Below are 72,089 nucleotides of genomic sequence, written 5' to 3' on the forward strand. Positions count from 1 at the left end.
GTACGGAGAGAAAGAAATTAGAAAAATAAAAGACGATCTACCCGGACGGGGTGGATGAAATGAGAAAAAAATCGTCACGTACAGTAATAGCATTGTAGGCAACCGCTGTGTGTCGGTGTGTACCAATATGCAGTTCGCGTGTGCAGTTAGCGACGATACGCGCGGAATAGATAATCACACTCGAGTCGTGTAGGTAAGTGTATTTCCAACCAACCTCTATTTCTACGATATGCACGCTGTATACATAATGCTTGTGTGATATTATACACGATCGTCGATGGTTTTGGGGTGAAAAAAAAAGAAAATACCAAAAACGAGTAGCTACGGTATAGGTACATCATGGCCGCCGTTAAGGGAAGGCAGGCGGCGCTGGCATTTACATAGGGCCCATCACTTTAAAGAGCCTCCCAATTTACATTTTTATTCTGTAGTAAAATATTAAAAACATACATTTTGTTGGATTGGTTTTTTTTTTTAATCGATGGATTGTACAATGTTCATTAATGATACAAATAAGGAAAATATTATTCTCTTAAGTTTTAATTTAGATTTCACACATAATGAAATTACTTTGTTTTGCACATCATAATAACATTTACAATCGCACGTTAAATGCATCAGATAAGGCGAGTTACGGTTATATAAACGCTCAAATCGTGATTTTCAAAAATTTTCGGTATAGTTCTAATCCCTTCCAGGCCGATCGTAATACAGTATATTATTTTACGGCAGTATTGTTATGTTATAATAATGTATTTACCCATTATTATTTTATTTATGTCATCGATTTTATCGAGTATCGTACCGAGGACGAATGATTTATAATACGTAATGATATAGACGCGAGTAATTTGCCCGACCTATAGCGTATAGTTGGACGGTCTTAACTATATACCCGACGCGATCAATCGTGTCAGATAAAACGAACGACGTCGTCATCCGCATGAAAGATACCAATGGAAATAAATTAATAATATAATGTCGCGACGACCTCTAGCTGCAGCGCAACACCGGTCGACGATATTATACCATACACGATGATGCGTTTTAAATTTTGATATGAAAACAGTAAAAATGAAACGAGGTTTTAGGTCAACGTTTTAATAATATACGATGCAAGTGTATGGTAATCGCCAACAATAATTTTATACGAACACAGAACTCCATGTACGTATGTAATTTTATGTAAAACGCGTGTTTTGTTGTGCAAATGAAAATCTAAATAATAATATTATGGTCCTCATTATATCATTATTACAAGTAACTCGTGATTCATTAAATCCGTATCAATAACAATGAGTTAAGTTAAAATTAATTTCAGGAAGTTAAGTTGAAAGTGAAAATTAACTTTTCTGTTGCAAATATGTATATTATTAATTCAATTATAACAACATCAAAGTCCTAATCCTGGTATCAAACATAATTAGTAAGTATTTTAAATATGTTAATTGCATGAGTAATAAATGTTCGTAATATATTCTTAGTGGTGAATGGCTTAGAGTTAGGATTTAAAGACGGACGGGGAAATTTTTTTTTTCTTTTTTGTTCTTGATTTCGTTAAAAAAAAAAATAATAATAACCTAACCTAAGAAGAAGAATTTTCGTTCCCTGGATTTAGAACATTTTTAAAACTTTTAAATTAATTTTAATACATATAAAGATATTATATGAAATGCGTGTACAATCTTCGAGCGTAACGATTGATATTCAATAAGTAATTAAGTAATGATTGCTATCATTTAGTAGATTTTAGTATGTAAAGATATGTATGGTAAGCTATAAATTTAAAAGCAAATTCATTATTTTAGAAAGGCTATTCCAATATTGTTTATTTTTTGAAAGAAAAAATTAAAAAATCGATCCAAACCAAATTTAGATTATTGAAGCCATTGGTTAAGCAAAGGCCTAATAAAAATATACTTGACTTAAATTTAAACTTAGAGAACATTATTTGCACTAGAGGCTTAAAACGAGTTCAACTGTACAAACAAATTATATATTTACTATTTTGGTATATTTATTACATTATAAAATGTAAACAATGTTCAAACAAATTACTTAATAATTATGATGAAATATTCATATGCTCAAATTGGTTAAAAATAGTTGGTTTTGTGCAAATAACCTTGTAAAATATAACTACAGTCCTTTAAAAAGTTATATCAATATAGGTATCAACTAATTGTTTAAAACACTCGCAATAATTTTATTTTAGCCATAAATAATATACTCTCAATACATGGTTATGGTTGTCATTTTTGACTTACAGAACTTTCGTCCGTGCCAGAGGTTCGAAATGACTTTGTTCGTACTCAAAATTGTATTGGTATATACTTTTTTTTGCTAAATTTATTACACTTTAATAGTGTACGTGCGATCAATGTTCAAACAAGTTATTAGTAAATAATGATATAAGGCATTCATAAGCTCCCAAGACGGTTGCTTTTGTATGAATAACAGTATAAAATATACATAACTGCGTTAAAGTTTTAAAAACAAAAAGTTATAAATGCAATAGTTTTATAAACACAAACCAACAAAAAACCAGGAATACGAGCATTTATTAAGTAAATTGTTAAACTGCAAGCAAATATTACTCATGAGTCACAAATTAAAGTAAAATAGTAAATATATACATTTAGGTGCTGAAATGCGATGAATTTATTATTAAAATAAAAATGTATTATCAAAGTTACAATAATATAGAGAATATTAATTTAATGATACAAATTATGTCACATTTGCAGTCAGAACTGTTAGGTAGCTTTTAATTTAATATTACTTTAATAAAATATAGCTTACCATATACAGGTATTTCGATGTATTTTATTACTTTGTGTTTCATTTTTTTTTAGAAAAACATCTTAAAAAAATCTTTTAATCTTTTCATTCAAATGGAGCATGTACTTAATTTATTACTTTTGATAATAATCAACATTTTTATTTTTAAAAAAAGCGTACAATTATTAAAAGAACGATAGGCAACGTTGAATATATTGTTATCAAAGAGTAGTAGTTTTAAATATGTTTGAAAATGTGTGTATACTTTCATACATGCCAGCAATATTAAATATTTAAAAAAAGAAAATACGATCGTCATAATTGTACTGTATTTAATTAGGGGAATATTTTTATTTACCAGAAGGAGCACATATTATAAATTACATTAACGGTTGTAGTTTAGGGTAGAACCAGAATTGTTTTTAAAAAGCTCAACAAGAGAAAATACTATGAACATGTATAATAATTTAGAATCATTTATAGAAAATGGTTACTATTACTACTTTTATCAGTAGATAATTACTTATTTTTATTTATTAGAATTGTAGCCAAGTCATATTTGGACAGTAAAGGTGTCATTGTGTAAGTATTTGGAGCAGATAATTTGCCAGGAGACGATTGGGCCCGAAGTTTGTTGAAAAGGCATCAAATTATTGGTCAAAGATTAGGCACAGATATATCTAAAGTGAGAGCAGATGTTTCGTCTGCAATAATAAATGAATATTTTGATAATTTAAATGAAGTCCCAGAAAATGTTCCACCAGACAACATTTTTAACTATGATAAGTCAAATTTACAAGATGACCCTGGTGAACTAAAAGTCCTTTTTAAACGTGGCACCAGGTATCCCGTTAAGGTACAAAATCATTCAAAGTCTGCCACAACTATAATGGTATGTGGCTCTGCTAGTGGTACACTTTTGCCTCCATATGTTGTCTACCAATCAGCAAAAATTTGGGAGTCATGGACAGTTGGTGGGCCAAAAGGTGCTCCTTGCTGCTTAAATGCATGTAGTTCAAAAGGTTCAAGATTTAATTGTGCCTCACATGGCTGGATGGATTTGATAACATTTAAAGATTGGTTTTTCACATGTTTTATGCCTCATGCTAGACGTTTACCTGGAAAAAAAAGTCCTAATTGGTGACAATATGGCATCATATTTCAACCCTGAAGTTATCAAAGAAAGTGAAATTTCTAATGTGATATTTACTTGTTTACCAAAAAATTCCACCCGTATTACTCAACCGTTGGATGTTTGTTTTTTTCATCCATTAAAACAAGCCTGGAGATTTTGTTTAAGCCAATGGAAGAACAAAAATACCATACTGAACACTATACCAAAATCTACATTTCCCTCGCTTGTAAAAGAAGCTTTGGACAGAGTAAACACAGTGGGCAATATAAGTGAAAAGTTGATTGGATTCAAAAGTAATACTTGATAAATTTCCTCGAGAAATTGATGAAGCAGTAATTAATAGTTTTTAATTACACCAAAAAAGAATCGAAAAATCAAAAATATATACTTATTTTGTATAATATATACAAGGCTAGGTATATTGTTTATATATATACATATATAATAATTTCATAAAGTGCAGCCGGTGAAATTGTTTGTTGAATTAAAGATATTAGGTATTTAACTTAATTTTTTACTCGACTTATTTTTATTGATTTAAACTATAACGAGTTACTTTTAATTAAATCTATGTAACGTTAAATTATTAATAATGATGCATTTTTCAAAAATATTTACTTTTTATTATTTTAAATTACAAAATTAAACTCAAGTTTAATAAGTTAATTGTAAGTTTCCATATAACTTGTTAAAAAAAAAAATTATCCTGAACAACTTACACAGGCTTGGGTATATATAATATATCCCCGTCACATATACCTTACGTAGATCGCTATCGCGATTTTAAGTCGGTATTATTCTCGACCATAAAATTGTCACACATTGATTTCTAAACAATAACGTACTTAAAGGTACATATATATAATATTATTACAAACGCTTGATACTGTTTGAATTTGAATAACGATGTGGTCCTATTTACGTACGTATATTACTTTATAATATCACATTATATCACTGCCATTCCTAATTAGTTACATATAATATTATAATGTATGGCCCGCGGCCGCGAAACAGCTGGTTGCCGAACACTGCCTAGAGAGACCATCCTGCTGCAAAACAGGTCCTGCAAATGTCCGCCGCGGCGCCGGCCTGCAGATATAATAACCATTTCTTAGTTTCATGACATTCGAGTCGAGCTGAGAGACGGGAGATACGCGCAATTTATCCGCTACATATTATTAATATTATTGTACCTCGTACCATGCAATTTTCTCGTCACTAAACTATTAATGTTTCTCGCGTGCGAACTATAATCGCGTCGCGTATTTGTTTTCTCACCGCTCGCGCGCAGTAATGATATGGGTACACCCCCCCCCCCCCAAAACTGTAAGTAGGTAGGCGGCGTTTGATGAATTATCGAGTCGGTCCTCGAACCGAGAGTACATAATAATATCAAAAAGGAAAACGGCGTAATAACGACCATATTAATAATAATAATAAAAAAAACTAAATGCGTGTGTATAATATTAATATAATAATATTATACAACGAGAACACACCATTGTCGTGTAGTATATAGCTCGATCGCATCTCTCGCGGACTCTGCACGTTCATAAATTATTATTAGATTGGTACCAACATTTGTTTATATGAAAGAAGATAAACTTAATAGACTCGACGATAAATTATAAGGAATTAGTTTAAAATACTTTAGAACATGGTCGAGTCAATGTGGACCAATGTTGTATGTTATTACTTATTGGACAGGTACTGTGAGCATAAGACAAACATACCTCATTTTGAACTAATAACAAACGAATTCTGCGACATGAAAAAGATTTTTGCCGATAATGGAAACTGTTTTATTCACAGCTATGTAACTTATAGCGACAGTTATCCATACCATACATTTTTCCAAAATTGTTTTCTCATTTATCGCATATGGATACCATAATATGACAGGGATGGCAAACCTTTTTGTACCAGCGTATCAAATAGTGTGCGCATGTCATAAGTTCGCCATCTCTGACATATGAGCTACGTTCAATACTAGAAGATGAATGAAATGAAATAAAATAATTGGTATGAATATAATTTATTATTATTATTTATTAATACGCAATATTAACATACAATAGTTTAAAAAAAACCAAGATCAGACAAATATTTTATCATGGATAATATCGTTCTATACGAAAAAGGTACTATAAATATTAAGATTTACAGAAAGTAATAAAATAGATAGAGATAACGTCGTCGGTCAACGACAAACTAAACTGCTATTCGTGATAATATTTTCATTCCCTAATAAACAATATAAACAAATACAAATTTATTCAAAAAGTATTTCAAATACTTTTTAAAAAAAAAAGATAAACAGCGATAACAATATTGTATTATTATAATTTGTAAATATACCTAATTTATAATATTAATAATAATATAATATAACACGTAGTTACTTCTTACTTCCTAAAAAGAAAAATACATTCCGAAGAAAAAAGAAGTCACTCAATGTAAGTCCGTCGTCGCTGGTAAAATGTATTTTATGACGACGTAACTCAAGTTGCTTCTCTTTTCGTGGGACTTCACCAATTTCCAACTATTTTTAGACGCGTTTTACTGTGTTGAAAATCACGATACAGTTACTGCCGTTTTCGTAGGAGACAGTGCGAATAAATTTCTACTACGACATAGCAGTAACTCAATTTTTCATTTTTTTTGTATCCGTTGCGCATGACGATATTTTTTTAAACATAAAATTATCAATTCAGGGTGGTCCGGCTCGTCAAAAAGACCGGGTTAAGTCGTGCGCCGGGGCTCCCGTGTGGCTGGCACGCGGTAGCTGTGCGGGCGTGCAATATTTTTCGCTCGGAAATGACTTATTATATTATATCAGACGTAATAATAATAATAATAATAATAATAATACAACTATTATCTACATACAATATAATACTTACGTATGTATACCAGGTGCTCGCCGTGAGACCGAGTTTACGCGCTCGCGTGCTTCACTACAGCGACCGTGGTGTGCGTTTGCACAATCGGAGGCGCTTCCCACGGTCGAAACTCGAGAGTGAGCGCGCCAGCTCGTGTGCAGATGAGGTAGCTCATCTGAGTACGTTATATATTATTGTAACGATATATGTGGCACAGAAGATAAATAATAAATTGTAATTGTATACACAATCGCGGACGACCTGACGATGTCTTTGTACGAATATTCGATTGTTTTCCGCACGCGAATCGATGTCTATATGTTCGTCTGATCGACACAAGGATTATTGTAGGCTACCCACATAACAGACTATGAACCTCATGGGCAAAGATTATTGCAAGAACAATAGTTTCAGTAGGCTCAGGTTGATTGTAATTTCATTTTCACCCGCTAAACCAAAAAATTGGAATCCAACTAGCCACTTTTTTTTACTGTGAACAGGATACCGGGCTATCTGTATTGATTCTGACGCAGGCATGTAACCAGAGAGGCTGTTCTACGTTAGAGAAACACCCTACCCCAATACACTGCTATACGTAATCCAAAAAAAATATTATATGATAATAAGCACATATTTCATCTTATAATGCATATTTCGATGTTTTTTGTTTTTTTTAGACATTTTTGAAATATATAGTATTATAATACATAAGAAAAATGTTGAAAGGAAGAGATAAATAAAGTAACCCAAGCAATGTTAAGTTAAAATTAATAATAAGGATTTTAATACATTAAATAATAAAAAATGCACTCAAACACGTATATCGGCAACGGGTCGCATATCTCGACTAACATAATAGAAACTAAATTATTATAATATTATAGCTAACATTTGTAACTGCCGCATGCACACAATATTGCAAATATGTCACCTCTGAATTTTCGCTTTCCTACTAAATGTCTAACTATATAGCTAATCTACAGTATGACAATCTACGTATTGTATACAATCTACAGGGTGATAACTAAATTATAATTTAATATTTCAACAAAAAAAAATATTATATTTTTATAGTTTCGATTATTATGCACGATAATATTACAAATTTTAAATGGTGAACATGAATTAATTCAAAGAAGTGAAGATTTGTCCCCAAATGATATGGTCTTTTTTAAATACGCGCCATTACCATAGGCAGAGATCGGGGGGGGGGGGCTTATTCCCCCAAAATAAATGATTTGAAGTTAAAGACCCCCTAAGAATATTAAACAAACAATACCGTAATTTTGTACAGTTTGCAGAACTTTTTTCATTATTTTATATTCTTATATCCACAATTATATAAGTGTACCTAGTACATTACATACACACTATTTACCAATATTTATTATTATTATTTACGGTAACATACCGAACAATTAAGTCACAATTCACAATAATATTATATTGTGTTTATATACCTAATATTGTACATACTTTGTACCAATTGGCCATCTATATTAAATAACATATTAAACCATTATATTTTAGATGGGAAAAATATTATTTCTTTTCCTAATTTTTGTTAATTCTCGAGAAGCGATAGCTATTATAGGACTATCGCTATAGCTGTATTAAACATATCATAAAGTTTATCGCGATTGAATGAATCGTTAACCGTATTGACCTGCATTTTATACCAAATTATATTTTACTTATTGTTTGATGTTCTTGGGAATACATTTCTTTTGAGATTGTGATTTAGATTTTGAATAAATAACTTAGTTCAAATATGTTTGAAATATTTAAATTTAAATCGTTTATTAACTATTCTTTTTTTTATGTTTGTAACTATTTAAGTTGTTATGATAACGAGTCAACGAGAACAATTTTTTACGAGTGATCTAATGTAAAAATAAGTTTGTTGGAGGTGTGGGGGCAATGCCCCCACGGGTCTGTTTGTCATCAAATATTTGAACCCCTCTTAATATTTCACAAGATCTCCGCCTAATGCCTATTACTTCTGTAGACGTTAAACGGTCATTTTCAAGATAAATACATTTTTTAACTGACAAACGACGATCAATGGTTTTTGAAAATATAGTTGAAATCATTATCAATACAATCATTTTAGCAATTCACATTTTGGTTACATTTTTGGTATAAATTGATTCCTATTTTTTTTCTTATTGATTGAAATAAAAAATAAAAAATTAAGAAAAGTAGATAAATATTTATAGTTGGGTTCGAAAATTATTTTTAATTTATTGAATTAATTAAATGTTAAAAAAATAAATTTTTTTACACATCTTTTTATGCATATTTTTTATTTTTTGTGCATAATTAGGGTTTTTTTAGCGCATATTTAGTTGGTTTGTAATGCACATAAATCCACTACAATAACTTATAAATTGCAATCAAACAATCGTAAATACCAACGCATTTTAATATTACGTGATCACCGTCCCCCGACATTAACCAATTGATTAGTATGTAAATCATGAAATAAACATTATTTACGTATCGTGACCTATTCGTTCGACCTATTTTTACGTTGTAGGTACATGGAAATTATTGTACGCATAGCATTCGTTTGTAAATGTAAATGATTGGTTTCTAAACTGATTATCAGTGTTCAACTTTAAACAAGTCGTTTAAATGTATAATTAAGACTTTATGTGGTGGTTTAAATGAAATCTTACGATAACATAATCGAGTTTTAAATGTATATTAATGATAGTTAAAACTACACAAAAAAACGTGTTGACGTACGTTTAAGATATTTTCATTGGAAGACTTATCGTAATAACTATTACTTATAATATACGCATGACAAGTTTAATATGCTTTCTTTCTGACTATGTTGAATGTAAAGTTTTTTTAAATGTTCTTACATACTATTACAATATAAATACGTCGTGGTAAACGTTTATATTTCAGAGTATCCCGTTTTTTTTTCTTTAATTAAAAACTGTAAATTTATTCATTTCATATAACAAAGAAAATGTGGAATAATTGGAATAATGTGGAAATTAGAGAGCTATATCAGAAACTAAACATGGTCGACGACATTAGAAAGAGGCGGCTCTTTCGGGCTGGCCACGCATGGCGTAAAGAAAGAGCACTTGTACACAAGGTACTGTGTGGCTCTCCAAAAGGCGTAAGACCACTCGGTAGACCAAGGTTGAGGTGGGAAGACCAGGTGTCAAAATATGTGGAGCGGACTGAACCGAATGCTGATTGGACAATCCTAGCAGAGGATAGAGAGAGATGGTATGGTATATGTTTGTCAGTTTGGTCTTAAAGGCCGTCAACTACGAAGAAGAAGAATATAACAAAGAAAAACTAATTTCATTAATAAGTATTCATTTTATATTCAACAATATAATGTTAAGTGACATTTTAAGTTTTTAACGGTTTGTAACTTTTTAGTCAAATAATATACTTAACTCAACTTGCAATTAATAATGTGTTACTTTTATCACAATTTGATTTATGGTTCATTTTCGAGGAGAAATTTTAGTATTTTAATAACTCGGTAATAAAACTTAAGTGAATATCATTGACATGAATAGGTTATAGAAATCCAGTTAATATAATAATATTGACCAGTTTCATGTTTACATTTTTTTGTACCTACATTAAGAATTAAGATTAACAATGTACATTAGTTTGCCTCGCTGACACGCACAAGGAGTAAAACTGACGATTCATCGTAACAATAATATTCGTATCGAATGTACTATCATAATGTGTTTTTCGTCAAACACCATTTAATAATGTAATGATCTGCGTGTATGAGTCGTATCATTTTTATTATTATATTGCCTATATCGACTATCATGAATTATAAAGATGACGACCTCACAATTCGGGCCTGTATTTTTATTCTATTATTGCGCGATACTATCGATGTCTTCAGAATATCGTCGCACTTCCAAAGAAGTCTCCTAGAACTTTTGGCGACAGTACTAATTATTAGATAAATAATGTTTCTTTTAACGTATAGCTGAAGCAGCGGAGAAGAAAAACAGTAAAATAAGTAATTAATTGTCTGCGGATAAGACCACAAGGATAAATTAATCTATCAATGACTAAAGAAGAACCACCCCAGGGCCCGACCTGCGGCGTCTACTTAACAGTTAAGCACTTATAATAACTGAATGCCATAAATACGGAGAAGACGTCAAAAAAATCCACATCCCAAAATACTTAGACGCGGGCCTTAGATCTCAACACAGAAGGCATCAACATGATCAACTTCTTAAGGCAAATCGACCTGTTCAACCCAAATTGATATGATAGTTATGAATTATGATACATATACCTATTTAGTTGTGACTAATAGTCTTTGCTGCCGATGTAATTGAGGACAATGATAAAAAAAAAGGACCTAGGTATATCTATATGATAAACAATGGAATAGGTTATTATTAATCCTTAAATGCTGATAGATCGGCATTCGCTAGCGCATCGCACGATGATGAATCCGACAGGGTTCTCAATAAAACCACGGACTAAGATATAATATGATAATTTGTTTTCATGTTAATAAGTAAAATAATATTACCAATTAAAATTTCAAAGTATCTAGTTATCAATATATCTAATACATCTAATAAAGTATCAATTTATAATTGCATTTTATTGGCAAAATGGATAGGAATAATGTTTACCTGGAAAATCTATTGATCTTGGACCACCTACGCACATTGTTTTTAAATCAAGTATTTTAATTGTTTGAGATAGATCTGTTAAGCTAATTGGATATTTTAAAGTCTTGCTTATATTTTCAATTTCAATGGTATATTGATAAACATAAAAACATATTTCCAATGTACTTTTAAAAACTAGTTGTTTTTCAATTTTCATTTTACCATCATCAAACTTTGGTTTATAAAAAACAATATTATGTTGAGTAACATGTGTTGTCCATCCTCCTGGTAATATAGCTTTTCTAAAATGTATTCTTAGGCCATTAAATGTGAATAGCTCATCAATAGTTCCCTAAAGAAATCAAGTTTGAAAGAAGTATATTATATTATTTAATATTAAAATAATTAAATTAAAAACTATACTTCAAATAATTTTAAACGTTTGTTCATGGGCTCTCCATTTAACTGAGCTGGTTCAATATCTATATTTTCACTGAATAATTCTCTACGAACTGATTTGTTGACTTGTTTACTTAAACACTTGGCATAGTTGTGATCAGAAATCAAATTATTGACAGAAGATATAATGTCATTACTCGTTTTGTCTACAGAAGAAAAAATGGAAGGAACAACCCCCTTTTTCAATCTAACTAAATCTGACTTTCCGAAATACTATAACATAAAACAATTAAATAATTATGTATCAACAAATTAAATAAAAGTAGGGATGTACATAATACCTACATCGGGAATATCAGGTGGTAACAAATAGGTATTTATTGTATCTTCAGGTAGAAAATGTTCGGCACATACAAATTTTACAACTGTTTCCTCACAGTTAGCATTACTCACTGCTAATTTCCAAGCTAAGTAATTGGCTTTTGGTGCACTAAAAAAAGAAATCTTGGGATTTCTTTTTTTACTGGTGCATCCTTTTACACAGCACTAACGAAAATCCATCATTCAAATTTATTTATTAATTAAAAATTGTTTTAATAATAAATAAATAACCATTTCTAAGTGTTTACGGGGCTAAGTAAATAGCCCGCGAAAACGCGATCATGGTTTAGATTGTGACGCCAAATAAAACCACTGGTAGCGCTAAAAACTCTCGATTATGAGTGTTGATGATAACAGAGACACCTTTTGCGGGCCATCAACCCTCACAAGCCCACCTTGTCGTTTCCAGTCCATTATATCTTAGTCCGTGAATAAAACATATAATAATTCTGTCTAATGAATTCGATCTGATAACCTAATGAACGTCGTCGTCGGTTAATCACGACAACGATAGAATCCATTAGGACTTGCGGTCAATTACGACAGCAATGGTGCCCGCTTCCGGTTGTGTCGCCCCTCCGACCACCATCCTATGCATCCTGCGCATTCCTACGGTGATAAACGTTCCGATTACGAATACGGATACGACGATAGTCCGTGTTCCAACACTGAGTCGGTCGTTGCATATGTTATTATAATATTTTACCTTCGTATGTGTTATGTGCAGCGGGGGCAGTGTGATGTGGAGAAATGCGCGATTTAATGGTCGAGGGCTCGCGATTCCACCACGCCAATTAAAATGATATTATCATTATTATTGTTATTACCATCGTTTATTGCGGTCGCCAAACGAGAACACAGAAATATTGGTGGGGAGGGGGGAGAATTTTCAACATGATCGATTCCTGGTTACAATTTTATTATTGACGAAAAACAATATTCATTGAATGTGTCATTTAACCATATAATCCGGATTAGGATGTCCGGCGACTTTCCCCGTAATATCCCTTAGATATCCGAATAAGTCCTTGGAACTCATCGAGTCGGCGTGACGCCTGTGGAAGACGATGAGATGTCATGTATGGCAGTGGCGGTTTTAGGGGTGAGATATGTGTAATTTTCAGAAATATTTGGTCGCCTCATGTAGGTAAATCCACACAACAAGTACCATCATCACAACAGCGTCGTCTCGAGTACGATATTATATAATACTAGAGGAAATACCTGTGTATAAATTATTTTATCATTTTCTGACGACACGTCAATATTATTATCTGCGTATATACGTACGAGGGGTGTATCACGATTCACGAAGATTGGTCAACTTTACACGAGCATTAGGTACTTTGAAATTTTTTATCGGACCTATTACACCAGGTGCGTTATTTAAACACTTCCGCGAGCGCTTCGAGGTAAAAAAAAAAAATGAAAAAGAGAAGAGAAATAAAAAGAAAATCTACACACTCGTGCGGCTCTTGGACGTATATATGTAATTTATACATTATACCTCGAACGACCGTCATCGGATAGATTGTTACGCACTCGGGTCTGTCATCAATCGGCGGCTACTTTCATTTCGTGTGTACGGATTTGGGCATCGTTTCGCCAACCAGTTCGATGATGGGGTCGTATGTACATAATACTCCGCCGCCGCAGCGCGTACTTACCGAGCCGATGTGTACATATATATATATGTATGAATGTATGTACGTACGCACGTATAATATAATACACGACAACAACAAATTCCTTACACAATTCGAGTTCCACATTTAGCAACGCGCACCGAGCGTATATTTTATACACACTCACACAAACACACACATATATATTTATACACGTAATAATGAATAATACGATATAATACCTGTATACCTAGGACGGTTTTTTTTTCTATATCATTATTATTATTATTTATATTTTTTTCCCCACTCTCACATGGCATACAGATAATATATAAATATATAATATTATTATGTATAGGTATCGCGCCGCGCGTTATTATTATTATATTCTGTTAATACTTTTGCTGCAGGTCGGGTCTCCACCCCGCCTACCCCTCCGCCGCATATCATATACATATGGGTACGTGCACCGATTCGCGAATCATTTTGACATTCTGCGTACACGCGGTTAATCGTTTTTTCGACCGTTCGTACTTCGGTGTCCCGAAACCACGTCCATTATTATTGTACGGGAACTGGTCAACTGCGCATTAATATAATATATGGCTATTGTATATCTGTAAAAATCATCGTACTCTACTCGCGTCTCCCGTTTTTTTCGTCCGCCGACGATGACCACGTTTTCGAAAGTCCGTCATCGTGCGGCTGTCGGGTTTTTTTCAACCGAATCTCAGTACGCCACTGCCAGAGACATACCTATATAATATACGAAATAATCAGTCGATCCGAATATTCCGCACACGTTTTGAACGACCCATATTATTTAGAGTGTGTGCATTATAAGGTATCTCGTGTGAACCAAAGTTTAATAAACACATCGTTCTGTTGGCCATTCGGTTGATTTCTGCGTCACATATTCAAATGTAGTTCGTCACCTGAAGTGTATAATAATTATACAGTTGAGTGTCTACGACAGACAAGAATGCGTATGGCATTCCTTAGCCTACCGCGGAATTTCGGCCAGAGATGACAAATTAGGTTTTTAAACTCATCCATCTATTATTTTTTGAGAAACAAAACAAAAAAAAATAAAATACGCGTTAGGTCGGTGAACTCGTCCTGGCGCCCGAAGTATTATAGTTGCGGTTAATTGCGCACAAGCACGTCGCTGGTGCTTCTACAGTTGCTGCCACTACTATGCGGCACTCGCCGGGCCCATAAGCTACCGCCCGCGTCTTAAGTCTGTCGCCGCCGCTGAGACACCGTCGCTGCGTACGCACATTACAACAACGTACGTAGAGGCGTTTTGTTTACATTGCACCGTCACTGTCACAAAACCGCGGCGGTATAATCGCCACCGTTGGCCGCTACATATTATTATGTATACAATGGGTAAAACAAAAAAAATCTAAGCACCGCTCACATAAACCGTTGCATCTTATTATGTTGTGTATTACGAGCGCCGGGCATTGTTTCGGAGGCTGACACAATTACTGTGCGTAAGGTACCAACTCACACACACACACTCGCACCGCAAGAACGATGTATTATTATATTTTTGCCCACCGGTCGTTTTCACGTACAATTATAATACTAGCGACCACGCGCCAAACGGAAAAAAACTCTTTGGGAGGCGACTTATTACGTGCGGCGTCTCAGTACATTGTGAACCAACGAACACGTAAACATACCGAAACGCAGCACGCGCACGTGTGTGTGTGTGTGTGCTTAGTGTTGGTCGTCGTTAATCTGCATGACTTTGTGGCAGCGCACATAATAGACTCGAACCCGCAATTAGTGAGAGAGACGAAACGACGACGGTGCGCAGGAAGACGCGTGGCGATGCTCGAGGTTCGCCTCGTCTCGGCAATATAAGACTATATGCGGCAAGTGTAGGTACGTTTAAAATTGAATATACACACAATATACCTCTACATAACTACCACCGCCGCCGCCGCTACTCGTCTTTGGCGGCGTTCGCGCGCGTGACTTGGAAGCCAGCCAAAAATGTCGCATTTGGCTTAATTCAAATGACTTTGCAACCGCTCGGCGGCGAGACGTGTCGATAAGACGTCTACAATAACGTCCGAACGCGCGTTTAAATCGCACACGGTTTTCGCGTGATCGGAATGCCGCCGCCGCCGTCGATCGATTACAGCCCTGTACGCTCGGGTATTTGCATTTCCGCACGGCGGCCCTACAATATATTATTATTATTATTATTATATACAATATGCATACAGGTACACCTACCGCCGGGTCGTGACCGGATCGATAGCTGCGGGAAAAGGACGAGTAATCGTCGCGGCGAGACGAAAAACAACAGAAAAGAAAGTCCGCCGCGGAAAAATAATAAGTTATCTTGATTTTCGGACCGCCGCCACCGGTCGTCCGGCAGTGACCGCGTCAACTGCGGGTGTGGTGCCCCCGTATCACTCACGACCACTATATACGCCAGACTGTACGCATTGCAGTAAGTTATTGTACGCGTGGCACGCGAGATAAGAATAAGGCGAGAGAAAAAAACTCGTCACACCGATTTCATGTGTATTAACGTGTCCGCAATATATCATTGATCCGTAACAGTTCTGCAACAGAACTTTGATCGGACGGCGTTTTGAAGAGAAAAAATAAAAATCTATGCACACACGTTTGCCGTTCTAAACATCGACCGAGAATATTACCAATGTTAACTACACGGATTATAAGACTACTGGCAGTGCCGATTTAAACGGAGAATGTTGATTTCGTCCGTGATTAGAGAGAAAAATATTAAACTTATACTGAATACCCAATACACATATATACACCCGTACACAACATTTACACCGTATGTACTTTATTATTATACATCGTACAGCGAGATTAGGTAAAGTGAGATTATTAATAACGTAGAATGTCTTAACATACAATGGGGCTCCCTGTTGAGACTCGTTTTCTACCCATCCGAGTCCGACCACTGTGACCGCGAGAACGACAGAAAACGTTTAGCATTGTCACCACAACAGCATAATAAATATCTAGACAATAGAACGGGAAGATGAAATTATTTATCGCTAGCTTTAAGCCAATAGAGTTAAGTTATAAAGTTATTGTAGCACTTCTATTGGCTTCCATATTATTGTATTGTACACTGGAAAATGCGAACTAACGCCACGCCCGAATATTAGTCAAGTGTTAATAAAACTAGTAAAAATATTAATTTCAATGAAAAATAAAGATAGTTATACGTTTAATTTTTTTTTCATCATTGGTTGACCTATATTTAATCTTTGAATCATTTAGTTGATCAACAGTAAACTAGAGATTAATTTCTGTCAAATAAACAATGTTGATAGGTGCTAGTCAATCGAACATCCTAATAATATGATATATGATTGAATAATAAATTAATAGTATATATATAGTTATGCGTATCATGCAAATATTTAATTTATTATGAAAATCTAGAGTAGCTTACTAGCTTACACAGTCTACAAATGCATATGTAATTGTGTAGTACCGAAATTAGTGAAATAGATTTTTAATTGAAAACTTCCACAGAAAATACGTAGGTAATAAAAATTATACAAAACTTATTTTCATGAACTTAATTATTTAATATCGTACTACATTATAACTTGTTATCTGTAAACATTTTTTGACTAAAATATGTGAAGAGATTAAATAGGTTTAGCTTATACGACCTATAACCAGTGTTGAGGAGAAACTTAAGTTACAATTTACTGCAACGAAGTTACTTTTTAATATTTTATTGTAAGTAATTTAAATATAATTTAAGGCACTATTTTTAGTTAAATAACTAAATTGCTTGTTTCTTTATTTAGATTCAATACATTTTAAGAACTCATTGATATTGTAAATATTAAAATATATCATACAAGAAATATAATTTATAAGTACATACAATTTTCTGAACTCTGAAATTGTTGTTATAGCTTTTAACTATTTGACGATCAAGTGTTATTTTTAGAATGTAATTCTTATCTTGTTTATATTATCCAGTCCAAAAAATATTTGAAACTTATAAAATTGAAAATGTATCTACATTATGCAATCTCATGATGAAGTGTATAAAAATGTAAATTGTTAACATAAACAGGGAAATATTACTTATACCTGTCTAAAACCTATACATAATACCTACTCTATATACAGGAGGGACAGGTACGATACTAAAAGTTTTCCTAGAAGTATTTTCTCGGCTCCTTTGCACTCGCAATGCGCCGCTATCGTCGTCGCGGGTAGTGGGTCCATAATATATATAAATATATATATACACACACACACTCCACAATAATAATAATAATACGTAATATAATGTAAAACGATAATACACGGCTTGTCCGAAAGACAATGCTCGACCACTATATATATACGACTATATATAATGTACTACATATAATATAATATAATATATAAGAGGCATCTATTTATTATAATATACTGTCCCCGGGCCAGTTTTAAATCACTCGATATCGCGCGGTGGCGGCCAATTATTTTTCGCTCGTCGTCGGCCTCGCCGCGCAAAAAGAAGAAGACGATGGCGGCAGTATAATACTATAATCGACCGGTATCGTACTTAGCTCTCGACCGACGATCTATGCAGGAGATTATGGAGCACGCGCACACACGCACATATATATTATTAATGAAAAATATACTATAAATAAGCGCAACGCCCGAACAAACGAGAACGAATGCGTTTGCAGCGCGACACGCAACGTGCGCCGCCTTAGTCGATATGTATGAAAAATGATGGCCAGTCTTGATATATTATGTATATACCATACCTATCTACTTATTATGTGTGATATTCGTATCGACAAAGTACACCGACGCTCAATATTCCTCGTGGATGTAAGTCGAAGAGATTGATCATATTATGGTCGCAGCCGACCTCGAAAAAATGCCACAATAAAAACGATACGAGTTTCTTTAGAAAAACAATTTTATCTACGTCATGTCATTATACAGTATACAATAACATACGGATGTGTCACTGAGAAGTTAGATACAGGTAAACCTACTATTGAAATCAACAATATATACGACGATAATATATTTTCTTTAATATGCAGCTTCAATGCGTTTCTTAATAATTAATAATCCGATATTTCACAAACTAATGTTGCAGTTGAAATATCCTAAAAGAAGTCGTCTTAAACGTGTATAATAGGTACCAACATAATATTATCATAATGAAAACATGATAATTTATAGGCGACTATGTGACATTAAAAAACCGGTCAGAATACATAATCGTTCTTAATTTGAATTTATCATATACGATTAAATAAAATTGTAATTGTTAACCTAATTTGAACTTAACAATCATACTACTTATACCAATAAAATGTACCAATAGGTTAACTATAAATACTCGTTTAAGGGTAACTGTCGTATTAACTATTTAGCATAAATATAACGACTGTAGCTGTTGACAAATTTAATTCTAAAAAAAAATTGTTTGTACATTAAAAAAAATGGATATTCAATATAAATATTGCACTTATGAGTACGAACATACATGAAGAACAGCGATCAGCACCAGTGTATCTGAAATGGACAAATACAATAATGACGCAGTATTTTTGTATAGATTTTTAGTAAGATGCAATTAACAAGTCTAACATTAAACATTCATATTATGATGATGCGATCTTCACCTCTATTGGCAGAAATGATTAAAGAGTGCCAAAGTTATTAAATTACAGTCGTTGCCAGATAAATTGAGACGGCGGCGGCGGAGCGATAACGGAAAACCAGTGGTTCTCCGAATTTCAACATTATTACCGAGAATACATCAATAAACCAACTATTGTTACAAAAAATATTTTACGGTATTAATTTAAAATCAAATATTCCGATAATAATCTTTTATTTGAGAACAAAAAGTAGAAATTGTAAAATAATATAATTAGTATAATAATAATAATTCTGCAGACAATTTTTTGCACTGAGTCGGGTTTGAACTGGTGACTGCGCACGTCGTAGCCAACTGTAGGACCTTTGCACCACACTGTCAGCGACTAGTTTGGGCTACACTTAATGAAAAGCGCCGCCGCCGCCGTCTCAATTTATCTGGCAACGACTGTAATTGATTGACAGTAAAAAATCAAGCCATTGCTAATTGTTTATAAAAATTAATTTTTACATAAAATACCACTTGTTATGTTATTTATATTTTATTCTATTTTCAGACTTATTTAGTAGAAAACGAACGAGTTACAAATAAATGTTTACATTTTGTTTCAACCACCGATTCCCACCCAGCCCTATTGGAAATCATAAAAAAACTTACACGCATAGAAATATCCGCGGTACAGCACTGGTGGATCGTGGATGCAAGTAATATTTAAGTCATGACGAATTGACGGTTATGTTACTTTTAACTTTAAAATTTTATTAAGTTAGGTTATTTGTTGTTCATATTCTGGAGACAATAAATGTATGGGTAGCGACGTAGCGTTCTCTTAGAATAAATCCCATAAAGCTTGCTTATGTTTTTTTATTTTTTATTTTTGTAGCAATTTATAATTTGTTATAATATTTATTACAATAAAATAACCCAATAAAATAATAAAAAACTAATTAAAAATTTTTCAATAGTAGGTAAAACTGATTAAGTCACGGTTGAGATTAACTACAAGCCAAGACCGAGTAGAAAGTTTGATGATTTTAAACTGTCAAAGAGATATAAACATAGATTATAATTTGGCCATTGATACTTTTGCAGCAACATCAGATTTATTGAGGGACAATTTATTGTTATTTATATATTATAAGTAATTTTATTATATTTCTGATATTAACATGACAAAGTATATTACTGTTGTAGAATTGAGAATTTGGGGGTGTGGGGGCAAAGGCCCCACGGGTCCGTGTGAAAAAATTTAGGTGGTGGTGGTCGAGCATTTATACTTGCCTCATAAATTAAAATAGTTCACGCCGCCACTGGTTAGAACAACTCCAAATTTCTATGCGTAATAAATAGAAGTGAGGAAGAAGTTATTTGTGAAGTCCTATAGATACTTAATCGTTTAACATTTCATTGAGAACATCACTCAAACTGGTATTCATGAGATATCTCTGAGACCAGCAAAGGCACTGGTTTTTAACTTCGTATGTTACAAAGTAAAAACTATGCGAAGTCTATGTGATTGGTTTTTGTAAAGGGGGCGTAAATAAAAATTGTAATGATAAAAATGTAATAATTATCATAAATTGACGGGAAATGAATGAATATTTATATTTTATACATAGATTCCATAATAGTTTTAAATACATTAACTGAACTGTTATTGTTAGTTTATAAAATACTTACAATACCCGATAGGGCACTCCGTGGCGTCCCTCCACCAACAATAGAATTTGGATCCAGTAGCTATTCAGTTTTAAAATACCAGGCAACCAGAAATTCCTGAAAATCCACCTACAACAGCCCAGGAACGTATTACAACTGAAGCAATAGAGAGACAAAAAGGACCACTAGCAATACCCGACTGGGCGCTTCGCGGCGTGCCTCCGAAGGCAATGCCTATACCTGGAGTGATAAAAAGGGACAGATTTATGAATGTTTTACGGCATAGTTAGCTATTATGCATTGTTATAATATTATTATGACGAAACCAATTCAACTTGAAGAGTCCAATTGTTGTCACTGTCTTGCAGCCTGTATTTTCAACAGAACTGATTATATATTTTTAGCTTTAATTATCTATACCAATCAATATAATTCAATAATTAACATATCTATATTGTCATCAAACTTAAATCCAAATTGGTAAGAATAATTAAAACAATTGTGTGAAACATTACTTTTTAACGAAACTTAAATTATTAATAACTGAGTTATGAGCATTTTCATACCATGGTAATATTTTGCATACGAAGCACTCAAATCTTCTCCTCTTGCTGTAATATTATAGCAAATGTTGGTCGAATGAAATATTAAAAAAGTATTATTGGTACTGTAGTTCTGACATCACATAATAATAAACCTTACAAAATACAAGGGTCGATGAGACTTTAAATATTTATTCATAAATTAACTAGAAAAATATTCTGCAACTGTAAATTTCCCATTTCTGTTGTGACAAGGTGGAACTCAAAATAAGATGCTGTTAAAACAATTTTGGAACATTAGAAGAAAATAGTGATATTATTTAATATCTTAAAGCTGAATAATCTTTAAGGTAATGAATGGGTACTTTTAGAGGAGTATTGCTTATTGTTAGAGCCATTAGCAAATTCCCTTGATAGGCTACAAGGAGAAAAACATAATTATTTAAGGTATGTTCGAGTATGTTGCACCCACATTTATAATATTAAGAAAACTATTAATTCAACCCACCAATTTAAAGCACTGCAGACCATTATGTTCAGTATTAATAAGTTCTTTAGAAAAAAGATTTTATTATGTACTTGATGTTAGTGATATAAGAAGCAAAACATATATTATTGCATCTGCAAGTCATCCTAAGTTATCTTGGGTTCCAGAAAGGTACACAAATTTGTGTAAAAAATTTTTTTTAATGAATGTGAGACAAAGTACCACAACTGAAAATAAATCATCTGGGTCCACTAACAATGAAGATAGTGATAGTGAGGGATTCTTCAATAATTTATCTGAACGTTCTACAATAAACATTCGTACAATTACACAGTCTCAAGAATATGATTTAAGTGACGATAATGTAAGAGTTTCAAATGCTACTAGTGTTCAAGCATTAACATTTTTAAATTCAAAGAAAAAAGAGCTGGTGTTGCTTGATCGATTTAAAATTGTCAAGCAAGTTTCTTTAAGTATAATACAATATTACCATCAACTCCAGTTGAACAACTATTTAGCGGGGCCATAAAGGTTTTAACCCCAAGACGAAACAGATTAAAAGACAACACATTTGAAATGCTCTTAAGTTGCAGATCCCATAAATGATGTTTTTTATTTTGTTACAAATTATAATATGCCAAGATGGCTCAATTTTTTTTAACAAATAATTATTGGTAGGTATAATTTTATATTTATTTGAATTATAATTAAAATAAACTAGTATTGTGAACAGGAACTTCTCAACCATTATTTACTTGAAACAAATTTATTAATGCAAATTAATATGCTTATTCATTACAATAAAATATACATAAATGATTATATTGTATAATTAATAAGAAATGAGTGCCATAAACCAAGAAAAAAAATTATCCGATGATTTATCTAGATAAAATCATTTTATTTTCATCTTTATCTAGATACCATTACTATAAAATATCTTTATCTTGATTAAATTATATTTATCTGGGCTCAATACTATACCCGGAGAAATGTGGTAACACAAAGAGACAGGTTCATCAATGTCTTACGGCACAGGTAGCTATAATGCATTGTTATAATATTATTAAGACGACTGCGAATGTGTTTCATGTTTCAGACATGTCTTACATTTGGTAAGTTAAATTTAGTATTTTTTTTTTAAATATGTATTAAGATTTTGTTACGTTAATCGTACATAGTGGTAACAATATAGAAGATTAAAGGTGACTACAGATATTTTAAAGCTAGTATAATTCGTACTGTAGTTCTAACATCACATAATAATAAAACGTACAAAATACAGGGCGTTGACGACCATTTAAATATTTATTCATAATTTATTGATGAAGGCGGATCAAGGATATCGTATAAGGAATTCTATGAACAAGTAAGTAACTAATGCATTGTGAATGTATTGTACAAGAAACAAGTAGCGCTTTTTAGTATAGATATATAGGTGGTTATTGTAATTGTAAGACTATTTTATTTAATATATATTATGTTTTTTATTTTTAGAAGAGGAACATAACTAATCTGGATGCTGACCAGCCAATGTTAAACACTTCAGATCATAATAATAGAATTGATACATTATACCTCGTCCCACAACTATGTACTATAACTGAATTCGACATGAAAAACATATTTCATTTTTAGAAATAGAACATAACTAATCTGGATGCTGACCAGCCAATGTTAAACACTTCAGATCATAATAATAGAATTGATACATTATACCTCGTCCCACAACTATGTACTATAACTGAATTTAGCATAAAAGAAAAAGAACATAATGCTTTGGAAGACCTACTGAAAATGCAATGTACAAGACGTAGACGTGTTGTATGTTCTTTTAATGATAAACGAAATCATCAAAATGAATAATAAGTGATTATTTTATTACTTTTAACAATAATCTTAGTTTGTATTTAAAAAACTTATTAAAAGAACTGTATAATATTATCATAATAATATAATGTAATAGGCAACCAACAGGATTATTTAAATGGTGTTTTCTTAAGAGGACGCCACACCCGCATGTGTTGTCTCCGTCTTACAAATTTACGACATAGCAAAAACTGTGTAGCGCGGGAGAACTTTTCTCGCACCATATTTGTTAATTGTTGCAGAATTACCAAATTTTCCCAACACGTAAAGAAGAACTTTATCTGTGCAACAGCGTGCTTTTTTTTAATTACACTATCCAATCATTTTTCATAAGCAAATGAAAAAAAAACAAAATTTTTAGAAGCAAATAACTTTTATTGTATTTATGTTATCTAAAATATAGGCACGCTGTTGCATAGAGAATTTTCTAATCGATATGTACAGAAATTTTGGAGCCACTAGGGGAGACCGGGGCAAGTTGGCCTCAGGGGTAAATTGACACATAACAATTATAAGTTATACAATTTATGTTGGACAAACTGTAGCACCATCGATGAATCAATCATATGATTACCCCCTATCATGCGTGATAACAAAACTTAACGATTTAATCTATTTCAGTTATTATCAATTTTGTATATTTATCTGTTAAAAGTAATTTTTATGATGCTTAAAAAAAATATATTTTTTTAGAATAAACAACGTAATAATTTAATTTCAACACATCAAAATAAAGATAACAGTACGTACTAATTAATATCATAATTGTTGTGTTAATTAAACATCCCACTTTTTTTCAAAATGCCAAATATTAGAAAAAACCGTTTGGGGTTAATTGACACAAGTAGATCGGGGCAAATTGACACGTGTCAATTTGCCCCATTGTAGAAATTTTCATTTTATAATGATATGTTTCCTTATATGTAGGTATTTAGCAATGGTTAGAAATTATAAAAGGACATCAAGTAGAGCAAAAGTACCTATCGACGTAATAAAAATTGCCGTAAAAAAAGTTTTAGTTGACAATATGTCACGCAGAAGTGTAGCACAAGATTACAATATACCGTTTAAAACATTATCACGCTATTGTAAAAAACGTGAACTCTTAGATAACGAAGAAGATCATATTAACCAGGTTAGTGGTGTAGGGTACAGTAAACATAAACAAGTATTTTCAATATGTGAAGAGGAACAGCTTGCTGCTTATATAAAAAAATCTTCAGATATTTATTATGGCTTATCACCAAACGAAGTTCGTAAGCTAGCATATCAGTATGCATATGAATTGAAAATAAAAAACATTCCTGAAAGTTGGTTGAAAAATAAAATTGCTGGGCCAGATTGGTTTACTAGTTTTAAAAAACGTAGGACTGATTTATCTATACGAATTCCAGAAGCGACAAGTCTTGCTAGAGCATCCAGTTTTAATAGAATAAATGTTCAAAGATTTTTTGATAATTTAAAAATCGTTTTAAGTCGTCATTCATTTGGTCCGGGGGATATATATAACATGGACGAAACGGGTATAACCACAGTACAGAAACCCAATAAAGTTGTAGCTCGTAAAGGTTTTAAGCAAATTGGTCGAATAACATCAGCTGAAAGAGGCACATTAGTTACTTTGGCGTATTCTGTTTCAGCAGCAGGTAACAGTGTTCCACCATATTTTGTTTTTCCCAGAGTTAATTTTCGAGATTATTTTTTATCCAATGGTCCTTCTGGCTGTGCTGGCGGTGCAAACGTGTCAGGGTGGATGAATGAAACCCATTTTGTTGAATATTTAAAACATTTTGTTAGATTTGTGAAATGTTCAAAAGAGAAACCAATATTATTGTTACTCGACAATCATGAATCGCATTTATCAATAGAAGGTCTAAACTATTGTAAAGAAAATGGTATCATTATGCTATCATTCCCACCCCACTGCTCGCATAAGTTACAGCCATTAGACAGGAGTGTTTTCGGACCACTTAAAAAATACGTCAATACCACGTGTGATTCGTGGATAGTTAATAATCCTGGAAAAACGATGTCTATATACGATATACCTGGTATTATTAAGCAAGCATTACCACTCGCTGCTACTCCGACTAATATTTCATCCGGTTTTTCTGTCAGTGGAATTTATCCATTTAATCCGGATATTTTCACTGAAGTTGATTTTATGCCAGGTTATGCTACAGATAGACCTGAAGTATTAATTGAAGAACCAAATCAACAAGATTGCATTGATTTACCGCCTGATATTTCAAATAATTTTACTAACAATCAACTATTAATAGAAGAACCAGTTGCGTCCACTTCAAATAATTCTACTAACAATCTACCAGAAACAGAAGAGCCAGTTGCGTCAACTTCAAATAATTTTACAAGTAGCCCTTTACCTGCCAATCTAAACACATTATCACCTATTATAACACCAGAAGATATTAGACCATTACCAAAAGCACCACAAAGAAAAGCAGGTAGAACAAATCCTAGGAAACGTCACACAGCTATACTAACAGATACACCCGAGAAAGAAAAATTAGAAAAACAAAAACAGGAAAGACAGGCGAAAAAATCAAGTGGAAGTAAAAAGCGACAGTCAAAAACAATAAAGTTGGCGAAAAAAAAGTTAATTTTAAATGACGACGAAGAAGACGATACAATGTGTTTAGTTTGTTGTGAGTTATTTTCGTCCAGTCGCCCCAAAGAAAAATGGGTTCAATGCGTTAAATGCAAAAATTGGTCTCACGAAGCATGCACCAGTCAAGAAGATCGATATATTTGTCAACACTGTGACTCAGATGACGACATAGATTAGTTTTCTAGAGAATTTAAAGTTTTTAATTTTATAATTTTAATACAGTTCAATATTTTTCTTAAGTCAAAAAAGTTTCAAGTTATTTTTAAAAATGTATTATTCTTATAATCTATTATGTATTATTATTATTTTGTTTTTACAAAAAATGTTATTAGTTTTTTTTATATAATTTCTTAAAATGAGTTTATGAAAATATTAATTTTAAGGTTAATACCTGTTTTTAATTATTATCAATCAAAAATATTTAATATTTGTTATAATACAGTAATTTGTTATACAAAATAAGTTTGTTTAATTTTGTGTCAATATGACCCAATGCCTGTGTCAACTAACCCCGATTCCGGGGTTAGTTGACACAAAAATTTTATTTTACATTTTAAATTTTGTACAAAAAAGGGTTAAATATTTAAACTATATAATGATACGATTTCATAGCTTACATGTTAATGAAAGGATACATACAAATTCGAGTATTTAAAATGGAAATTCTGATCGTGGAAAGAAAAATTGTATAAAGTGTGTCAACTAGCCCCGGTCTCCCCTACTACAAACACAGAAAAATAAAAGTTGTCCCGCGCAAAACAGTTTTTGCTATGTTGTACCTTTGTAAGACGGAGACAACACATGCGGGTGTGGCGTCCTCTTAAAGCGTCAGACAAAAATCAAATTAATGAATTCGAAGAGGCCTTAGAAAAATATATTTTAGTCTGTAATATAGTATTGTTGTAGAATATAGTATTATCACAGGCGTCGGTATAGCAACTTGCACCGTCGCAGGTTCGAAAATCGATCAAGGGAGGCACTTTTCTCCGGGCAGACACCCGTCTGGAGAGAGAGACCGCCATCTCACAACCGGACATGGCAGAAACCATAGAAGTACCCAGTCAAAATACTGCCAAACACACACGTGTTAAAACCAAACCGTTCCTCCTCCTACAAACCAACAAAACCTACAAACAGCTAATGGCCATAAATTCCGAGCTGAAGATCGACTAAAAAAAAGTATTATAAAAGTATGTAGTGCTTTACCAAAGTTTGAACTTTAGTATATACTTGTAAACAAGTGCCACTACTCATACTGATTTTCCTTAAGCATATAAGTGAAACGGTAATCGGAAAAAAAGACCAAGGAAAAAAAGACCAAGGAAAAAAAGACCAAGAAAAAAAAGACCAAGGAAAAAAAGACCAACAGAAAAAAAGACCAAAGAAAAAAAGGACAATTTACAATTTTTGAAAACTACATTTTAAAACCGAGAATAATCATTTTAGTTATTTTGTTGTAATTTTATAATTAATATGTACATTATAATATATTTTTTGGATATTATACACAAGGTTAGGTTAGGTTCTTAACGGCTGTAGCGCACACAATACGTTATCATTAATAATAAATAATACAATTTTCATTTTACTGTTATCATAGAACAATGCTGTTTTGTATGTTGTGGACACAATATGGTGTTCATTAATTAATTTTTTTCAAACATTTTTATTATATTTTATTATATTTATTATATTTTATTATTAATTACTATTTATATTTTGACTTATTTACAACATTAACTGTTTACAGTGTTACCAGTGTTACAGTACTATATTTTATATCATAAAATTACAACAAAATAACTAAAATGATTATTCTCGGTTTTAAAATGTAGTTTTCAAAAATTGTAAATTGTCCTTTTTTTCTTTGGTCTTTTTTTCTGTTGGTCTTTTTTTCCTTGGTCTTTTTTTCTTGGTCTTTTTTTCCTTGGTCTTTTTTTCCTTGGTCTTTTTTTCCGGGATTCAAGTGAAACTACTGCAGCTTAGTATTTCTGTTAAGAGATAAAATTAGATGTCGGCGGCGACGGAAATACACCTGCAGACATCGATTAGAAGTAAATTGACCTCAGGTCATTTCAATTTGATGGATTATTATGACCTATTTTCAGGATGGGTGGGATTCATTTTAATGATCACATTCGGAATTGAAAGAGCTTACAGCATGTTGGCTGATACTTGAAGAGATTTAAAAGAAATATGTATCCAATATTGATGTGTCAATATTGAATCAAATATTGAGTAAAAAATTGAAATTACATTGTTATAATTTTCAATTTGAAATTAGATAACTTATTTCTATTTTGATAGTTGGTTAAACATTTAAATTCATAATAGTGCTGTAAAAGAAATGAAATTAAGTTTGTTGGGTAGGTATATTACTTATAATAATAATAGCATTTTAAAAAAAACAACCGTTTGCTGTCTCAATTTATTTTTAATAAATATAACTATTTGTTTGCTTTTTATAACAGCTGTAAACAGACAAAAATTGTTGTTAACAACAAATGTTTTAACGATATCACACCTTATTAAAAGTACCATATTGAAGTTTCTCAGCCATTTTTCTTAAACTTTGCTCGATGTTGTAATACTTACTGAAGTAAAAAATACAAAATGTTGGCTTGCTATACAGGTGTTAACAGTGCGACCAGGGTTTTCTGCCTAATGCAAACACGCCAAACAGACGAATTCACCGCGGTCGAATTGCAGTTTGTGATGTATAGTTACACAGATAGACGTTTATAGGTCGACGACAATCGGCAAAGTCTCGCACAATCGATCTGGCTTGCAGTTAAAGCGAGCGAGCTTCTGACGGGGAAGCGCACAGCCTAGCGCGTATATTATCGTTAACACGGTAGTCGACATACGTGCCTATTGTGACACAGTGCACGAATAATATGGTCTATTACATTTATATATTATTATAATAATAACGACAATTTAATGTGTAATAAAATAACGCATTACACTATGACTACGGTGCCGGCGAGTGTTCGTTTAATGCGTTTTACTCGCGCTCACGTCAGCGGGTTTATATGTCGCGTACGCGTACCCAGATAATAATAATAATCATAATATATACCCGACGAAGAGAATATCGTAAGACTACTATTTATATATTTCATAGATATACCTATGCTATAATATAACGCGCGTATCATTTATTCCTCTGCGGGACGATTCTCACCGGACATAATAATATATTATATTATAGCATATAATACTATAATAGTCCGCGCCCGCCCTCGTCGTTTGGCAGCACAATGGCCCGGGCGGCCAGTATATAGGTACCGCTGCACTGGCCGATTTACTTGATTTAATATATTATTATTATTATTATGTAGATCGAACGTATACAGGAATACTACGCCGCCATCGAGCTCGGATCCAGCGATCATTATTAGTATGAATGTATATTGCATACACTATACATATATAGCTATTATTATACTATAATATATACCTAGATAGTAGATACTCATAATATACGGACAAAGGCGATAACATCGTTCACTTCGGAACCTAACAGAAACCATGTGATGTTTCCCTGTTGAGTCTATTTTATTTTATATCGGGAACGCCGAATGCATTTCGACTGAAATATTTTATAACGCGCACTCGCCCAAATTGGACGACCGTCCCACCCGCATATTGCGTACCTCCGAATGGTAAAATAATTATACTAACCATACTGTAACGACGGCTGCGGAGGCGCGTCGGATCACCGCCTGGTTTTCGCGGTGGTCGGCGGCGGGACTTTTACTCTCGCCACGAATGGAGTGTACCTATTATAATTTATAGCTTTATAATATTATACACTCAACCCGTATGCGTAATGACTCGAGTTGACCGGAAATGGGTGCCGGCAAATTTTTGGCATACCTTCCGCTGCCAAATAAGATACAATATGTTATGTGTACCTATATGTACATAACGACTCATTGATCCGAGTGGCGAGTTCGCGAAGTGACATGATATATTATAGTTATCAGTATATTATATAGGTTCTAAGCTGTAGGTCTTTTACTTTTCTCCATTACTCTGGTGCATTGATCGATAGTTTCTTTTGAATAATTGGGATTTTTCGGCACTAATATGCGTCGACACGTTCCCGCACAGGACCAACGATGACCAGCCGTAGAATGGACGTAAAGAGGTCCAACAAATTCATACGATATACATAATACTACAGTAATAATATTATTATAATAAACGGAGTGTTACGAGTTGTTAAGAATAATTTATCACTTTATATTATGATATAGCCGTATGGGTTCAATTTGCGAGATGGTCTATCTCGAGAAGCTCGTCATACGAAAGACGACGTATGTCCGTATGATTAATCAACGTGCGCAAAAATGTTTAGGTTCTTTCCGGTTTGTCTCGTGTGCAAAATACCAGCGTGTCGTTGCCAATTTTGCAACAACCCGCGGGCGCTGCAGATGACGCAGGCCTCAGATTTATGTTGAGTATTATTAAATCATTAAGTTTATAATAGGTACCTATTATACAGATTGGGAGCGAGTAAAACATCATAAACATATGTATAATATCATATAATAATAATTAGATAACAATCAGTACAGTTCATAGTAAAACGCGCGGAACCTTGTCAAACCGAATACGACGAATAAATGCGTAATGCGCGAATAATAATAAAAAGGTAATAAAAATTGCTTAAGTCTAAGCTTTGTAAAAAAAAGAAACAATAATAAAATGCGGGGTAATCTAGTTGAAACATATTATTTGGTGATCATAGACCTACTGTATACTATTTAGTACTGCACTATAGGTACTATAAATCATCATCATCTATCACCATTCAACATTTATAATTTATTCATTATGTAGCGTTGTAGGGCAGTCAATATATTATTCCTCATCTCCGAGGATTCCCTTACCACGTGCGCATAATGTACAGTCGAGACCTCCTGCCCGGCAAGAACTTTTAATCAGTCATCTTACTGAATTATAATTGTGTTTTAAATTCCTATCTATTATGCTTAACTATGATAAATATACTAAACTATAAAAGTCGTAATCACGGCAGAATTATCCCCGGATCTTGTGGGCAACCTTTTTTCATAGTATACTAAAAACTCTAGACACAAACCATTTCCGTAAAAATTTTAAAATATAAAATAGGAGGCTGAGGTAATATGCGTATCCCTAAATTATAGTATGTTTGGTATCCGAGTTGGAAAGTTTGACATCTGTTTTACAAATAATTTATGATTTAATCTATTCTTAACGAACAAATCGTACTGCTCGTGACAATAAAGCAGCGGGATCAATTATTATATTTCGAAAGATTCATAAATATTTCGTTCGGTGACTGTAATTCGTTCTAACCACACCCGTCTAATTAATGATAATTCCATAGTATAGGTACAAGTACAAGTTTCAAGTGTGTATCTAATCTACACGGTGAAATTGTTTGTTCTTTAAACATAATTCGTCCTATACGTAACAAAGAACTGAAGATTATTTTAATTTACATTGGGTAATTGGTAATAGGCACTATATTATATACGTCCACGTGCTATGGCAGAAAATATTAGGTATTTATATGCGTGTATGGTATGTCACAACGTATTATAACAAATCAAAACATTTATAGTTCGCCATAATCACTATGACTGGTCGTCAAATCGCCCAGTTGTCACGATTTAATTATGAAAAAAAGCACCTGTTTTGAAAAATATAATATAGAAGTTTCCACGGTATGGTAAAACATCAATAGTTTAAAAAAGCTGATTCAAAAATGTCACCATCTCACACCTTACCCAACCCCCCGTATCTTAACTCACCCGCCGCCGTCTTGGCCATCACTCACCAAGCAAGTACACCACCACTCACCCCCTCGATCATTCGGTAGCTTTATCATTTATTTATTTTTATTATTATTTATAAAAATACAAGGAAATAATGAAGGGTACCAAATTGGGTTCAGTCTTGAGTCAATGGATATGATAACACGGTGATATTGCAACACGCCTACCTCGTTTATTTAAACTTAAGTGGCGGTCAATATTTATAAATAATTCTATCCAGTTAAAGAGTAGTTGGTTATTCCTACTACACGAACTGATCTTGTGAACCAGGTTGTTGAATTGGTGCAAATAAAGTTGTCTAAGTTATATTTTACAGGTCCTAGAAACGTATGAAATGCGTTCATAAACTAACGTAACTGAACACGATATTATAATTTAATTATGTTACTTAAAAATGTAGAGGTGACTGTTGTCTTTATTTCACGATTCAAACTCGACTGATTGGCTATTATGCCAATGATTTATACTATCGTACTCAACGTTCCTATGTTCTGTCTACCTAAGCAAATTCATCAAGCGTGACATAAAAGACGCGTCAGTTATCTGTAAATCGTTACAATATCTAGTGGCCCAATAAATATCTGCAAAGACTGCTTGAAAGCCTTGCTGCCTGAAGAAGCACTTAAAGAACTGTAGTAGTCCAAAAGAGCTGGACGCTCTGACAGCCCGTCATGACGAGAAAAGACACGACAATGAGGGTGAAGAACGAACCGGAGGCTTCCACGCCTCAACCACAACGTAACCTAAGCCACCGATTATTGAAGTATTGGAAAAAATAAAACATTTTAATCCATCATCATTTCAAGCTCCAGCCATAGAACTTAAGGAGGACACCATAGAACATAGAAAAGACAATAGTATTGAGGATTCTTTTAAAATAAATTATTTGTTTAAATCTTATGATATAGACAAGACGTATGGACCTAAAATACGAGCTAACGGCAGTGCACATTTAGGCAAAAAATAAATTTATCTTGTCGACAATACGTTGACTATTGAAGATACTGTTACCCGCAAACACCACAAAGGCTTGGCAATTTAATATTTTCAAAAAATCCTAAATTAAACACCAAAGATGATTTTAATGCATATAAATCTACGATCCAAATGAGCTAGTCGAAATATTGCAGTTACTAGTGACGTCAAAATCAGCTAGTAATACAAGTGTTTCAAACGAAATATTCTCGATTTTCGAAGAATTGCGTGAAACAGGGTTTAATAAATCATATTCCAAATGTCTAAACACGAAATTGCAGTCGAATTACACAAAGTCTTGAAAAAATTATACACGGCGTAGAGTCAATGTGACCGTTGCCCGTTTATTTTTGATAGAAAGAGAGCAGAATATAGGATGAGCCAGTGTTAAAAGTATCAGCACGATTTTCGTTTCTATTTTGGTGGTCATTATTTTGCATGTTTAACGTGGAATTATATCTGTATTGCTATCAGTAATTTAGTAGGTTGATGATTGAGAAAATATATATCCACAATATTAAATATATTCTAGGTATACGCGACCAGTATCTTACGTTTGCGCTTCATGCCGTCGGAAGACGAGCTGGGTATATAATGCAAATACTAGTATATTACTTAAATGTATAGGTCAAGAAAAACATATTTTTTAAACTGTAGGGTATGTTACTAAAACAAAATTAGAAAAAATACATCTCCAAGATGTAAATATTGCATTTCAGAACCTCCTAGTGTTACTTTTATCCAACTAAAATACTTAAGTGACAATAAAATAAAACAAATTGATAATACTTCAATATAAAATAAAAGTTAATGTTTTTACTCATTTGTTATTTATAATTTATTATACAACAAAATAACTAAAAATTATACTTTAAGATAAGTATTTGATTGAGAATTATGATTGAAAATTGTATCGATAATATTCATTGAAATAAGTTAGTATACAATAAAGATACATTTAATGGTAATACCAATTTATTAATATAGGAAAATAAATATTATACTTAGTAATATTGAAAAATAAAGCGTTTCATATCTTAATTGTAGAATCTCCAGTAGGTTTTTATACGATTCACAGTTTCAGAGTGAATATGAGTATACCTGCAATATGTTTATTTCTTTTTTACTTTTTTCTATTATAATGTAAATAACACAAACATACATACACACACACAATATATAAGTACACGATCCTGCAAGAATGATTTAATGTTTCTAAAACGGCAAACCGTGTTTTATGGTACCCCTAAGCACGCGGCCGCAGCGCACACAGGCTACACGAAAAACTTTGTATTTGTTTAAAAATGTTTTATCGCTGGTTAGCAATCTCCACGCCCTATCTTAATGGAGTTACTTCTATATCCGTGCGCGCTCGTATATAACATTAATACACACATAACATATATGTATATGTATATATATACAGGTATATGTATAACGTTTGTTTATATTTAATTCTATTAAACAGATACATGGTTATAGCTATCGTGAAACTCAATACGCGCGGTCGCCGTTCGCGTTTCTTTATGACATTGCTCCGGGCCAAATGGAACGCAATAATTAAAACGTTTTGACAATAAAAAAAGGCTTTGGGTAAAAAAAAATTATTATGTCCCTACTATATAATATAATATATAATAATATACGAGTTGACAAAAACGGGAAAACACGAAATGGAATAATTTACTCGCAGCGGATATATTTAATATTAATATTATTATATTCTAAAATTATAGTAGTTCTATTACTTTTTTCTTGACGTATTCATTTTTATTTTCTATCTGATCACTAGCCCAACGTCGATATACCTACCTACCTATCCCGAGAGATCCGTATCTCTCAGTGGTGTAGAGCTCATTAAAGACAGATTACATCAGAATTTTTTTTTTTTATTATTCCGTTCGGGCGCCATAGCCGTACACCACTCTGGACCAGGTCGTACGGCTGACGCGCGTACTACAATAATTATGGTAATCCAACGCCGAATTTGGCTGATCCCGCCAACGAAAACCAGCAAACGTTATCACGGTACAAATCTAATGGCATCCGATATATTTACACGGCCGCTCGTTAAAAGTACAATTAATTACAGTTCGATTTTCCTCTATTTTTATCGGTTTTTTCGATGTTTTTTTCTTCGTACAATTTATGACGCGTAATTTAAATTAAGAAAAAGTGTCATCACCTATATAACGACTTAAACATATAACATTTAACTCGTTTGAGCAGCCAACGTCGCTATCGTTTAATATACATATACTCGAACTTCAGATAAGTAAATATACGTATGCATACGTTGTTAAATGTTATTTTTCCATATAGTTGTACGCATGGATATTTATGATGGGTTCGATTATTTAAACACTATTTTTTTTAAATTAAATTTTATTTTCCAATAAAATAACCAAATAGTATGGTTATAATAATAATCAAAATTAATATTAAGTGATTATTTCATTCGATTTAATAACAATCAGTCCCTATATGGCCTATTTTAAAAAAAGAGTACAAATATTTAGCAACCTACCGGATTATTTAAGGGGGGATTTCTTTAAAACGTCAGACAAAAATCATAAGACTGAATTCGAAAAAGCCTTAGATGAATATATTTTAGTCTGTAACATTGTATTATTGTTGAATATAGTATTATAAAAGTAAGTAATTTACCAAAGTTTGAACTTTTTTGTATACTTGTAAAGTGGATGCCAATATGCATAAGAATTTTTTGTAAGAATTTACATAAAACTAATGCAGCTTAATATTTCTGTTAAGAGATATTAGATGTCGATGGCGACGGACATACAACTGCAGACATCGAATAGAAGTAAATTGACCTGATACGCTCTTGGATATTCTAAACCAAGATTTTTCAAGAACCGACAATACATTGGAATTTTTCCTATGTTAAGAACTATTTATATATTCCAGCAATGATACATATTTTTAAAAAACCGATATCCTTACTTATCCTTAAAAGAGTACACAACTATACACAAAAAGGTATAGTAGCAATACGTGCGAGTTGCTCGCACAGCACACTACCAATGCCCCGTGTTCCCTTCATCCACTGTAGGGACTGTGAAAACGTTCTGTAAAATTACTATCATTTTTGATTTTGCTGCCGTCATCGCAGTCCAGGATTGCGCTGTGCAAGCGCGGGACAAAAGCCAACGACGACCGATCGTTGGATACGTTAAGTATCGGACGGGTATACACATCCGATCGCGGCACAGATACGACGAACCAGTGCAGTCCGATTCGTAACGGTACAAATATTAATATTATGTAGATACGGTGAATAGAAATGCGGCCAACATGAGAGATATATTATTATCATAAATCGTTGCGGTTAAATACGGTTATTAAAATATTATACTACTATAATTGTATTTTTCGTATTAATAAATACATATTAGGACCCAGTAGACTTATAAAGGCAATCTCTCCATATAATATAAAATCTGATAAAATGTTTTATTTAAAACACGAGCAAAACCGAGTTATTCGGCTAGTTTTTGTATAAGTACTTATTATTACAAGTTAATATAACACCTTAGGGGTGTACGGTGTACAGGACATTGACGAAAATGGAATAGGCTAGTCCGAATAGCGAATGCAAAGGCAAGATTCGAGCAATATTGCCTGTTACATATTGTTAAAGTTCATCAATTTTTTGGGGAAAGAATGTACTGCTATAGTCCCTCCCCGAGGGGCAACGGAATTGGCCAGATGGTTCAATATATCTATATTTGACTGGAAGAAATTTAAACTAGAGGTCCTTAGGTTGCACCTTACTAATAAAATCATAAACGCATCGTGATACCCATATGTGACCCTTATTTAACAAATTTTGTGCAGCTCACGCTAAATCTGAATATTATATTCCAAAATCCAACATTTAACACTTAAGTAAATAAAATAAAATATTTGTATTAAAATAATATTGTTTAACTATTCTAGCTTATAATTATTAAAGATGCGTTTACATTTAGCGCAATGATTCGACTAACTTCTAACGAGGTCAAAAAATGTTATTAGTTCATAATCGTATGAATCAATTATGAATTGAGTACGAAAAATGTTGCCTGAAAGTGGTTATGTCGTGTAACGTTCTTAGTGGCACAGTGTTTTGATAAATTATCCAATTCGGTACAAATTACAATGTTATTACTTTTTAAATACCAATAAATATTTTAAAAAAGTGTTCTGTGTTATAGTATGAAGTTCCAGAGGGATTTCAAATACAAGTCAGAGTATCAATTATGTCATAGAATTTATAGTCAAAACGTACAACTATTGTTAAACTAATGCGCAAATTAGCAAATTGTAAAGATCTTTTATCTCCAGAAGAAGTAGGTAATTCAAATTTTCTCCAGTAATGACATTAGGTACTTTTCCATGAGAACAAAATGTAAGAAAACTAAAATTTCTTATTTTAATGTTTTTTTACTTTGGGATGAATATGATTCCGATTTGCTTGCATGAAAATGTATGTTTAAATATTATATGTATCATATGTTGCAGCTTGTAAAAAATATGTATGAATTAGTATGAATTACGTAAATCATAATAGAAATTATAACATTGGAGATTGTCCCGCATATGGGTAGTTAATAAACTCAAATAATCATATTAACATAAGCATAAACTATTATACGCATACATTAAATCTCAAAATGTTTGATATATTGTTATGTTTTATATTTCGTATTACAATAAACTATGGTCTGTAGATATTAAATTACAAATAATAAAACTAAATATAATTCTACTAACGATATAATCTGTTGACAATGTTTGTATTTTATTAGGTTAGGTTATTACTAATAAAGGATAATACAAGTCTACAACATTTAAATTATACTCGAAATTTGATTTTAAAGCATACAAATATAGTAAATAATTCATAGCTTGCAATAAAAAAAAGAACCCAAAAGCTCAATAAGAAGCCCTGTGATAAAACCGGTAACCTAGAAGTATTAGTTATTATATATAGGTCCAGCTATTCAAACACGTATTTTATACCTAATTAATTTTATTTATACAAAACAATACTTAGGATTACAAATATTATTATGCCTCTAAACCAGTAGTTCTCAATCTTTTTAATACCGGGACCTAAATTTCCCCCAAAAAATCATTCGCGACCCACATTATAAACATTTTTATTAGGTATTTAGTTTTTTTATAGGTTTATAATTAATATGAATAAAAATATAATTAATATAATTAAAATGTACTTTTTATAATGAGGTACCTAACATAAATTTCTTGGAATCTATATAATTCAAAAAAATGTTCCAGACCCACCAAAAATTGACTGATGACCCACCAGTGGGTCGCGACCCACACTTTGGGAAAGGCTGCTCTAAACTATATAATATTAAATAACGATTATCGCTTGTTTGCCGGGCGCGTTAAAACATCGAGTGTTAAAATAATTTGACGGTCACGAGATAATCTAATAAAAGATAATTACCATTACACTGTTTTTGTATCTACCTACCCGTATAATGTGAGGTTATAGGTGGGTATTATAATATAGGTATCAACCAATTACCGTGTTAACACTCGCTAGTCGTAACTAAACTCGACTGGAGGCGGATCGAAGGACGAGTTTTCAGCAAGAAACTTCTGGTTATTTCGCGTCCAGTATTATTAAACCAATCTTAATATTTTCATAGATAGTTTTGTAACAGTCAATCTCATAAATACATCATCGCGCATACACCAAAAATATTTTGGGAAAACGCCCATCGTCATATTATGAACTATGAAGGTACAACGAGTGTGTTAAAATATCCAAATGATCAATTTCCATCAACAACATTTATTTGGAAGTAAGCAGTAAATGTCAATTATCATTAAATGTGTTGATATAATAGTGACGGGTAACGTATAAAACATGTAAACTAATAATTATCCAAAAATACAAAAATATTGATATGTAAATTAATGTCAATATTGAACCCCACTATTACAATATATTAAATATAATATAAATATATATGAAAATTAATTTAAAAGACAACAAATTAAGTTGATGGACAGTTGTCAAAAAAAATCAGAAACAATATATCTAGTACCTACCTACTAGATACTTGAGTGCGAATTAAACGCGATTACAAATTACCATATATGATGAATTGCGATGATAATAGCCTGTTTAAATTAATTGGTACCTACCTTATGGCGGGCGTGAAGCAAGTATACTTGAACTCGTCGACCTGGACGGGCGCTTATTTTGGTGTTCCACGCTCATATCATCTGGTACGTTTAATGGGGTTGATTAGCCGAGTCACTCACAATTATTATTGCTACAACAAATAATAATAGATATTTTAAATAAAATATGCACATTTGTGAATGGAAAGTTTACATGGTGCATATAGGTTGCGTTAAAAATTTATTATAATTATTATTATTATTATTATTATTATTATTATAGCATCATAATAATATATTGAATAAACAAAACGATGAAAATACAATAAAATTTTATGATTTTTTCGGTATCACAAAGATACCTGTTTTTATAGTTTTTATAAGGTATCGTCGTTATTAGTCCAAACCCGCAGCGATATGTCCGTGAAGTAATGTAGTTTACTACCCGTAAAGTCATCACTATGTTCAAACCGTTTAAACATTAATACGAATAAAAACTTCCAATTTTAATGTTTAGAGAAAAATGCATTTAACGTTATTGTTATTTATAATCATAATATTATGTATATAAAAATTATATAAAAATATTTATTTTATTTTTGTTATTTGTATAAGCAAATAAAAAAATTCAAAAAGTTTTACAGATGTACTCATATTATAGTATATTATAATATTTCTAAAATTTATGTGAGACAGATATCATCGAAAAAAATGTTTTTTTATGACCCTGTGTTCAAAAAGACAGTTTATTACGAAATATAGGAGACGGATAGTGACATTTTCTGAAAGTTGTTGTTTTTTTCGTGTTATATAAAAGAACACCGTATCCAATTCATGCAGCTACCCAACGACTATACTTGTCAATAAGTTGACATAAGAATACAAGTAATACGATGCGAAGACCGTACAAAAAAAGATGTGTATAAATTTTCAAATTTGCCAATGTAATATAAAATTCAACTTAATCACGGAAAACCAAAAAAATTAAAACAGTTAACAAGTTTTTATTGTTCAAAATTAACACGGCCGAATTAACGCGAATAATGTATAATATAGCAACGAGTAACTGTGTACATAATAATATATTATATTATATTATATTATACAATATTTTATCTCCACATACGATATATATTTGGCACGGGCGACGAGGAAAAAAAGAAACCAGTATATTATTAATTTATTATACCGCTGTGTGTTTCATTCATCGAGCGCGTGCGCGGTCGACTGGTACCAGAGACATGACTGTACCGGAAATGCGTGGGCAAACGAGACGCGTGTGCAAATAATAATCGTAGCTATATCATCATGTGATAATGTGATATGTATATGATATTGTATACCTACGTATATGTGTATTATTTATGAACCTCCACCGTGGCTGTACTATTCGTCAGCAGCGACGTAAAATCGTATTGTTATTGTAGGTATAAGATCTGTATTGAGGTGCACATAGCGCTGATCGTTACCCAGATCGTGGTAATGCGTTTCGCGAAATGATAAGACCACCCCCGGTTGTCGGTGAGTAACGCCGAATTGGCGAGTATACCTACAAATGTATCGTATTATAGATAACCTATATTAATGTCTTATATTTCCGGTGTAGTAAAACGCAGTGACCAGACCGATTATTATGCTGGTATGCGGTTATAATAGACTAGATGCTTACATTCATTGTATCGAACGGTTTTTTTACGTCATCCGAGGCAGACAACACCCGTGATCTCTTAAGACTTAGGCGACTGTGTCGCCAGTATGGCTGGGATTTAAGTAGGCTGCTCAAAAAAATAACAATAAATGCCAAAAAATTATACTTAAAAATTCAATTCAAACCGTTTGAAAAATTACACAACGGAGATGTTAAATAGTCAATTTTTAAAATAAGATTTTTGAAATATTATCTAAACATACTAAAAGAGAAATATGTTGTTATCGTCTTATTAGTTACTTATATACATACATATAGAATATAATACGAAAACGGCGATCCTACATGACTCAAATAATAATTGTTGATATTACAACTTTAACGAAACCTTTTCCAAGAGTTTATCAAATGTCAATGATAACATTACTTTAGTCCTTTCAATTAGTTTTATTTCGGTAAACAAGAATGTTATCGGCATTAACAACATGAGTAGCAAGCTAGGTTAGACAAAAAGCATTAGGTAATAGTGTAATACAGATTGTATTACGAAAGAATAACAAAGTAATAATAGCAATGAGTAAAAACGTGATGGCCAACTTTAAAAAAAATAATACAAAAACAATTTAAAACCATTCAAAATATATAAAATATATAAATCATTATGAAAACATACTGGTCACAAACTATACCTGGAGATAAAGTTATAGTAAGCTCATTAAGTGAAAAATAAATGGCTTTTGAATTCTTATCGCTGCCTAATAATAATGACGGCGGGTTTTCCCGAACGGAATACTATACCCCTGGTGTTTTTATTTAAGTTTAAATCGGCCTGCCTACTACAAAAAGTTGGAACCCCTGGTTTAGGTAGGTATTCAGGGGGTCTGGGTTAGGTTCAGTTCTATCATAATATGTTATGAATATCAATGGTCAGGTAAACTGTAGACGCCTGAAGTTTACACCATATGTTATTTCATCAATTAATTTACTTGATATAACTTCCAAAATATTTTGACTTGTTATAAGCTGTTGACAGACATTTTCAATTTTTCTTTTTCTTTTTTTATTCAAGTCCGGGTCTTTATCAACAAATTATGATCCTGGTAGGTTTTTAAAAGCTTTGCAAACTCAGTTGAAATTGGTCTGGGTTGAAAAATATAACACCTATTGGTCTAATTCGGTTGAACAAATTGTCTTAAATATTGAGTAAACCTAATCCATTTTTAGAGGACCAGGTTGTACTCTAGTACCTATTATAATTTAAGACGACTGTAACCAACATCAAACAACTAACATAATATACCAACCAGTGAACCCCAACACAGTAAATATTATTGAACTGTCTACTTAACCAAGAGTTAGGTGGTTATTTATGTATGGCTCCTGGCTACTAATAACTAATGAAATCTAAAATATCTAAATAATATTATTATTTATTTAACAAGAAAATTCAGAACATTTATCACACAATCATACGGAACACATTGACAGTGAAATAGTACCTAAAAGATAGATAGAAAAACGACCAAGAAATACTACAAGATAGTGATGGGTAATGGAATAATCTTTAAAAACAGCAAATTTAAAATGTTAGTTTAGAAAAGGTCATGAAGCATTAGTCTTTCAATGCAGCTGCAAATACAAGTGGACAGTATAATTGGTTACAAAAATACTTGAAGAGAGATACTCCGAATTTGATATTCACACACTACAATACAGACACGCTCACATTAGACTAAGTTCTCAAAAGTCTTAGTTTTTCAAGTTGTTAAAAAATTAAGTAAAATTAATTAATTACCTAGTTCATGATTTAATATGCATATAAAATAATTGTTATTACTAGGGAAATATATTAAATAAGAGAAACATGTGCCTTTAAAATTTAAATTAGTATTATTTTTATAGGATTAAGTTGTAACTGTTATTTGTTTACATAGATTAATAGCTATATTATAAAAGATGAGGCCTATTAATTTCTCAGCTTATAAGCTTAAATAAAATATAAAGGAGTAAAGAAAGAGTTATGTCATTTTTCATTATCTTTTTAAATTTAATATTGGAATTGCAATGATATTAGCAAAACTAAGTAATGAATCTTAACTGATTTGAATGATGAAAATAGTAATATAAAAAAATATACACGAAAGAAATATAATAATTTAATTATTCAAATTTTTTACCAATTTTTGCAGTATTTAATAATGACCAGTATTTCTCAGTAAATTATTAAAAATAAACTAGAAAATTATTTTTCTGAAGAACAACTCATCAAATTGTTTAATGTTAATTACCACTAAGTTGATTTTTATAAGAAATTCTTATCACATTTGTAAAAAAAATACCTTAAAGTTCAAACTTGAAAGGTAAAATAATATAAATTTGGTATACAGTTTATACACATAAACTTTTTTTCTGGTAATTATAATGTCAATTGAAATTTAACATAGCTTTTAAGGTTTAATCATTTAGATTATTTTTGTATATGTATAATTGCTAGACACATTACAGTCGTTCATAATAGCAGAGAGGTGAACACAATAAATTGATCCAAAATATGTCTTTAACTAAAAAATCAAGTAAATAATTAAAAGAAGAAAATAATCTATCCATATCATTTATTTCATAAAATTTGTATTTTGTACGACTAGAGTAGTTTAATGAGAATTGTATATTTATAAATTATACTGCAAAAAATTCTGTAAATAACAATTTATATTGATCATTATGACTCTAGTTTATACGATTTTGTGCCTGTTCATAATTTATAGGTATAAAGTTAGGTATACAGATAATTTCACAAGTGAATTAATACATCATTTAAATTATTCATTTTGTATATACATTTTATTATTATTTTAAATTAAGATGAACAATATTTTTAAAAATATTTATGACCATAGAAACTGAAACTTGACATTAATTTGAAAAATAAATTGTGAATTAACAGTATAAAATAATACGTAATAGTGATATGTACACAACATTATTGCAAACAGCAAACATTCAACTGATTATTGATAAAATTAAAAACAAATACAAAATACATGTTACCTACATGCTATGATAAATAAAAATTTAAAATTGTAGGTACCAATGTATGATGGGCGCACACTAGTTGCCTCCCGAAGTCAAAAAGGCCCATAATTTGTATACGAATTGCCTCCCGACTATATACGAGTTGCCTCCCGACGTACCCTAAATTTTATCATAAACGAAAAGGGTCTAGTACTAGTTGTATCAAATTTTGAGTAATTACAAATATTGGCTAAAAAATACAAGCCTAAACAATGTTATAAATAATTTTTTACCATTATATGCATATTATATTATATAATTATTACCATACATTTATTTTATTGACTAATAATAGGTACTACTTCCTATTTTGTTTAACTTATTGATTTATTATTTGACTGATGTTTTTTAACTGCACTATATATTTTTAATAAGTAGTACCTATAATATATTTTATTTTTATTGATTATTTTTATATTATTATTGTTTTAACCAAGTCTGGTATTTTTAATAATGAATAAAGTATAAACATTATCTATTTATGTGGAACTGTTTGGTGAAGTTTATGAACCACTACTTAATTCTATATGGGAGGCAATTAGTGTGAAACTTTTTGGGAGGCAACTCGTATATAATTATGAACTATCTGGTCATTGGAGGCAACTAGTGTAAATTAACCTTTTTATTTACGATAAGGACGGGAGGCAATTCGTATATTTTGGGAGGCAACTAGTATGCACCGTGTATGATAATAGGCAAGTCAATTAAATCAATAATAGTATTAACTGAAAAGGGTCAAAGAAATTTAACTATGCACATACAAACATATAAATATAACAAAAATCTAATGAACATAATTATTTTAAAATAACACTTTACTCAAAACATTAGTGTTAAAAGAAATAAAACGTCTTAAACTTCTAAGAATGATAATGAAACTTATGAAACAATGTTAAATGAGGCCAAGTTAAACGAGCACTATGTATATTTGTAATCAAAAACTTCATCGCAACCCAATATTATATATATCTACCAATATGTACCAGTATGTTAAATATTTTAATAATGAATAATAACATTCAGAATTACTAGCAAAGTAGATGCCGAAGAATGATGATCACATATTTAAAATACTGAAAATACATTAAATTGAATTCAATAAAAGTAAGTGATAAAACAAAATTAATTATGAGGGTAAGACCTATCCCCTTACAACCACATGTACCTACATAAATAGATTAAATAATATTATAAAAATTATTTAAAGTTCTAGTACTCTACTAACTCAACCAAAGCACTTGCTCAAATTAAATTAATAAACATGAAAAAAAAAAAGTAAATAAAAAAAAGCAAGTAAAATAATACCGTTTTGATATTTTAATTCAGTGATTGATAAAACTTATATAAATGAATCAATTAATTTGAAAAATACTCACAGGTAGTAGTCTCTGCATGCACAAAGCCTGGTCTTCATCTCTTCTAAATTCAACAGTAAAACATTGCTGGTACATTGCGAATTGAAAATTCATAGATCTATCTTGTTTGAACCGTTCTAACCTAAACAGAAACAAATGGTTGAACACGGCCGATACACAAAAACGATCAATAAATACAAATCCATGCACTTTGGGTTATCGATATACTCGTGTCGTTTGTTTTGTTCAGGTCTGATATTACTCCAACACGTGTATATAACTAATAGTAAGAATCGTAAAAAAAAATAAATTGAACAAACACGCCGTTGCGGTATTCGTTCGTCAAGTATTTGGCAAACGCGAATGGCCTTTTAATAATGTATGTATATTATAAATGTTTGTTACCAGTCAAACATGACGGTCAGTGGAAATTCGATTAAACACAGAGCGCCATTTTCAAGTTTTAAATAATCGTTGAACGATAAATAAACACTGTATCACGGTGATTGTCAAAAGTGACGAGAGAATAAATGCATTAAATACTCACGAAATATTGTAACAAGATAAACGGAAACCACAACAGTCAAGTGATCGGATCGAAGTGGATAAAACTCTGCGGATTAAACGTAAATGGTAAAACGTGGTCCGCCATATTGATCAGTTGTCCATTTTTGTTCGAGACTTTTAGATAGACGGTTTACGAAACTCAAACGTTATATACGATAGAATAATAAAAAAATTTAAACTTTAAAAACAATGTGAACTACAAAAACGGATTCATGGCATACATGCGCTGCACGCAGAAAACTAGAAAGTAGAAACGGTTCGATTAGAAGCAAGGAAATAAAAAAATTAATTTGCGAGCCGACGCGCCAACGCCTGAACCGAAACATTCAGACAGACAGCAGTGTGACCAACCGTCCGGATTGATGGTCCTTGCCCCTTGGCAACAACGGGCTATGATGGTGAGGACTGGAAACGAAGTGGCGGGCGGGCGACGGAGAGCCGCATGTGGTTTGTTAGTAATGATTTGTAGGTTTGTGCAGGGGGAATGAGGCAAATGCAGATACAGCACTACTGCGGAGTAGGATGGAAATATTACTGTTATTTAGTATTGGTTTTCTTATATTATAAACATAGATAGAGCGCGAGTCGCACTCGCCCCATTTCATATCGCACAAACCAACTCACAACCTTAAGCGGCCCGGTGATTAGGCTTTCGTTTCCAGCCCATACTATAGTCTGTCTCAGAAGAGAAAGGTACCGCGTCTCGACGAAATCCAGTCATTATTGTGCATCCCCCACACCTTCCAACGTCTTGTCATCACCACTACCTGTTACCCGTGAGCAGCCCCTAGCGGCTTGGGACGGCAAATTAGTGTAAACGCATGCCTGTTTATGTATGTAGATTGCATGTAGAGGGTGTTCGATGGTTTGGCAGCGGTGTGGAGCTTAATCTCCATGCGCGAAACGGTACCTTTCTCTCGTGAGACAGACATACCTTAGTCCGTGTCGGCCACTAATCTTAACTAGTATTAGTCATGCGTGCCATTTAGTAGTTCATTTTTCTGAAAATGTTGACATTTCAACGTTTTAATTTTATTTATCTCCTGATTTTTGCATGGGTAGCGAGTCCCCCTCTACGGCTATTGGGTATATCCCCACGGGACATCCTGTATGTATTTTTTTGTTAAAATTTAAAAGTGTTAAGTATTTGTGAATTTTGAAATGACTAATATAATATTTAATTGAAAATTAAAGAAGACCTAGATCATTGTTTTATTTTATTTTACAATGTCCAATAATAATAATTATGTAACCTTCCTAATCAAAAATAACTACAATGAAAATATGTTCAGTCAAAATATGTAATAAACAATAAATTTCTTCATTAGAATAGGGCTAATTAATAATAAGTAATAAATATAATTTTTTTCATTATATTAAAATCAAAAATATAATCAGATTCATTGAAAACCTCATGTTAATTGATATGCAACATGGGTTTCTTTTTTAACACCCAGATTAACCATAATTAATCTGAATAAATTTAAATTTAACCGTAAAAACAAGTTTATCAACCCGTAACACCCGAAACCCGAAATCCTAACAAACGATTCGGGTGCAAAACAACCCTGTATTGTATTGATGTGGCAATTACACTTATTGGCAAAAAAATATTTTTTTAATTATTTTATATGATTTTGAAAAAAAATAACCGTAGTCTTTTCCGAATCTCAGAGATTTTTGTTTGGGGTTGTTGTTAGTCGCCCGTCGGGGGTTGTTTTTTCTAGGGATTTTTATTCCGATTTCCCATGTCTCTATTGTTGTCGGTGGAGATTCGATACACGGAGGCGTCATACACTTAGTCATGAAACGCGGTACATATGTATGATACACATGTTTCGAAAAGCAAACAACTTCGAAAACAATTGAAATATTAAAAATTAAAAAAAAAAAATACTTACCAAATAGTAGTAAATATACGAAAATTACAGCTGCAGTGGTTTTAGCTGAATCATTCTCATGTTATTCCGTGCCATGACACCAGTACGTCGCCATGTTCGCAGTGGTGATTCGATACTCAGTTGTACTCAGTCGGTGGTAGGGTATGATGGATACGGTTTACGCGGATTTCGGAAATGAAATTATTGCAAAAATTAAATACTAATAAAAACTCTGTCACAATGTCGACAGAAAAAAAAATTGAAAATGGTGGACTGGGCATTTAGACAGATTAGTTTGTTACGAAGAAATGAAAGTAGTCGTCTGTTGAACAGGAATGGTGGAAGGAACGCGTCACCCCGCATTCCCTCTGCTTCCGGACGCCCGTTTCCAGTGACGTTATTCATTCAAAATGCCTTACATATAGTGTGGCCAACCTACAACAAGATTGTCATTGTCAACTAAGCAAAACTGGTATTATATCAACGGCGGCACAGCCATGATGAGAAACAATTTCACCCTGAAATACAAACCCCAATTTCAAAATTTTGGCGCGATAATAATTACATGTATGATTATCAAAATATTAAATTAAAATTATAATTTGATCTTAAATTTAATATTAGGACAGTAAATGTACCTATATAAAAATAATTAATACCAATATGATGAAACCATTATTCAGAGGGATGTTTATATTATTATAATTAGGGAACGGATTTGATGCAAATTGCATTTTTTTCTGAATGTCTGAAAACATTGGTTTCGAAACAAAAAGTTCATTTCATACATCAAGGAATTAAAAAATGTAACTTTTATTTAGCATTTTTTGACATTTTTAGTGCATTTGTATGGTTTTTAAGTCATTTTTCAACATTAATTCTAAAAAAATAAAAATACCTAAATATTTATCATGTTAAGAATTTACGAAATTATTTGATCAATCATGAATCATCAATATGAGCTTGTTGTGGCCAAAGGGTATAAACACGATAATGTACACCTATTCCTCAGTGATGCAGCACCTTATATGGTAAAGGAAGGAAAAAATATTAAAGCGTTTTACTCAAAAATGGAACACGTTACATGTAAGGCACATTCTCTACACCAGCGCTTCTCAACCTGTAGTACTAGTGGTACTCGGAGAGCTCATAGGTGGTACTCGAAGAAAATCTTAAAAAAAATTGCTACGAATTATTATTAACATAAATATTATTTGGTTTATTTGATGTTTATTTGATGATGTCGAAAATAATTTAAGACTTAAAGTTAGCAATTTGGAGCCCGATATTGACGTCATCGTCCGTTCAAAACAACACCAATCGTCTCATTGATATAAAAAGTAAACCATAATAATTATAATAATTTTACATATTTAATTTTTTTTTTTTTTTTAAGTTTTTTTCTTTCTGTGCATTAAATACTCAATTAAATACTTTATTTTTGATTATATATTCATATATTTTATATTATCTCATTTTGTAATTCCTAATGAAATAAAATTCTATACATACATATAACATAAACGTATACATTATTAATAAGCAAAAAAAAATGGTCAGGTGGTACGTAAACATTTTCAAATTGTTTAAGTGGTACGTGACTATAAAAAGGTTGAGAACCGCTGCTCTACACAGAGTTAGCTGAAGAAATACGCGAAAAATTTCCCGTAATTGATGCTTATATTTCGAACGCAAAAAAAGATTTTTTGAAATGCCCATCTCGAGTATTGAAATTCAAAGGTTTTTTTTTCAACACCCATACATATATATAGAGAAATAAGTTACCTATCTGGTATCTAATAAGTAATAATTAATAATAAATACATAAAAATAATTAATTTCTATTATTTAATAAGTCTAGCAAATCTTGAAATTTAATAAAATAAATTTAATAAATTTAATAAAATAATATGTATTTACTTAATTTATTTCTTTAAGTGTAAAATTAATACTTTAATTTGACTGTAATCAAAAACTAAATTTATTAAGTTAATAATTATCTATCTTAAATAAGAGTACGTTCAACCCTCGTGTGTTGTCTCCGTCTTACAAGAGCATTACATATCAAATTTTACGTTCAGCAGATCACGATTAGCTATGTTAGCTTAAAAATTAATGAATTGGCCCTTTATTAAAATTAAAGGTCAGATTATTAAGGAGGGCTTCTCATGAGCTTTTAATTACATTTTAATTTTAAGGAAAGTTATGAGTATTTTACGTTGTACAAACAATTAACAGTTTTAAAATAGATCAATCAAAATACCTTTTACTCTCATTATTAAATTCTTTGTTATTCACCATTCTGATTAAATCAACAAGATATTCTTGGTTTTTGGCAAGGTCTACTTTCAATGTTTCATTGTCCTTTTTTAATACATTTATCTGTCCTGCAACTGATAAAAGAGCTCAATGAAACAAAATGTATTTAAAATTAATATAATTTAAACTGCGATGTATACCATTTTTTAAGACATGACCAATATTTATCAACATTTGAGTAATGTCTGGTACATGATCATTTGTAAAAAGTAAGTAATTAAAAATGCAATTGTTGAACAAATTTAACAATTTAATTGATTAATGATGATAATATAGATTATTACCACGGATAGTTAATGGCTGACTATCTTTTACTAATTTTACCACATTTGGAAAGGCAAAAACTCCAAGTCATTAGCAGATTCATCACAATTGAATAAATTAAATGAATCTAAAAACATAAAAATGAATAGTAAATTAAAAAATTATATTATTTTAAGGTAATTATTTCCACAATACTTGTTGGTTCTGGAACTGTATCTACAACATTTTTTATTTTAACTTTTTAATTTGTTGTTAAATATTGAGTCACTTTCATCACTGTAATTTGAATCAATTGTTAGGAATACTTTTTTGTTTTGTGTTCTTTGTTTACCCGAAAAAATAAAAAACCAATAAAGTATTAATTTAACTATAGGTAATATTTAAAAAAAAATTTAAAAAATTACATAAATGGGTATTCAATTTTTCTTTTTTAGATTAATTATTAAGACCTTCAACACTGCTAGATGAGTTAAAATGTTTTCTCTTTATATGTTTTCTACGGTTTTCTGTCTCTTCTATTTTTATTGAGCTGGCGTAACAGAAATGTAATAATTTTTTCTGTCAATAGAAAAATAAAATTCAAATTTAAACAAATTAAACATTACAATAATTGTATACTTTTACCAACCGAAAAATTTACGTGGAAGACAGTCGTGTTCTTCCCACGAATTGACTGGATTTTTTTGTGATAAAGCAAACTTAGATACATTTTTGCTTCCAGGCCAACAACAAATAAAACGCTTTAATATATATTATGATCAACTTTAATCCACTTACATGATACCACTTCAATAAATTGTTCATTTAAAAATCCAATTATGGCAAATTTACTTTGATTGGTTTTAATTTTTAGGACAATAAAACGGTGAATAATAATTCGACTGCTGGACGGTGAACAACACTTAAGTTAGGTGGTAATATTTATTTCCGACTCCGATGCTCACCGTAAATATTATTAATAGATATCAAGATACACTGGCTATTTAAAATATAAATAATAACTAATATAGTAATATGACAATTTATAAATGAAACGTCTATCGGTCTATAGTTTAATATGGTCTATGATACTTACAATACATAAAATATACCTGTTTTCTTAAGAGCTACGGTCATATGAAGTTATTTTTAAATTCCATGTAAGATGAATTAGTATAATATTATGATATACATTGATTACGTCTGTTATAAACGTGAACTGTGAAGTACCGATTTTAGTCATTGTGCAATATCTGCCTTACGTCGTAAACAAAAGCAAGAAAAGTTAATATGCTTAGTTAAATAATTATATTTTAAATTTAAATGTTTTTTTTTAGTTCTTTTTCAATAAATTTTGTAATTTTGTTATTAATTATTATTAAAATATAACCAGAAATAATTTACACAGTATTATTTCGCCTGTGTCAGCATTAAAAAAAAATTATCTACAAATACTTAAGTATCTAATTATATTAGGGCCCCGGATTTACTTTGTCTCCAAAGATTCTAGTTGCGCCACTGTTGATACACATTGAAACGTACCAACGAAATTAAATAAACGTAGATACACCACTTAAAATATACAAATATAGGTCTACCTATCTTACTCAAAAAATAAACATCGATAAACGTATATGATACTAATAATATACATATATTTGCAACGTATAAGTATAACCTACCAATATTTTCTTGTGAATCAGAAAAAGCAATAAGTATTTTTAATCGATGTTTTGGTTTATTAAATAGAAAATCCACAGTTAAAGGAATAAAGGATAGCAATGATTTTAAGATTTCATTCATTCATATAAATTATAAAAGTGAAAATAACTTTAACTAAAATAATGGAGTTCTCATATAGGTAAATACAATTATAGAAACAATACAGTATAAGCATATTATATCTATTAATCAACTTGTTCTCAGACGCTAGTTGCATAAAATTAAACTTCAAGCTAAATAATAAGCATATTACAATTTTAGAGGCAAATAATTCACCATTAATCACCACAAACTATAAACATTTTATTATCTCAACTATTTACCATAATGACCTCAGGTCTTATACAAATAAAATTGTATATGGTTTGAAAATATTGACATATTAGAAAAACATACATTTCTTTAGCTGAAAATTATTTAAATATACTATCATCAAATGGTTTTACTTTTCAAATCTGTATTCATACTAGAGTGCGATACGACACTAGATCTTGTTTTGACCTAATATTTAGTAAAAATGATATTCCTGTTCTAGCAGCAATTAAGACTAGTATAACAGATCATTAAATATTATAGGAAGGTTGTTTAAAAAACTCACAACTCACTAGTAAATATCCAATCCATTAATAAGTATTCAAATTTAAATAAAAACCATATATTGATAAATTGATTATTATAATAAGGCAGTTAGATTGTTATCCTGTATCGTATGTCGAATTGAATGGATAATTATAAATCAATAACACTAATACTGCATTAAATATTTTTAATAAAAATATATTTGACACAATTTATAATTGGGTACTTGTTTGTTATCGCCCCGCCAGTACACCGTATAAAATTTATCGCCCCGCCATGCCACTCTTGTTTGTTATCGCGCCTCCTGTACATCGCATACAATTTATCGCTATTGCTAATCGTTTGTGATCTATTTTAGAAAATGAGAAAAGTATATTTTATCATTTTTATGATATAGGATATTAGTTCGTTGCTGGCATTCGTTTACTATTTCATTTACTTATTACCTACTACTGAGAAATTCGAAAAATTAAATTAAATTATGAATTTTACTGAATTACTTACAATTGTTTCAAACAGTGATACTGGAATTAGCTTTTTACAAAAACATAATATAATTAAAGTTAGTGAAGTGTGTGAAAATGGCCATATAATGTTTATCAAGGGATCGCGATGGCGATGTCAGAAAAGAAGTTGCCGAAAGGAAAAAGGATTAAGAATTAATAATTGGCTAACTGGCTCTAGACTACCAATACACACAATTGTCCATTTCATATACTACTGGGCCCGAGAAATGTCTTCAGTAACATTTTGTAAACGTGAATTAAATATGGGACAAAATGCTGTGGTTGATTGGAGTAATTATCTACGTGAGGTATGTGTATGGAAGCTTGAAAATAATCAAAATAAAGAAATTGGTGGACCCGGTCTTTTTGTTGAAATAGATGAAAGTTTATTTGTGCGTAGAAAAAATAATGCTGGGCGTATTCTGCCACAACAATGGATTTTTGGTGGAATATGTCGGGAAACTAAAGCGTGTTTTATAATCAGTGTACCAGATCGATCGGAGAAAACTTTGTTACCTATAATACAAAGATATATAAGACCAGGCTCAATAATTTTGTCAGATTGTTGGAAAGCTTACAATAATTTGCAGCAAGTGGGATTCAAACATAATACTGTAAACCACACGTATAATTTTGTCGATCCGGACACAGGGGCTCACACCCAACATATTGAGAGGTTGTGGGGTTCTGCTAAATGGGGCAATAAAAAGCGTCGTGGAACTAACAGAAATTTTCTAGAATCATATTTGGCAGAGTTTATGTGGAGAACACGTCTCGGAGAACAAGACGCATTTGAAACTATCCTCAAAGATATTTCCGAATTCTGGCCTCCATTATAACTATAGATTCATAATATATTTTCTACATTTTTATACATATTTTATATTTTATACATTTTTTAATTTAAATTTTATACTAAACATTTATATATTTAAAACTATTAAAATAAAATAAAATAATATTATACATTGAAATTTTTTTTATATATGGAGGGGCGATAACAAACAAGAGTGGCGGGGCGATAAATTTTATACGGTGTACTGGCGGGGCGATAACAAACAAGTACCAATAATTGTATTGTATCAGAGTACTAATCAAGTTGGAAAAATTGTAAGTTAAAACCATGGATTATCAGTGGTCTTGTGACATCAATACAAATTGGGATAAGCTTAATATGAAAATGAAAAAGGATATACAAAATCAAAAATTAACAAATTATTACAGAGCATTTAGAAAATATAAATCAACAATACTTATTCAGAAGGCCCAAGAACAATAATATATCATAAAAATAGAGACATATACAGAGTAATGAAGAAATCTGGAGATTTCGAACATAAGCGTCTACGGACTACTTTTAAGGTGATTCTAAAAAAATCGTTTTTAAATCCTTTGCTATGATAAGACTGTGAGACTTTGGATTGTTCGATTTTATTGCTGTTGAAATAATAACATTTATTAACCTCCTTTGTTCTCCTCAGAACCGTCAGAGCACTTTTTTCTAAGTTTGAACTTTTTACAATATTAAAATATCATAACATTTCAGTAAACACAACATTTTTGTTCAGTCATATATACCTATTGAAGAAATTCAAATTTCAAAAAAATTCCTCATCGACCGTTCTCTAGAGGATATGTTAATAAATATTAGGATTTTTACAGAATTAAGGTCGCAAGGTATGTTTTAACTTGAAAAGTAACCAAATACTGTTCCCTAATTTGATATATTGACATGTGCCTGCGAGTGCGAAAACGCGTTGAGATAAGATGCGTTTTGCTGGGGTCGTTATAAATACAGTCGATTACAGCACCAAAGTGTTATCATTTTTTTTATCCGTGTTATCAGTGTTAGAATTTATACATTTTCAACTACAAAATAATTTTTATTTTAAAATCAATGCATAAAGTAAAATTGTAGGTATAAAATAAAAAATGAAGTATTCTTGTGCCTTTGGATTCTTCAACCATGCTTAAATTAGAATATGACATAAAAGTTGCCACAAATAATGGGGTAGAAACTCAAAATAAACTTTTAAAGAGTTTTTATTTAAAAATGCAGAGTAACAAGTCTTTAAATAGTATATAATATAAAAATATATATTAAATATAATTGAACAGTTTTTACCACAAAGTTTAAGTAAATATCAGACAAAAAATTACAAACTTTCATCATATTATAAACAAATATCAAATAAAATACCTTCATTTTTACACGGACGACCAGAAACATTTGTTAAACATGTATATTCACTATATGCTACAGCTCAGAATATCTATAATGAAAAAAAAATTAAAAAATTAGATATGGATAAATGATTGTTCGAAGTAAAGAATGAAAGTGACTCTTCCTCATATATAGTAAATTTTCAATTACCCAGTTGTACATGTTTAGATTTTAAAAAATATCATTGGAAATGTAAACATGTGTGTGCATTATTTATTTATGTACCAGGATGTTCATTTGAAGATTTACCACAAACATTTCAAAATAATGTTTTCATATCATCTGATCCTCGGTATTCAATTACTAATAATACAGATCATGAAATTAAAATTCAAAACAGTGTTACAGTTTTAAATGAAAATAATGAAAATGCCATTACCTCTATTAATCCAAATTCGAGGACCAATGAAAATATTTCAAATATACCAGCCCAATGTCGAGAATTACTTAAGAAAATGATTGATTGAACTTACATCATAGACGAAAAACAACATCCAGAATTGTCAAAAGCACTAGATACTTTAAATAATGTCCATAATAAAATGAGTGAAATGGTTATAAAGCAAAATGGTTTACCGCTGCTACCTAAAAAACGTAGTTCAACAGTATTATTAGATTTACCGAAAACCCATAAAAGACCTAAGACTTAAATCAAAAGACTAATTATACCTAACCTAATTTGTATTTATTATTGTGATTTTTTATTTTATATTTATTATACTTAATTGACGAATTAGAACCACTGAGAACTAAGATTATAATTATAATTATAGTATTATATTTATGTTGGTGACACTATCGTATTAAATATATTAAATCATATCTAATATATTGTATATATAAAAACCACAATATATTAGACATTTTATGTTTTATATTTTCAATGCAAATAAATATAACATATAAATAATGCGGGGTAATTCATTTTTCTTTATTATCTTTTTCTTTTAATAGTATACATAATACAACTCAGAACATATTATATGCTAAAAAAAAAAATTAAAAATAGAGTTAAATCAATTATTGCCAAAAATAATCGGGTAGAGACTTTAAAAGAGTTTTTATTTGAAACTGCTAAGTTCTTAAACAGTGTTCTAGAAACTTAGAGATGTTACAAACTGTTCGATTTCTGAACCAAACTAAACTCTGGGTGTTAAACTGTTAAGTTCGGTTTGAAAATCGAACTAGAGAAATAAAAAATGAATATTAAATATCAATATATTTTAAATATAATGAAATAATATTTGGTTCAGGTTTGATTAAAAACATGGTTCTATCTAAGTCTAACACAAAGTTTAAGTAAATATCAGACAAAAAATTACAAACTTTCATCATATTATAAACAAATATCAAATAAAATACCCTTATTTTTACACGGACGACCAGAAACATTTGTAAAACATGTATATTCTCACTTATATTATATATATTACTTATATTATTGTGATAACACTGATAAAATAAAAATGATAACACTTTGGTGCTGTAATCGACTGTATTTCTAACGCCCCGTTGTGCTGTATACACACACTCATGTTCATATACACTATAGGACACATTAACATGACCCGGATATACCTGCCTCAAAGCTAGCCTAATTATTACTACTTAAAAAATGACAGACTAGAACCCCTCTAAACATAGAACCTAAACTCTTATTTCGAAGCAACCAGAAATGGATAAGTTGAAAACAATTTTCCTAATAGTATAAATAATTTATAACGCAAATTGGGAATGAATACTAATAATCAATTAAATGCAAGCTCAAGCATCAAAGTTCAAGTTAAATACCATTGGAAGTTACAAAATAATAAATACTAGTGATGTGTAAGTCTTGTAAATTTACTATGTAAAATTTTACCTGTAAAGTAAATTTACCGTACACTTACAAAAAAAAAATGTTTTGAGTTTTTCGGTTATATATTGTTTGATGGGATTTAACGGACCTGAAGCGCATCATAGTATCATTTATTTTATTAAAAGATGTATATTTCCGAATTACTGTCCACATACAATTTATATGGATTTGATGTCAATTCACGAATTATTTTGATGATGCAAATATTGATTTTTCCTGGTTTCATTATAATCAGGTACCTACTTATTAACGTATAAAAAATGTAATAACCTAATTATACAAATAACACTAAACACTAAAATGTGGATCATTAAAATGAAAAATTGTAAGTATAATAGTTTAAATTTATAACAATTAATTTGCAATTAAAAATTATTTTACTGTGTGTTCACCAATTTAGGGTCAATGAATTTCTTGGCCGAATTATATTGGAATAAATCGATTTTTTTTTTTAATTAGTGGTAAATAAAAACATATTCTCAGATAAATTTCAAATTTTTAATCATATCGGTACGCGCATGAGCAATACAACTTTAAATTTTTAAATTGGCAACCGGTATTTTCGATACCAAATTCGAATATACCGAATTTTTTTATTAAAAATTTAAAAAGTTAATGTTTTAACATTTATTAAAATATGTTAATTAAATAATAAGTATATAATTTAAAATATTTATCTGTTAATGTTTTTAAATGTCATTACATTTGTAATGTATTAAAATGTTGAAAATTACAAAATTAAAAAACGATTAAATGTTTATTGGTTTTTAATTATAAAATGTATATAATAACCTGCAGTGCAGTAATAAAAATAATAGTAGAACATATTATACTGTAATATACGTTATTTAATGTCTCCCTTTATTTGTCCCTTTATCACCATAATTCCTCAACTTTTCGCAAATCGATATTCCCAAGACTTACTCGTAAAATCGTACCTAATGCAGTTCGCAAAGCTGCTCCTACACTTTATCGATGAGATGTATCATAATATATAGTATGTATATAGTTAGGTACCTACATGTGATATTGCTTTATGCATCCGGATATATTTTATCTCGTATTGCATCGCATAATTCATATTATATCTGTGGGCAGCTTCCATAATACTATAGGAATATTAATTTGATCATTTGTGTAACGTTTTTCTTATTCATTTATTTATGACCGGATAAAATTGAAATCGAGTGAATTAAACTTAATTTCGGTTAATAATTATATAATGCGATCGCCACAGGATTAACCCATAGGTATATGATATAGTTATTCATACCCATATATTATTTTAAGTACAAATGCACAATAAGGCACATTTTATTGCGTGTTTGCTTTTTAGAATACGATTACATTTTGAACAAAGGATATTTTGTATATTTTTTAAATAAAAATGTACCTACGCTCTTACCATAACATTATAGTATTAAAGTAAACATTGTAAATTTTATTACGTTTTATAGTTTTTATATATTATAAACATTAATGTTCATAAATGAAACAGAAATAGAATTATAAATTATTATGCTTTTCAAACAAAACATTATCTCTAAGACGTTAATTTTATATGATTAAAATTGAAAAATGTAATATTTTTCAAACGACAGAAAGTCTATATATACCTTTTGCTAAATACAATGATTTTTTCATGTATAGGTATACCTAATAAAAAAATCTTTTATGCATAAACTAAAAAATTAGCATTTAATTGCTTTCTAGATGTTTGGAGGACACTAAGACACAAATTGTTGTTATTTCTACTACATTAGAACACTGGAAAAAAAACAAGTTCACGAAGATTGCACTTGCCACTTGTCGCACCTGTAAATGTTTGACCAGTGATTCGGTAGAGCTAAGATATAATACATTTTAAGAATTAAAGTGTACAATATTTTTATTATTAAGCAGTTTTAAAATAATATTATAGCACAAACACTAAAAAATAAAAATTAATTGAACTTTTCTAATATTGCTGATTTATATATGCCCATAAACATTATCTACATATATAAAAATGGAGCCAAAAATGTATAACAATTCATCAATTGAGAACGGCTGGCCGATTTTGCTCAAATTTATTTTAAATTGTTCGTCATTTCCAGGAGAAGGTTTTTACGACAGCAAATTTTGGAAAAACCTATTTAGGGAATGTGCTCAAACCGGGATTTTGAGATTTATGGTGGAAATTTTTGTTTATAAATGGTGGCTATGGGTTTTAAAGCTGTTATAATAATAATTGTTGGTAAGGTTCGTTAGTTTAAATGGTTGTTATTGATTATATGAGAAGTAATTATTATTTCGTGTTTCAAATCCGTTTAATAAATTATATTTTTTGCGGTTTTTTTAAGAGTATTTTCTTTTCAATAGGATTAATCAAAAACAATTTTGTTATTTTTTGGATTGAATTTTTTGCTTGAATAATGCCTCCTATTAGGAGATCAAATATTGGACGACGTTCACGTAATGCAATAATTTGTGAGAATGTCCGTCATAATCAAACGCAAGCGGAACGTGCAGAAGCAAATGAATTGAGACGTGCTCATATTACACAGATTCGCGCTGCACAAACACCACTTCAAATTCGAAACATGGTAATAGAAAAAGAAGAAGTTCAAATATTAACCTAACCTTAGATCGCACTGCTTTCGAATACGATTAAGCAAATGCCTCGTAGATCTTTGCTGTGTCTATATCAGTTCATTGTCTATCGTATGTCAGCATTGCAATGCTTTGAAGTTTCGATCGGAAATGGATTCTATGGAAGTACAATACAATCAAAACATTTCCTGGTGAAAAAACAAAAATATAACGGATGTTTTCAAATGACGTCATTTGGAGCCGAAGTTGTTGATCAACCGCTTTTGATGAAATAATTTCAATAATTTATTTGTGTTGTAAAGGAGAAAATAAGCTTAAAAAAATGAGGGTATATCATCGCGAGGTCTGTGAAACTCTTAAAATGGCAGTTCCTGTGATTGATATATATAAGTTTGTGTTCAGTTTTTGGAATTCTCGCTTGGCGATAAGTTTTGATAAAGATAAAAACATTTGGAATTGTATATTTATGTATAATATTTGCTTTTTGGATTTTTTCATAGGATTTAATCGAAAGTCAGGTCAAATTGAACGGCAATGATTCTGCACTGAAAAAAATCGAAGAGATGATTTAGTTTATTACACAACAAAAAGGTAAAAGTATTTTAAATCAACTTTATCGTTATTTTGAAATCTTTATAAAAATATAAATGGAGCCAAAAATGTATAACAATTCATCAATTGAGAACGGCTGGGCCGATTTTGCTAAAATGTATTTTAAATTGTTCGTAATTTCCAGGAGAAAATAAGCATCAAAAAATGAGGGAATATCATCTTGAGGTCTGTGAAACTCTGAAAATGACAGTTCCTGTGATTGATATATATTTATATATTTTCTAATATTTATTCCATGTCTCACGTGTACATAAATATATTGCACTGAAAGGTGCTTATAATAAATACTTTTTATTTTTTTTTTTTTTTGGGGTGGAGGGAGGGGGTAAAATGTTAATACATTTCATCTCCCCCCCCCCCCCACAAACATGACTAAATTACTCCACTAAAAACAATGACAATTTACTGTGCATAAAAACCTTATCAACTTTACAAAATATGAGAGAAGAGAAATAAAACGAATAGAATTTATTATACTTATGTGCTATAATTATAAAAAAAAAATTAAATATCCATATAATTTTATATTTACTGTGTAAATTTATAATATAATGTAACTTATATAGCCTACATTGTAATAATATCATTATTATTATTACGTTTATCTATATTATAAAATACAATATTATTGTATTATATCTTATTGTGAATAGGCCAATATTATCAAACTTTTAGGTAAGAACATTATCTATTCTCTCGTTGGGTTTTTACGATATTTTAATTAAAATTATAAGCATTTTTAAATATTTGATATTTTTCATACTCATAATTTTTTTGGTATTTTTAATGTATTTTTTAAAGTGATCACATAGGTACATAAAATAAAACTGAACACATTCTTACGCTCAGCTCAGATTCTAAAACGTAATATCTATGTAATTTTTTTACACAGTAAATTTTTATAATTATTATACTAGTATTTAATTACTTCGACGTTCAAAAATATGCTTAATTGAATTGATAAAAATTATAAATGAAATTAGGTATATATTTTTTTAATAGTAATTTTACACAATGTGGATAAAATGAATTTCATCCACTTCATGAAGAGGTTAAAAAATTGTCCATACAGTGTAATAAAAAGTCATTTTCACAAAATGTATACATTTCATGAAGTGGATGTCCACTTCATGAAACGAATGATTTCACTAGATGGATGCGACAGATTTTCACTCAAGATAACTGAAATGTAGACACTAGTAAGTACTTAAATAGTAGGTACTCAGCTGAAAGTCTTACACCACTTAAGTATATTTAACCCACATATTAAACGCATTATGCAAGTTCTCAGGAATATTATTACATATATAGGTCATATATTATAGACCGGAAAGCAAACATAATAATATATATAAAATTCAGTGAAAACGAATCAGTTGGATTTACACTCGAGTGGTATTTAAATAATGGTCAATGGAACCTATATGTTTTATGCATAGTATAATAATTATAAGCAATAGATCGCACACCGGCTATAGGTTTGCTGCAGCGGGATATTTATAATTGTGACACGCGATCTGACCGTACACAGAACAGGCGCGGAGTGTAGAGAGCGTGAACAGAATTTGAATAAATATTATAATCTTATAATAACGCGATAATGCTTTTATTTTCATACATCGGTATAACGCGCATAACGAACTTGAGGCGTGAATAATCATCAATTTCGCGGTGACGGTATATTGTTGCAACGAGCGGCCAATTGTCTCGCAAGAGAGCCGCAAACGCGCACACAAATATTATATAGGTACCTATATATGTAACTTATAAGTATAAGTAAGCCTCCGCAAACAACACCTACGAAGAAACACATATACACACACACACATATACAGTTATATATGTACATGAATTATTATACAATAGTGTAAGTATACACCTCTAATGATACACCTAAAACGGCACTGCGGAGATACGAGTGAAAAAAAAATCGCATTTTATTCGAGTTTTGATTCGCACCGTACTCGGAGACAGAGTGTTTATATTATTCCTTTTACGCCGAGGAGCGCGTCATATAATAATATCGTATATTATATTATAGTGTCGCTTTGTCATTACGACACGGCACGGTAGCTAAATAATATAATAATATATTGTGAAAAACGATTGTCGGCGTTAATCCCGCGGGTCTCGACGCAGTCAACACCAGTGTTTTTTCCAGTCCTGCCGCTGGATGTTGTTGACGTATTACCCATATCTATAAAAGTGTTTAGGTAGGTACTCCTAGCGGTGTTTATCCTCGGCAATGACATTTTTTTTTCGAGATCAATATTTTTGAAACTTCATTGTTATCATACAGACCGTCTGACATACGGCTACAATGGACAATAATTACCGTTCCTTCAATATTATGGTATAATTATATGAAAGTCTTAGGTGCTCAAACTCCAAACGAAAAGAGTATTAAAATATATTTTGTTTACGAGCTCCTTAAAAACTCGTGATGGCCAATTGCATATTTAAATTGACGTGAATGCGTGTATGCAATCCTATTGCCACGGGCATCGGTGGAAACCACCGACGTCACTTAGCTCTATCATTCGGCCGTCGTCCGTACACCATGATGTGTGTGAGCATTATAATATTATTATGATTTTGTCATAGATCTCATTGCGTCACATTGCGTCGAGATGACAATTTATGATACTCGTTTGTGTAGAATAAATTGATATACTGCTATCAGTTTGAAGGTTAGAACTGCGCGATTGTGTGGACATGATACGACAGCTACGACGGCTGTATTGTAATTATTATGATATTATAATAGGGAAATACATTAAATATTCAAATAACTCGAGCAGATTATTGCGAAATCCGTTGTAATGTGCGCATCACTGTTACAGTGAATAGTGATTTGTTTGAAAAACAAATCAACGTGATTATCGAGACAACTTGAAATAGAATAATATATAATTGTATAGGTAATAATAGATAATTAAAATGCTCATCGTACATATCGTTGATTTTTACAATTATTAGAAAATACAAAAAAAAACAGGGTGGTAAGTGGTAAGTAAGTTTTAGTAAGCGTAATACAAATATCATCAATATCCCATTAAATCGCGTTGGTAAATCTAATATATATAAGTGACTTATTAGTTTTAACTTATTACACTAGTATTATACTCATATTTAATTTTAGAATTGCTATAAGTTCCAATGACTATGAGACGAGTCGATTCATTGGTAGCCGACATGCTAATGTAATAACGCAAAAATAGAATAAACAAAATGTTAAAAATTTAAGAATAACTGTAAAAGTGTAAATATAAGTAAGATGCCTGCCAATACTTATATTTAAAATTATCTCAAATCACGCTATTACCTTCCTCCTAATCGTCGGAGGGCTCTCGAGGTCGTGTATTCGAGAATTTGATCAAATACACTGTACAATATAAATGTATAGGTATTTACATATAATGTAATATAATGCAGTCAATAATAATATATTTTATATTATAATATGTCTTACCTGACTCGCAGCTGTCTCTGGGTTATGCTGTAGGAGTTTTAGGTGACACAAATTAATTACTCAAAATACTCGGATCAAAATAATAAAACGCACTGATTATTGCTCGTCATAGGAGTCCAGTTGTCGCTCGTAGAATTCGGTATAGAGAGGTTGTTTGGTGGTGCGCATGCACTCGTGAGAGGCTGTTTCCCTCGAGAAAGGTGCTCATGCACTGGCAAAGGGACGATCCAGTAATGCCGACCAGAGAGTGATAGGCGGCTTCATCGAAAGGTTGTTTTGTACATCCGATTTCTCTTCTGCGACAAGGACCTTTATTATCATACCTTTTCTTCGGCGGCATGTAAGAAAGCCACATGCCCTACGCTCTATAGTTGCAAGCAATGCAGGTACGTGTCGATTTCTTAATCCCTGATCGTATAATATAATTAAATTATTTTGTGACAATGATCTATTATTGAGGTCTGGAGATTTCCGATATCTACGTGTGATAGTCTGGCCGTTATTTATTTATTTGTTACATTTTAAAGAATTGTTATAATGATGTGTGAACATAACATTACACTAATATAGTAATATTCGTTTAATCCCCTAGGACCAGTGGTTTTTTTGTTAGACTATTTAAATTTCTTTGGACTTACTCGTTTAGTTTCATTTGATGTAAAAGCACCATATCTTTTTTTTTAATTTTAGGTACACTGCTTCTGAGCTTCCAATAGAGTTATTTTGTTCGTCCATTTTAATTTATTTTTAATTATTTTTTCTTCAATAATATGCTGATTATGTGTGTATTTCTGACGATTTTTAGTATGGAGTACTTCATATCTTGACTATGTATTTATTATGATAACGATGGTTTTCATACAAAAACTGTTGAGACTTATCCACATTGTCGTGAAATAATTAAATAATTTAGAGTTCAAATAATTTAAATGTCAATAGTATTTCATTAATGTACCTAATTTGAATGGATTTCCAGTTTTTTTTATTACTCTGGTCTGCTATTGGAAATATACCTAATACACGGATGCTGTAAATCGATATCGCCCATCACAAGAGTCAGTTTATTTAATTGTTAAGTACAACGATTAGCAGTCTATAACCAATTGCGAATATCATTACCTATTATATACACACGCGACTGATGCATACATTGCATACTATAATATATTATCGGAATAATAATCTATATAATATAGGAAGAACCTATTGTTCTCGGCAGTTAATTTTTTCACTGCGCCCTTTCTCAGGTAGCAGGCGAACTATTAATTAGTGTATTGTTTTACGTCGCGTGCAAAAATCTAACGCGTTATTAAGAATAATTACCATATTATTATCTGATTCACCCAAAACCAGTTGAAAAAAGATCGTTCTCGTAGTCTTGAGGAGGTGGTCAGCTGGTAAGTCATCCCCACTGGCACACAAATTACATTGTGTATGTGCATATATTTTAAGACTTGAAAGGATTGATATTTTCAGCGAGTTTTATTTAATAACGATTATTGATAAATAGATTCTGTCAAATCGACGCTTTACAGACACTTTCGTTATTTTATATTGATGTCAGATTTCAAAGCGTAGATCTCTGGCCAAGGTATTATTGCGATTGAGACGTCAACTTGTATACGTATACATTATTTCCTTCATAACGCAGGTTATATAGGTACATTGAAAATACATATAATAAATACATATAAATCGTAAATGTTAAGTAGGTACTCAAGTCTCAAATAATATACAAAGTACAAACTACGGTTTGAATTTGGTATAGGTACCTACATTACATGTTATAACACTGCAGTTTATGTTTTAATATAATCAGGGCTTGAAAACGAAAATATTTTTTCCTTGATCATAATGCGAAGTAGCTAGTTTACTGATATACTGAAATATTTAATGGGTAAAAGTAAAAATAAAAATGGCCATTTTCTACAGCCATTTTTGGGAAATCATAGTTTTCCAAGACAAGCTTACTTAAAAAACTGGTATCCTATATATGGTTCTCAAAACTATTAACAGCTACAAACTCAAGATGCCTATTGGATCAAAACAATTTGTAACATAGTTTTCACCAAACGCTGCCTTGAGTTTACTGATGTCTATCATTTCCCCGTTAATTATGTTGATATAGTGATGACTGATGATGGGAGAACTTGTTAAGCTTGATGACTTGAATTGTGACTATTGACACCATTTGCCTGGGCTAGTTATCTCGATCACAATATACCTACTATAATTTACTATTTTACAAGTAGCCAGTTTACTGCTCGACATACTAAAATATTTAATGGATACAATTTTGACTAATAGGTACATGAACTGCTTAAAATAGTTCAAATGTTCAATAAATATGACATTTTATAGTACCGTCGTCTGAAATCGATTCGATCGGGAGACCGGCTGTCTTGTATAGCTAATGCCTATATTGTTGTATTATAAACGTCGTAATTACAGAGCGCGTGGACAACCGACGGAATCCAGCCAATCGCCGCGGTAGACAAAAAGAATTTTAGCGTCGTCGCGCACGCGTGATATTTTTTACGGAACTATTAACCGAGATTCCGATGGAAGTCGGACGGAATGTCGTTCGGTGAGTTATCTTGCTATCTCACGCTACATTGTACACAATGCTGTAGGATCTTGTGTGGTGTAGAAATTGTTGTGCACGTAGACATAGTTTTTGTCTTTGGTTTTCCACAGATGCACAACCTACTTGCGGTGGATCCCGTGCAATCGTGCTGGCCCCCTCCAAAAAAATAAAAAAATAAATATTTGAATGCTTCTATTTTTTCAATAACGTCTTCATAAATTGCACCCCTGAGTGTCTCGGATCTTTTTATAGGTCAGGGATGGACAACTCAAAGTTACTAGAGGGCTAATTTTTAGAAATTTAAAATCTAGCGGGCCAGAGCATAGAAAGCAAAAAAAAAAAGGTCATTCAAAATAATAAAATATACATTTTAATTAGCATTTATTTTGTTTATAATGAAATAGGTAACACAAAAAGCGTTATTGAAAATAATTTAATTAGATATTTAAATATAAATAGTTATTTATTGCAGTTTAGTGAGAGTTTTGAGGATGTGTGGCTTCTAATGAAAACGCGGCAAAATCGACTTGTATACCTATACCTAATGCAATTTGAAAATGTAGCGCGGACCAAATAAAAAAAGCTCGTGGGCCGGATGCTGCCCGTGGGCCACCAGTTGCCCACCCCTGCTATAGGTATATAAGCAGTGGCGCTGATATAAACAATTGTCGGGGGGGGGGGGGGCATTAATACTTAGGAATTAATCGGTATCCACCGAGTAGGTAGGTACATTATCGTTGAATACGTTATGTATATCAAAATGGCTAAATATAGGTCTTAGCCGTATTGTGGTACAAGTATATTGGTGTATGTTTTTCATAACCTATAGTTGTGTCCCCAAAATAGATTATTTGTAGTCATTTTGTTAATACGAAAATATATACGATTAATATTCATCTTCTCGAATAGTATATAGGTACCTACACACTGTATGTACCTACAGAATCTCGTTATCTCAATAAGTTCGTCGCAACTTGTCTATTGATATTGTACAAGCAGAAATGCACAAAATCGCAGCTATTTCAACGAAAATCAATTGCTCGGTGGTCGTGAGCACTGCTTAGTGCTTACTGTATACCTACTGAAATACCCAGCTATTACATAGACATAACAGATGGGTATATTAACAGAGAATCGATTTATATTCGTATTTTACTGCAATATATAGGTAGTAAAATTTAAGAAAAAACTTCTTTCCAATGAAAACGGCTAAAAAATACGAATGTCGTAATGGTACATAATAATATATGTTAATAAAATATATGTAATCGAAGTAATAAATGTATAAATGTATAATTTATATGTGGTATCGCGCGATACTATCTCATTGGCTTCGGAAAAAGAAAAAATCAATAAATAAAATCAAACTATATTATTAGTATTCCTTGGCCATTTTTTATTCGCTCGCTGTTGCGCTCCGTCGCGGCAAACGGTCGTAGACGAACGGCAAGAAAAGAAATAAATCGACGGTATTTTTAGATAAAAAACCTGTACTCTAATTGACTGACAGACGTATATTATTGTATTAATAATAAAAACGTGTGTGCGCATGCGAAGGAGAGACGGGCCGTGTGTCCTTAGCGGATTCTCGTTTTTTAAGTAATAAAGTGTCGTCGTCGAGCGGGAAACTGAGTCTTAAGACCGATTTCCATAAGTAATTATATATTCGGCTACCAGCTACCTAATCGAACAGGTATTTAACATCGGCGGCGACGGCGGCGGCGATTTTTTTCGATTCCTTTTTTCAATACTCGTCCTCCGGCGCGTTCAATCTCTCTCTCTCAATCCTATCTGCCACGACTCGCCACCCCCCTCCACCCCCCTCCACCCCCACAGCACAAACGTCTACGGTTTACCGAGCGTTAGAATGAGTAACTGCTTCTGATAAGGAATATTTGTTAACGACCCTCGCGCGTAATGGATACACCGAACGATGGCGGCTGTTGACATTTTTTTCGGAACGTTTTGAATAGCTGGAATATGTCTTCATTATTTTGTTTCGTCTGTGGCGGCGGCCCGGCGCTCGCTGCATGTATCTATGTAATCTTAAACCGTTCGGTGTATTAAATAAATAGTCGACACGTTTATACAGTAAATGCAATATATATATATATATATTATATATATATAGGAACGCATATTATTATATCGTAACGTGGTTTGAATTTTAAATTTTTAAAAAATAATAACGCTTTTCTACAAGCAGAAGTCTGAAAATTGAAATTTTAATGCACACTTAGTTGGTAGCGAACTACGACAATTATTACTGAACTACGCTACCGGTCTAAGAAATATATTATAGGCATCGAGTCCCGACACAATCCAAGAGCGTGTTGCATATTGAAGGTTTCTAACATATATATACGTATGTATGTACCTGTTATTTCGTCATTAATTTTGATTTAAAATATATTAGACGTTTGTATACATTATACAATAAATTATGTCATATTATAATATTCCTAAATTATTGTATTCATTTTAGCTTAAATTTATATAGACTTCTCATGACTTCTTAAGAATTAATTTTAACCAAATTTATTATAATAATGATATATAATACATAATAATCAAATACCTCCCTAGGCATGTGGTTTAATTTAATTTTTCTCTATATTTTCGTTCAACCTATACAATATTTACCTGAATTGTAATCTAAAAGAACAGTGTATAATTTTTGATGTATTTTTACAAGTTACGATGGTAGATTTTTCGTTTAATTCATTTAAAACGTCATAAACGAATACAAATTTGTCATGTATTCTGTATAATATTTTTACTTTTTAGCATTACGAAAATAAAACTAATGCATGCTATTATCGAGTTTTCAAAAAAAAATCATTATCAACATAGAAAAACAGTTTTGGAAGTAACAGCATCAAAGCAATTATAATAGTTATTCTATTCTGTTCAAGTTCAATGTATCACGCATATACAGACATCGTTATAATCAATTGTATGGCGGCACATTTCAAGCGTAATTTCCTATCGACAATACTCGCCGCCGCGACTCTGTCGCAGACCGCAGTACAGATTTGTGTGTGTCTACACATTATGTATTTGTCCATGGACCACAATATTCTAACCGACAGGCGACCCGAAAATGTCAGTTATCCGAGTTATAAGCAGGCAATCGTCATCGAAAGCCACATTTGTCATAACTCATAACCCATTACTAAACAAAGACAAGCCATCGTGGACTCAAATATACAGATTACAGACGAATGTGTTAAAAGTAGCCAGTAATATAAACTTTCTTAAAATCGAAAACATAGAAAGCCAAATTGAACTTATATTAATGCTTGTTTTAATTAATATTAATGATGCCCTCTGGAAATATAAAACTAAAACTAAATGTCGATTATAGATTATCATAATAATTATAATATATTATATTATTATTATAAATGAAAAGTAATATTGTAAATCATAACTCCATACTTGCTGCACTGGTTTAAGAAATTAAACATTAAGTGTGCCAACTAAATTAATAATCAAGAAAATAATATTTATTTGTTCATTTTATCAAAAATATGTTTTTGGACAGGTTAAAAAAAATTTTTTCTGACTGATTTTTGAGAGGCCTATTTTCGTAAAACTTATTACATTTATAATGGTAACTTCTACAATTTTTAATGTATCACAAAAACTAAAAAAAAGAATAAAAAGCTGTGTTGCTATATAGTACACTAAAAAAAAAAATCCACACAGACGCAGACATAAAAAATGACGAAAACAATCACTTTGTCTTATGAGATCTAAGACACGAAGAGTGATACAATCAAGACACATTCAGAGTCGACCGAAAAATATATTTGTAACAAGTATAACAATTAACAACACATATCTTATCAAACGTTACTATAATATATTACTAGGTATACACAAAGCTGGTACCTTATAAACCTCACCGTAATCTCCTAACCGGAGTATACCTACCCAATAGAGTACCTAATATTTTATAATATTATAATGACGCGTACCTGAACTAAAAAAAATAGGTATAATATAAAAATATTATGTAAATTTTATTATTTATTAATAAATAAACACACTGCGTTGTGCTACAAATCATGCTTTGTATAATGTTATATCACACGAGGCACTGGGGAAACAGTCCTCAACCATAACTAGCGGTACAGAGATTATTATTATACACAATGGTAATAATAATGGGTGCCTTCTCATTTAACCACCGCCGACGACTTGTAAATTATTATTAACTGTACGGATGCTTCATAATACGTCTACAGGTAATTCGGGGCACCGTGAATCTCGAGGGGTTGAAACTCGGGCGCCCGCTCTCGAGTATACAGCGGTGTTATAAAAAATAATATTATACATATTGTAATGGAAATTTTATGTTGTCCATTACGTCGTTTTAAGAACATAACAATATTTCAATACAACACGATGGTCTTGACGTACCTAAATATTTATAACCTGTAGAGTAATCGTAAAAAGATTGTTACAAAGAAACGTTTATGTATATTATAGTATATATTATCGCATATACTCGTCGACGAACTCCTAATATACAAACTTGATGGCACTCATTAGACTTGCAGGGAAGTGATTTCAAACTATCTGAAGTCACATATTATTTTGTAGTCTTATGAATATTGTCCCAGTGGGGATTTTCATTTATTTTAGTTGCTTAAACTTTTCGCAGTATTATTATTAGAACTGATCATTTCTACAATCGTCTAAGCGTTTTGTAGAGTTAACTCATATTCGATGTAGGGTTGATTCTTGGTCTTAATACAATTATTAACTGATGTTGTGTACTTGTGTAACGTGAACGGTTCTCTTGATAATCCTTAGATGCTTATTCTTGTCTATTGGTGCTACTCTATTAGAACTATATGAATATACTTTAAGGTTGCGTATATAGGCCGTCGTAGACCTCGAGCGAGTACTTGCAATATGCTTATGGTATAGAATAATAATAGCAAATATAAAGGTATAAAAACTCTGTTTTTTTTTTATTCGATAAAGACCCACGTATAGGAGGAAAAAAAAAATAAAAGCACACATCTTACATCATATCATAATATAATAAATACACAATACGAGTACTGCGGCTTGTATGATATAAGATAGTATTACAAATAGTTATACACTTACACAAGCGTACTTGGTACTTACAATATACATATTATACGACGACAAAGACAAAAAGAAGGAATAAAAATATTGACGTAGT

At 31.4% G+C, this 72,089-nt stretch overlaps 1 protein-coding gene, 2 long non-coding RNA genes and 1 pseudogene across 4 annotated transcripts; 1 reads left to right on the top strand and 3 right to left on the bottom strand.

The window, feature by feature from the left end:
* Window positions 1–9,144: 9,144 nt before the first annotated feature.
* Window positions 9,145–12,528, bottom strand: LOC111038055 (annotated as a pseudogene).
* A 22,031-nt stretch (window positions 12,529–34,559) lies between these two features.
* LOC111038056 lies at window positions 34,560–46,659 on the bottom strand. 2 transcript variants are annotated; one of them, XR_002604936.1, is made up of 4 exons: window positions 46,270–46,659; window positions 45,744–45,864; window positions 39,669–39,799; window positions 34,560–34,583 (listed from the first exon to the last, which is right to left on the bottom strand). It is a non-coding gene; the product is annotated as an uncharacterized LOC111038056 (long non-coding RNA). The 2 variants fall into 2 exon arrangements; XR_002604935.1 differs by lacking the exon at window positions 34,560–34,583 and having other exon boundaries at window positions 38,763–39,799; window positions 46,270–46,643.
* A 3,787-nt stretch (window positions 46,660–50,446) lies between these two features.
* LOC111038059 lies at window positions 50,447–51,682 on the bottom strand. The gene is made up of 3 exons (XR_002604937.1): window positions 50,948–51,682; window positions 50,629–50,879; window positions 50,447–50,562 (listed from the first exon to the last, which is right to left on the bottom strand). It is a non-coding gene; the product is annotated as an uncharacterized LOC111038059 (long non-coding RNA).
* A 1,831-nt stretch (window positions 51,683–53,513) lies between these two features.
* On the top strand, window positions 53,514–54,377 carry LOC111038054. The gene has a single exon (XM_022320980.1). It carries the CDS (start codon window positions 53,514–53,516, stop codon window positions 54,375–54,377), a length of 864 nt encoding a protein of 287 aa, XP_022176672.1.
* The last annotated feature ends 17,712 nt before the right edge of the window (window positions 54,378–72,089 follow it).

This window comes from Myzus persicae, unplaced genomic scaffold (assembly GCF_001856785.1).
Source record: "Myzus persicae strain clone G006 unplaced genomic scaffold, MPER_G0061.0, whole genome shotgun sequence".
Classification (NCBI taxonomy): Eukaryota; Metazoa; Arthropoda; class Insecta; order Hemiptera; family Aphididae; genus Myzus; species Myzus persicae.

What these genes read in the sequence shown, in the direction of transcription:
- LOC111038054 (XM_022320980.1), top strand. Translation starts at nt 53,514, where the DNA reads ATGAATTTTACTGAATTACTTACAATTGTTTCAAACAGTGATACTGGA.